Raw genomic sequence first — 72,089 nt, 5'->3', positions numbered from 1 at the left:
GGTAATTTTCCATCACAGTAGAAATAAAAAACAAAAAACGATTAAAAGACTGTAAAATTCAAGGATCAACTATGGTCTTTTCCAAAGGTCCTGTGTGAACTGTGAACATGAAAGTCATTTTAATTTCTTTCTTCGAGGAAAATTTATTATCATAGAAAAACACAACAAAAAAAAACATAACATGGAAACAAAAAATGTTAAAAAGTTTATTTCAAGTGGAAAAAGGTTCGGCCCCAAGAGCGGCCTTAAAATGAAATACAATACAAACATAGAAAGAAAATTCCTTTGCAACGAAATAGTTAGTTGGTATATGACTGCTGGTTGGCTCCAGAGTCAGAGTCCAGACATTGTCCGTCGTCGTCGTTGTCGGCTGCGGAGCGGCTCGGCGGCTTTCAAACGAGAGTGTCCGAATATTTGATTTATGTTGACAGATGCGAAGAAAAATTAAAAAATATTTGCTCTTGTTTTATTTTTTTTTAAGTGCGCTGTAAAGAGGTTTGGGCTGAGCTGTGTTCATTCAATGATGTCTACATTGAAGATAAGTTTAATTTGAAAGTCTAGCCATAATCTAGTAGAATTTAAATAATGGAAACATTTTAATAAGTTACTGATGATACTTTTAGATCATACATAATTAATACAAAAAATGGTAGTCTAGGACCTTCATCATATACGAAACTGTGGTATTATTTTAAGATACATAGGTAAGGGTTGTCTTAAAATTAAAAACGCTTACAATAGTTTAGCTTACAATAGTAAAGTCGTAGTTGTATTGAAAAACTTTGTTGATATAAAGACAACATCTAATTTTGTCTAAAAACTCCGATAGATTTGAAGTTTTTGTGCTTTGCAAAAGTACCGTTACTTTTTTACTAAATAAGTTCTAAATATGCACTTCAAGTTCATAATTATGTACATAATTATTTTCAAAAGTATTGAAGACATTCTTTGATATTTTTATGCATATTGGAGGATAGATTTAGACAAACAAAATTAAATCAATTTTAATAAAGGTTATGAATTTTGCTTTTCTTTGGGTTATGTTTCGAAATAATATTACGAAATTACGTTTGTTAGAATTTATTTTAAGAACTCCAATAAATTAATTTTATCACAAAATGGTTAAAAAATAACCTTAAAACAAATTTAAGTTTTGTGTCAAATGAAGATTTGAAGATTTTCAATTTTGTTGTGAAATATATATCTGAAATATGTGTTTTCTTGCAATCTTTGAAAACATAATTGCAGTGGTCTTAATAGCGTTTAAAATTAGCCTTGTATAACAAAAATATTTAATTGATTTTCGATAATTTCAGATCCCTCCAGTTTCACCTAACTTTTTAGTGGCCTTACAATTTATAAGTTATTAAAAAAAAACTTAGCTTACAAGTAATAAAAATAAAACTGTAGTTCATGTCTTCTTGAAATCCATAAAATATTTTTCTCTTTTTCATGTAAAAGGTACCTTTAAGAAAGTATCAAGGACGTATAAATGAAGCTTCATGAACAAATTCTGCTTTTTTGGAGTTATACCGAAGTGAAAATATTTTTTGAAATTTCACTAATAGTAGAGACCTCCACCATGTAATATTTTTTATTAATTTTCTTTTTTCAATTTTCTTTCAAAAACGATTTGTAAATATATAATTTTTGATTAGCTGTGGTATTTGTTAGCCTTTGCAATTTTAGACACAATATTAGGCTCAAGTTGAGATCCATTTATTTAATATGTTCCCTGGCAATGTTTTTTGTCCAAGGACTTGTATTAAATAACCTATGTATGTATTTTTTTCAAGTTTGGTCCTTTTGACAGCTGTCCCTTTATTTATGCTCAGCTCAGTTTGCCATTTTATAATGAATAGAGACTTGCTCATGAACAAAGCTTGCAAATTGTGCAAATTTGTAACCAACATAATGGTTTGCGATGCATCTATTTATTGGAGGAATCTTTTGGTAAGATTATTATCTCTCGGTTAAGAGCTTTTGACGTGGACTCTAAGATGGAAAGTAGCTTGCAGAAAAACCGAAGACAAAGCCTTTGAAAAAACCTGTATTTTCAATAAACTTACTTTAAGACTTTTTTTTAAGAACACCATAACGGTTTCCGGTCTTTCCAATAATACTAAGGCTCTGGCTCCTTAGAATGGGGGTGTTGTAGTCGGTGTGACTTCAAGACCACGTTAGGAACTTAATAGGTCCGTATCAGTCGTTGTTATTCAGACCAGAAAAGTTTACCCTTGATCAAATATTCACATTAAGGCAGATCTTGGAAAAAACTAACGAACTTCAAATCAATACCAATATTATTTATTCATCTATTTCAAGGACAGTTTCTTTTTTTGGCATGATGCCCTATTAAGCTTTTTTGCAACAGTGTTCGTTCGATCTGAAAAGAATTGTGCAAAACTCAATTGTCTGCACTAGACGTACAATAACTCATGCAAATCGCTTCTTCTTTGAACAACTCTCGTCACCGTTAATAAGACACTCATCATCCCGGTTCTTATTTATTTCGCTATGGCTGTGACTTTATAAAGGCAATATGAGAACGCCTTAGGATATCAACGCTTCAGTCCAGAAGGTTTTCGAACCGAATCCAATGGACGGCAGCGTGGCGCAACAGAGGAAAACGGGGACTCTGGTGGCGCACGCAGGTCAGGGAGTACATTTACCAAGCTTAGAGTGAACTGGCTTGAGACACATGCCTGTATCGCCAACTTAAATAAATATATGGCTTAAGTAAAAGAATAAATAAGGTGGAGCAATACTCAGTTGAGAACTTGGGCCAAGTCACTTACAACTCTCAACCATTCCTGTGTGCAAGTAATGTTGTCAGGAATGGAGGGGACCTACAGTTTTATGCCGAATCCGAACGGCATTCCTCGCAACAGGCAGTACCCGTGAATAAATCATTGAATTAATTTAATCTTAAAAAAAAATGTTGTTTTTACCATTTAGTAAAAGTTTGAGAAAAATCTAAAAGACATTTTTTTCCAAAAATATTATGCTAAAGAAAAATTAAGTAAAAAAAACAAAAAAAAATTGAATATTGTAAACTATAGTTTTAAAATTGTATTTTTAGTATCTACTTAATTTAAAATTCTCGAACGCTCTTAAATATTTTATAAAGGCTTCACAATTAATCTTGTGCAGATTAATTGTAATCTTAATGCGAATTATAAATTAATAAATACTGTAAAATAAAAGTTGGTAAAAATTCATTTTCGACTCCAACATCTTTTCAAAAATTTGAGATATTGGCTTTAATTTATTTTTATCTCATAACATATATTGTTTTGAGAAAAATTAAATTGAAAATTAGAACCTTAACAGAACATTACTAAAATTTAGTAAAAATTTATTCTTAAGTAATTTTCGAATCAAATATCTTTAAAAAAAAATTGTGAATATGGCTTAAAACTCCTTTTATTTTATAAGAAATATTGTTTTAAACATTCGATGTTCAAATTGTAGACATGTGCGTGCATTCAAGAGGACACAAGCGTCCAAAGGTTTTTCTCAAAACCCACCCCAGTCTAGTCTATCAACTCCTACTCTAACCTTCCCGCGGTGAACAACGGATGCCTAGTACCTCACTGGAGATTGAGTTCCAACCCCAGTAGAAATTGTTGGTGCAGCAAACGAGAGAGTTGGGAGAGGTGTTTCCACTAGGGCACCTCTCCTTATCCAGACGGCAGCGGACCAATTCTCGAGATGGAATCAACGGTGGCGTCTACAGTTCCAGTAAGGTTGAACTACTTAGTGAACACCTTATAGGGCTTCTACAACTTTTTCGAAGCCCAGGCCTATAAGGAGCAGTTTTATCCTGCTTACCATCCTTGGAGTTATGCAAAGGATCTGGCATTCTAGGTTGAGGGGTTGTGCCGTCGGGGTGAGTTCCTGGCCACGTAAAAGCCTCATAGTTGCGAAGCACCAAAAAGCCTCGGATATGGACCGATTTACTGTTGGCAACCCAAACAAACGAAATAAGGACAACGACCTTCGGATCTGGACGTAGATTGTTAGGTCCCTAAACAGACCATGGGCAGTCGAACAATTAGCCCCAAACTGTTGCAAATCAGATATTACCACAGTCTAAGAAGTTCGATGGAATGGACGGATAAACGCAAACTTAAAGGTTGAGATGTATACTAAAGGCGACTGATACCGAGAACAAAGACAGAGTCTTTGAAGAAGTGAAAGATAAGATACGAAAGACATATTGTTCGAGCTCTGGCTATGACATTTAAATTATCTTAGTAGATTTAAACGCCAATCTAGGAAGAGAAGACATGTTTGGTAGACAATGGGTAGATACAGCCTGCACGACACCACCTCCGACAACGGATTCAGGCTGATCAATTTCGCTGCTACGTATTGGTAGCTTCACATATCTAGTATACAGGATATCCAAACATTCCGAGGGGCCAACATTGACTCCGACCACTACCTCGGTGTAGCCAAGGTACGGCTACGGATATCCCGATCCAAGCCAAAAAAAGAGGCTCGGATGCGACCCACACTGATAACTTCCCATCCCATTTGTCGATTTGTCTTGCTTAAAAGCTTTTCTATATTTATTCGTATCAATTTTTACCAAATTTGCGTACTATTTTTTGTACATTTTATTTTTTATAAAAAAGCTATTTGAGCCGAAAGTAAATGTTTACCAAGTTTTATTTTTTTTTAGAGTTTTATTTTTTGTAAAAACAACTTTCAATTAGATTTTTTTCACAATTTTACTGAATGTAAACAACAATATTTTTTGAAAGATAAAAGTAGTTTAAAGCCAATATCTACAATTTTTGAAAAGATGTTTGAGTCGAAAATCAATTTTTACCAATATTTATGCATTTTTTGTTTAGGGTTTATTTTTTGTAAACAAAATTGTCAAATTTTTCTCAAAATTTGTCTTAATGTTGACAACAATATTTTTTATAAGTAAAAATAGTTAGAAGCTATTATCTCATAGTTTTGAAAAGATATTTGAGTCGAAAAACATTTTCTACCAACTTTTGTAAATTTTTTGTAAAAAAACTGTCAGTTCCATTTTTTTCAAAATTTTAGTGAATGTTGACAGCAATATTTTTTGAAAGGTAGAATTAAATTAAAGCCAATGTCTCAAAGTTTTGAAAAGATATTTGAGTCGAAAATCAATTTTTAACAACTTTTTTTTTCAGTTTTATTGATTTATAAAAAAACCTTTAAATAGATTTTTTGTTTTAATTATACTGGCTTGGTATTACGTTTCAATATATTATATAAAATTTAATTCAAGTCTCTACCGTTTTTGGTTCGTTAGATATTTAGGGTTAACCAAAATGTTCACCTTTTTTTAAACTGCTATGGTAAAAAAACACCCCTTGATATTTTCTTGTGGGCCCTTTCTGCATATTTCTGCCTTTTTATCTGTATACAGAAATTTATTTGAAATCGATATCTCTTCTGGTTCTTGAGCTATGGACGACGAAAAAAACTTCACGAACGTACGGACGAACGCACGTAAACACGCACGCACAGACATCTTTCTAAGTTTCGACTCTAGGGACCTTGAAACGTCGAGGAATGTCAAAATTTTCAATTTGACAAATCGGACCCATTACAATAACTTCCTATGGGAAGTTAACAATTAAATACTGTGAGAAGATTCGACGTTAGACGGCTACAATCGCAAGAGACTGCCATGTCCTTTTCCGATCTCTAGTCTTTAGTAACCTCTTAAGAAGTCCTATGCTGCTTGCATTAAGCAGTGAAAACCAGTGGCAACATTGCCTTGCAGCCATCAGTGATGCCGCCTTTGAAGTGCTAGGTTTCACACAACAACCACATCGAAACCCCTTGTTTGACGACGCGACGAATTCCGGCAAGCACACTCAGCGAAACAGCAGGCATACAAAATGGCGTTGCACAAAAGGACCAGAGCTGCTCTCGATATGACGAACCAAATTCTGCCCAACCTTGACGAAGTAAAGGTAGCTGTATCTAAACTGAAGTCAAACAAAACTGCTGGGGCTATTCAAAGCACCAGGCGATTACTTGGTAGAGAGCACGAACCAACTCATCTGCAAAATATGGTCGAAAGAAAGCATGTCGAATGGGTGGTATCTCAGCATAGTTTGCCCGATACTTACAAAATTAGTCAATTTAAATTGCGCCAACTACAGAGGCATCAGTCTCCTTAACATTGCATAGGTCCTTATCAGTGTGGCTTCAGACCAGGAAAGTCCACTATCGACCAAATATTCACACTTGTTTCAATTCGACAAATCGTACCACAATAACTTAATATGTTAAGTTAGTATTCAAAAAAGCTGAATTTAAGCTTTACTTCATGCATGCATTTACTTTCTTATTTTAATTTTATTTTTTAAGTTATTAAGAAAATATTGTACTTTCAAACTGAAATAATGAAAGCTCCAGTAAGTTAATTTCGTTCAAAAAGTCCAACAACGATTTTCTAAACCTGTTAAGGCTAAGTGTTGTTGGTTACCAAACCTGTTTAGACCCTTACACATAACTAGCAATTTTATTACGTAGTTATTTGTATGCAACAAGTTTAAACTTTTTCTCCAATTTGTTCACGAGAATTGGGTTCTTATTAACTCTCGAATTTATTGATAAACCAATAACAAAACACAAGCAGTCAGCTTTTTATAGGTATCTACTTAACCTCTTATCTAACTTAAAACATCCATCCATAAAATGTCCTTTTAACCTAAGTGACTTTTTTTCTACTATTAAATTGAAATAAACTATCACCTAATTGGACTATTTAGACACACTATCTCACCATAAAGACCTGTCGACTACAAAACTGACAGCAGATACACCTTTTTATGTACATGTTGTAAAGGTACTTGTTGAGCACATCAATAATAGAAGAAGCTGTAAATCAATTTATATAACCGACAACCATCAAATAGAGATGTAAATCAAAGATAACTTTTCCGCCTTATATGACAAAATAGCAACAGCAACAAAAATAAAGAAACTGAAGCAACACATTGTGAAACAAAGAATTCTACTCACATCCTTTTATAACATAACAGTTCCTTGGTACATATCGATATTGGCTTTGGCATAGAAGACCGACCGGCTTGTGTGTAGCGAACTGCTCTGAGGCTGGCGGGTCCCTCTTGGGTAATTTAATGAGCCCCAAATGTCAATATAAATTTCCTCTCACGAAACGTAAACATTAATTCGATTTCAGTCCAACGGAGTAACTCCCAACCTTACATATCTACAGTTCTGCACAGACACCCGTACACAACATGAAGAAACCAAAATAAGAAGCATACAAAAAAACCTCTGTTCTTTTTCCCTGTGGATCCTTACAGCACATGTACTGCTATACGTACTTACACATATAACTACACACATCCTTGAGCTCATTCGCATTCGATGCCATAGCTACCGGGATCAAATGACATTTGCAATATTTTAGAATACCTTTTTTTGAGTGCTTCTCCTTTTTTCTGTGTCGAACTTTTCCTTGCTAAAAGGGTTGCCAAGTTGTGGTTTTGTACTCATTGAGGGGTCTCAACTTTTAAAAACTTAAGAGCTCAAAACCTAGGGGTAATCTTTATTGAACATTTTTATAGTCAACAACTAAAGTTTAATATTAAAACAACTTTTACGAAAATAATGTGTGTGGGATATTCGAATGAAAGAGGAAATGTAAAGGCTTTTCAACTTGCAAAAGAGGTTAAACCTTAAAATCACTTAACCTCCAAGATAAACTTTGAATGACCGATAGTTGAAATACAATTTTTTCGACCAATAACCCACATTTGAAATCGTTTTATGTTGAATATCCCACATTTGATTTGTTTATATCCCACAACCAGAATTAACTTTACAAAATATGAATAGTCTAATGGGCAATTTGAAACAAGTCAAAAAAGTCTTTACTTTTGATACTGAAAAGCCCATTTTTTTCGAAATACCGACAGTGGCAACCCTGTCCTAAGCAAAAGCCCTATAAAATACTTCTTTCTCGAGGTCCTTTCAATTTCATCATGTAGGGATGTACTATTCAGAGATACCCAATGGAATTTCACATTTGGTAAAAGTGAAGAAGCTTCGAATTTGTCGCGAATTGTATAGGACGTCTATGAAGGTACAATAAAAGCCAAACCTACAGAACAAAAAAATAAGAATCATTCCAAGTTGACGGCTATCTATAGATGGATAAATGGGATAAAGGAGGAATAGGTGAAGCAAGCCGCAGTTTCGATTAAAATTCATACTCACGAAATGGATCCTAAACTTCAAGTGACGCAATATAGGGTTTTGTTGAAATCAACGGTGGCGGCCGGCGGAAGGATGGGAAACGGTACTTCCGTAAAGCTAGACTTGCACTTGACTGCTGGTGTTGACTTTCCAATACACAAACTCTCCCCCCTCCCAAAAAGCAACCATAGGCGGCAGCGATTAAACAGATAGATAAAGGATTGTTGAATAAAAACACCAGGAGGAAAGGACAAAAAAAAAAGAATTCCTCAGAGTTCGTGCTTCTGCCATTTTGTATTTTTGTCTATAAACCTGACTCATATATCTCTTAGGAAAATGGTTTAATTGAAATTGAAACCCTTGGTAAATTTATTGGTGTTCTTATAGTTTCGACTTTTGGTGGTGTTTTTATATTTTTTTGTTTCTATGTGTCTGCAAATGGTTTCTCTTACAATATTCCTGTTTCTGTTGAAGAGTGGCCTAGGAACGGAAGGTCTACCGAATTCTAGGCGGATGAGAAGGTGAGTGACTTTTATCTCTTATATAGACTGATATAAAAAAGGATGTTTAACGGTGGTGGTCCTTGTTTACTGTTGCTTTTATGGTCTTGCTCTGAATATTTCGATGCTGTTGGCTGTCTTGATGTTTGAGCAAACTTGGAGTGATGAAATTTAGTTTTGTTCTTGTTGTGTTGCGATCTTAAGTTCAGCTGTTTTATAGTCCAGACATTAAACAATACTGGAATTCTCGGTGGACTTCTAATAAATAGTTAGAGAGGTTTGTTTAATTTGTTGCTTATTCCTTGCTTACGGAGGCAAAACGAAGGCTGTTAGCAACAATGTTTATTCGTAGACTCCAGATCTTTGACACATTTTTGAAACTTCATAAGTCAAATCAATTGTCATTCAATCCATTTTAACAATCACCATGTCCGGATGATGTGTCATCGCCTTTATGAACTTGAAAATTGATTTTCAATTTAAAAACAATCAAAATACTTTGGTTACTTACTTAAGGTGGAGCTACAGTCCTGTGTGAACTAGGGCCTCAACCAACAAACTTCTCCGTCTAGCTCGGTCTCTAGCTAGATGTCTCCAGTTTCGCGCTCCAAATTGGGGGAGGCCACTTGATTCGCGGTCTTCCTCTGCTGCGCTGTCCTGTGGGTGTGGATTCGAAGACTTTCCGGGCCGGAGCATTGGTTTCCATGCGCTCTACGTGACCCAGCCATCTTAGTCGCTGGACTTTTACTCTTCTGGCTAAGTCTACGTCGCTGTACAGTCCGAACAGCTCTTCGTTCCATCTTCTCCTCGATCCCCTTCGATGCATACGGGACCGCAGATATCACGAAGAACTTTTCTCTCGAAGTGACCCAAGGTGCTTTCATCCGCTTTTGTCATAGTCCATGCTTCTACACCGTATAGCAGGACGGGTATGATAAGGGTCTTATATAGCAACATTTTGGTCCCTCGACAGAGGACTTTACACTCAATTGCTTTCTTAGTCCAAAGAAACAGCGGCTAGCAAGAATTATTCTGCGTTTGATCTTACCGCTGGTGTTGTTTTCTGCGTTAAGAGCAGAGCCTAGGTAGACGAAGTCCTTGACTACCTCAAAGTTAAGTCTGTCGATGGTGAGGTTTTGACCAAGACGTCGGTGTTGTATGTCCTTTCTTGACGACAGCATGTGCTTTGTTTTGCCCTCATTAACTGTTAAACCCATTTTTGCCGCCTCTGCCACAATACTCACAAAAGCCCCATTGACATCACGCTGAGTTCTTCCGACTATGTCAATTTCATTAGCATTTGCTAGCAATTGGACAGACTTTTGAAAGATAGTGCTTCTAGTGTTGACGTGTGAGTTCTGCACTATTCTTTCAAGCACGATATTAAAAAAATCGCATGACAGCGCATTACCTTATCTTAAACCTTTTTTGATACGAAAGGTTCTGTTAAGTTGTTTCCAACCTTTATATAGCAGCGTGAATTCTCCATGGTCATCCTGCACAAACGGACGAGTTTGGCAGGGATGCCAAAACTAGACATGGCTCTATACAGCTCGTCCCTGTAGATGCTGTCATATGCGGCATTCAAATCGATGAAAAGAGGATGGGTATCCTGACTAAAACCACACTGATAAGGACCTGTCAGGTTGTTAACGATGGGCTTTAGACGTTCACATATTACGGCAGAGAAGATTTTGTAGGCGATGTTAAGTAGACTGATTCCTCTATAGTTGGTGCAGTTAAGAGGGTCACCTTTAATAAGTTGGTGCATGCTTCTAACCAACTAATCTCCAGCTGCTTTAGAGAGTTTGGCATTTAAGCCATTCGCTCCAGCGGCTTTATTAGACTCCAGCTTAAATATGGCAATCTTTACTTCGTCTAAGTCGGGAGGACGGAATTGTTGGCTTTTGTAGTCTATGTTGAATGGATCATCCTGCCTGACAGCGGAAAACGGTTCGTCGTCACCGTTATACATTCTGCAGAAGTGGTCCTTCCATATCCTCAGCATTGACTGCGGTTCCACTATGATGTTTCCACTTTCGTCTTTGCAGCCTTCGGTTCGTTTCACCTGTTGATAAAACTTTCGAACTTCATTCCTGTTTTAAGACTTCTCAACATCTTCGACCGCACGCTTCTCATGCCCTCTCTATTTTGCTTCTGAGAAGTCGCCGTTCCTCTCGCCTCTTCTGCCTTTTATGCTGCGCAGCTTTGCGTGCCTTTTGTTTGGCTGCATTTGCCTGCCGACATTCCTCATCAAACCAGTGGTTCCTTGTTGGTGGCTGTTTGAAACCCAGCACATCAAAGGCGGCTTCTCTAATTGCATCTTGGCAATGTTGCCACTGGTTTTCGATACATTGTGTTGGCTGCAGAGAACTTCGAGAGAGGTTACTTGTAACTCGATCGGAAATGGATTTTGTGATCTCTGGCGATTGTAGCCGTTCGACGTTGTACCTTCTTTCAGCACCTCCCTGTTTTGCCTAAGATCAGGAAATCCGAAGTGCTACCTTGGCTAAAACGAGGTAGTGGTCCGAATCGATCTTACCTCCTCGGAAATTTCGTACATATATGATGCTGTAAGCGTGTCTGGCGTCGATCGCAATATGGTCAATCTGGTTGACGGTAGATTGATCTGTAGATTGATGACCAAGTTAATTTGTAGATGTTGAGGTGTGGAAAACGCGAACTGGCTACGCAGCTAAATCTATGAGCCTGAATCCGTTGTCGGAAGTGTTGTCGTGCAGTCTATTCTTCCCGATTATTCCACCAAAGATGTCTTCCCTTCCTAGCTTGGCATAAAAATCGCCAAGGACAATTGTAATATCGTAGCTAAGACACTGCTCATATGTTTTGTCTAAGAGCTCGAAGAACATATCTTTGAGGTCGTGTGCGCATATCAGGGTATTGTTGCCGAATTTAGCCTTGATGCGTATGGTCATGAGGCGCATATTGATGCACCAAAAGCTCAAGACTTCTTGCCTAAGTCTGGCTCTAATGATGAAGCCGTATTCAAATAAGCGCTGTTGGTTTTCGTTGTTGCAGTTACCATAGTAAATATCGCAGTTTTTCATCCTCTTTTCGCCTGGCCGATCCTATCGTATTTCCTAGATGGCGTTATGTCTGCTTTATATCGGTCTAGGGCCTCCACTAATTCTTCGTTTGCATGTGGTCTGTTAAGGGACCTAACATTCCACGTACAGATCAGAAGTTCGTTGTCTTTACTTCGTTTGCGTTATTTGTCAACAGTTAATCCGTCCGTATACGAGGCTTGTTGGTGCTTTGAAACTATGAAAGCTTTTACGTGGCCAGGAAGTCACTACAACGGCACAACCCCCAACCTGGAGGGCCAGATCCTAAGTGTAACTCCAAGGATGGGGAGCCGTATAAAACCGCTCCTTATAGGCCTGGGCTCCTCATAAGTCGAAGAAGCCCTATAAGCTGTTCACTAAGTAGTTCAACCTTACTGGAACTGTAGGCGCCACCGTTGATTCCATCTCGGGAATGCCTCGGCTGCCACCTCGATAAGGAGAGGTGCCTTAGTGGAAATACCTCTCCCCCCTCACTAGTTTGCTGCCCCTTACAAATTTCCACTGAGGTTGGAACCCAATATCCAGTTGAGGTACTAGGCACCCGATGTTCCCCACGGGATGTGAGAATAGGATTTGAAAGACAGAGGTTTGTTTTGAGAAAAACTTGTGGATGCTTGTGTCCTCTTTAATGCACATGTCTACCATTTGAATATCGATTCAAATAGCTTTTAAGAAATTACAAATGTTGGGCTTCAACTTAATTTGTTTCAGAGAAAATATTAATTTTGATGTTCAGTAGTTTTTTTTTTTAATAAAAATCTAACAGTACGTTTTTGTATAAGAAATAAAATCTACAAAAAAGTACGCAAATTTGGTAAAAATTGATACATATAGACAAATTTTTAAGCAAGACAAATCGATAAACGGGATGGGAAGTTATCAGTGTGGGTCGCATCCCAGCCTCTTTTTTACGTTTACTTTTGAAACTGCAAAATGAATAAGCCTGTAGTTAAGGCTTGCATGTGGTACCACCTCTCGTAGGCTTTTCTTTAGTAGATGTCACTTTATCAAAGACTAATTATCAGAACACTGTTGACGTGGTACCAGAAACCTAGTTGTTATTTTATTTCAGGGACTTACCAAAGAAGTAAATTTGGATTATTTTGGTATTGCAGTTGTGAAAAATTATTATTCTACCATCATTGATTCGATATATTTAACATGTATGCCAAGAGTGTCCATTATATAGTTCCAGTTGCTCATAAAAGCATATATGTGTGTTTAGTTTGGGGTTTAAGTAGGTAAACGAAAAAATCCATTTAATAAATTATCTCAAAAATGTATCTACGGCTTCAGAAACCGACATTTCCAGAACTGCCGTCCATAGAAAAGGATTGATTCTGCGGAATAACTTTTCTTATGCACTGTGTTCGAAATAGTTGTTCTTTTACATTCAAGTACCTTTTCATGTTCAAATTTCAAGTTATAACGATTTCAAGACATTTGTGCTCTCTCACACTTTCTTCATCATCTCCATTATAAGTCAATTTTTGTTTCTCGAAAAATAAAACAAATTTGTTTGAAGTCGTCATCACAGCGGGTACTTGAGAAATGACCAGCGAAAAAGAATAGCCCACACGTACGGAAGATACGATTAAGATTCTAGGGACCCTCATATGTTTAGAAAAAACAAAATTTTCAGTTTTACAAATCGAATGATAACTATAACTTCCAATGAAAAGTTAATAAAATCAAATATTTTTTGAAGAAATCAACGCTTGTTTTTTTAAATTGTATGAAAAATGTAAATAACATTCAATGAAAAGCAATAGACCCTAACTGGTCTTCTCGGCTATTGTTGCTGCTCCACAGCCTCTTTATGAAATTTTTCGTGTAATATTCGAATATTTGCTGCTGTATGTCCTCGGTTCATATGCAAAACAATCTAACTATAAGGGGTTGATCCAATTTAATACCATTAGCACAGACCTTAAACTTTTATGTGATCATTATAATCGTTAAAAGTTGCTGTATCACTTTTACTTGCAGAACTACAGTCTTATTTAAACTGATATCAACTATTTCTATCAATTTCAGCCACACAAAATTATTGATCAATCCATTTATCCTATATATATTAGGTTCATTAGTGTTGTTCATATTCCAAACTCTTTAATCATATTTGTCTTAAGTGTTGGCACTTATATACTAGTTCTTAAATTGAGTCTAGTTTAGAAAGCCTCGAGTATTGTCCACCAACTACCAATCAGACGAATTTTGTTAACAAACTAGGATACCTCCAGAAAGTAAGATGGGAGCTTTATTATGCTATTTAAAAGAAAATTAAATAGAGGTATACACCATTTACTTTAGAAAGTGTAAAGCGAATCGTTTCTTATAGTAGAAACGGAGTTTTTGTCAAGACTTCTAAGCGGAAAACGGCCTTAATATTAAATTTAATTTAAATTAAAGAGAAAAAAACATTAGATGGCCCATCATGGTTTGAGGCAGTGTTGACTGATTACCAATATCATAACAATCGATTCAGTTAGATTTTTCCTTATTGGGTTTTCTGAAACCAATATTTACTTTTGCGAAAGACACAGTTGCTCAGAAAGCCTCTCAAATATCTTAGCTTTGGTTACACTCTGTTGTCTTCAAATTTAAAATAAGTAAAGCTTTGTTTAAAGAAGCTAATGTTCTATCGCCGTTACAAATGATTTTAATATTATTAGGAGCAAAATGTTGCACATACGCCACCCTCCACCTTTAATATAAAATTTTTTGGTTTCGATATATAAATATTTCCAAAACTTATTCGACTTTTTCAAGCCTTTTTTAAACATGTATTTTATTATGTTATCGAGCTTAATTGAAACTACCCCGAGATTGATAATAATTTTCCTTCTTAAACCCAAAAGGATCTCTTTGAACACTAAAATACTGCCTTATTATTTAATATACGAAGTTGAACTAACATGACCCATAAAATCAAGTCGAAAAGACTTTTTAATCTGAAAATAAAATTATTAAAAAAAAAACAACATAAAAAACAAAAAGAAAGGATTTAAGCAAATTTATTTCCGCTCATTGTTTTACTATTTGTATACAACATTTATGTTCTACTCAGTTCATTCTTCCTCTTTTCCATTTCCAATTATGTTTCAATTAAGAAAAAAACTCTTTACTTAACCTAAACATCCTGTCTGCTATATAAGTGTATGTAGGTAGAGGTCTAGAAGCTTGCCTACCATTTCATTATTAAATCAGAAAACCAACATCCTCCGTTTCTTCATTCATAAGGAAACAACACAAAAAAAAAAACGAAAAACAAAAATTGAAATTGTGAAAAAGAAAACTTTTTCTCAAATTCATTCAAGGGATTTGAAAAGACAACATTCGTAATTCCTGTTCCTTGTACAATCCACAGCCGAACAAGGAAACAAACATGAGAAAAGCAAAGAAAAAATTAAAAAAAGAAAAGGACTGTTTTCCAATGGATAACATAAAACATCTCCTGCCTGCATCGTTCTCAATACGAGTATGCCCAACCCATAGTCCTACCTTACCTATCTACTGACTGACTGGGACTCTTCGATGTTCTATAGTACTTCTCTGGAATTTCTACTTCTACTCTACTAGGACCTGGGAGGCATTGTTTTCAGGATTGTATTTGGTAAAATGAGCAGCCATATTCTTGCACTGCACATCGAAAACTGGCTCCAACTCCAACTTCAACTCCGACTACCAGCGCCACCTACCATTAAAAAAAATGTGAAAGAAAATCTCCCAGATAGATAGTTCTGTGTTGCCAAGGGGTAATAAGGGCGAAGGGGTGGTGTAGGTGGGAGAAATAGGGTCCCTGCCTATAGAAAAAAAAGATAATCCTAGAAATGTCAGAAAACTTATTAAAAGTTCATAAACTGAAATTAACCAGGTTGTCCCCTGAAGGCAGAATTTTGATCGAGGTACCGTTGTATATACATGGAGTCCTGGCCGGTATACCTATAAGCTGAGTAGCAGTAGGTAAGTCAGAGGATAATGTGGCAGGCAATGGGAGCTATAAGAAAACATTGCGGCAAAAGTTAATTGAAATTATCTACCTTGATAAAAAAGTAAGTAACAAAAAAAAACTGAAAAACAACTTGGAAATAAAAATAAGGATATAAAAATAAAACTCTGAAAAAGTAGAAAATAATGTATCAAGACTACGAGGACGACGAACGTCGACAGAACTTCGAATTGAGCAGTTAACTTCTGCGTTTGCCCTCACTTTATCTTGTGATTAACCCTATTTGTTTGTTTCTTACTTTTCCCTTTTTATCTATCTTTTAGTCATCTTTGATATTTTTATAAAGAAGATAAACTTAGCATTTGGTTTTATTGGAATACTGTTTGAAGGCAGGATTTTAGGAAATATGGATTTATTAGGGTCAGATTTCATACATATATATATATTCAGTTAAAAAAAGAATGATTTTCTACTAGCTTGAGAAAGTTTCACAGGTCGGATTTGATTTTTGCTCATAAACAAAAATATTATTAATAAAATATTGAAACCTTTTCAAGCTTCTAATAATACTCTACCTTTCTTCATATCCTAAATGTTTAATGAAATAAATCATTAATTTAAAAATTATGCAATTACAGCAGTTCTCAAGGACTTCTTCGAGAGATGTATTAATTAACTATAGGAAAATTCCATGGTTAACTATTACATTATTTATCATTAGGGCTTTGACATTATTTAACAAAGGGCAGTATTCCTGATCGAAGATTTAAAATTTTAGCCCTGATGCTGAACTTCAGTTATAGTGAGCGGAACATTAGCAAAGCTTCTTTTGTTAAAATTTGCTATCAAAGGTCTTAATACAATTTTATCACCCTTCCTCTTAAGATTTATATACAGGCGTTCTAGATTCTTATATCATATAACTGACCATAATGTTTCCAAAGATATCACAATATAGAAAGAAAACTTAATTAAAAAGCTAAAAGGTTTTCCAGACAGATGTTACAAGAAGTTGTCATCTTTTTACATGTCAAAGCCTAACCATTCCTAGAAATGAAACAACGTATGCTTCAACAACGCATTATAGTTCCTTAAAAAAGCTCAAAAATGGTGAACATTTTGAAGTCACATAATCTGTTAAACTGAAACATTTGGAAAAATGTTCGTTGGTGCGACCAGTTAGGGAATATTGCTACTGTAGCACATAGTGTTGAAGAAAATTTAGATTTGTCAATCTTTCTTTCAATTTTTTAAGACGATGGGATACGAACCACACTGATAACTTACAGTCCCGTCTGGCGATTTGCTTTAGACTTAAAAAAAATATTAATAACTTGTATTACTTTTTTTTTTTTTTTACACTCAGTAAGAATCGGTACCGAGTAGTGTGGGACTCTTACCGCACTAAAACCACCGGTGAATCAGGACCAATCTATGAAAGATCGACAAATGATTTTTATTTCTTAATTTTTAAATCGCATTGGGGGAAGTTTAAGGTTATAACACTTTCCCGTAGCTTTTAGCCCATCAGCTCATGAGGCTTGGTTCTTCTTAATCTCCGAACATTGTCTCGTACATTTAATACGGTCTCCATTTCAGAGTTAGTATGACTTTGCAGTCGCTGATTGTGCGATACAGCGTGTTTCTTAACCACTTCTGTAACCATTTCAATTTGAAGGTCACGATGTAGATCGCTATTTCTTATATACCAAGGGGCATTTATTATTCCACGAAGGACCTTGCTTTGGAATTTTTGGATGGGTTCAGCATTTGTTTTCTTTGTACAGCCCCATAGTTGGATGCCATATGTCCAAACGGGTTTCAATACTTGCTTATATAACATTAGTTTGTTCTGTACTTCTTCTGTACTTCAAGTTTAGTTCTTCTCTTTTCTTTTTGATGTGTTCTTTCCATTTAAGCTTTGCATCCAAATTCATTCCAAGGTATTTGGCGGTATTGGAGTAAGGTACTTCTGTACAGTTTATAAAAATTGGAACATTGTTTATGTTTTTGTTTGTAAAGTTTATATGCGTCGATTTTGTTTCGTTTAATTTGATACGCCATTTGTGCGTCCAATCACTAACGTTATCGACTGCATTTTGCAATTTTTGTGTAGCCTTCGTAACGGATTTATCTAGCACCAATATTGCAGTATCATCAGCAAAGGTGGCCATGATAGCGTTGATGTCCACTGGAATATCCCTTGTATATAACAGATACAGGGTTGGTCCTAGGACACTTCCTTGTGGTACACCGGCTTCAATTTTCTTAAGTTCCGAGTAATTTTGGTCGTACCGTACTCTAAAGAGTCGGTTCGTAACGTAGGATTTCAGTATTTCGTAGTACTGCCTGGGGAAGTCCCTATGCAGTTTGTACTCAAGTCCCAAGTGCCAAACCTTGTCAAAAGCTTGAGCAACATCTAAGAATACAGACGAGCATACTTGTTTTTCTTCAAGTGCCTTGTCTACAACATCCGTAATTCGATGCACTTGGTCTATCGTGGAATGTTTATTTCTAAATCCAAACTGATGGCTCGGAATTAGTCTTCTTTCTTCAATTATTTTGCTAAGCTTTTTCAGTAGCAGTTTTTCAAAAACTTTTGCCATGATTGGTATAAGCGATATTGGTCTGCAAGATCTAACTTCTGTTGGTGGCTTACCTTGTTTAGGTATAACAATGACTTCTGCAATTTTCCAATGATGTGGCACATATCTTAGTTTTAGGCATGCGTTTATTATAAATTGGAGTTTCTTGAAGGCTATAAGAGGCATTTCTTTCAGAACCTGAGCAGTTATAAGATCGTACCCTGGTGATTTTTTGTTTGACAACTTATGTTGACACATGCTTCTTACTTCTTTGAGCGTGACAAAAGGTATTTCACATTCGTCGTTTCTGTCAACAAACTGTAAGGGATCTGTAGCTGTGCTTGCTGGGAATGGCTTGAAAACATTCGCGAGATGTTCAGCGAAGAGATCAGCCTTTTGTTTCGGGTTTCCGATCCATTTACCATCTTGAGATTTTATCGGCGGGTTTTGTGTCTGAGGTCTTTTTAGGCGCTTAGCTGCTTTCCAAAAGGAGTATTCTGTAGAAGCATCCGTCGTCAGACTTTTCAGGAATCTACTTAGTGAATCATTTTTAAACTCACAGATTCTTTTTTTTAATTCGTTGTTAAGACGGTTAAAAACTACCTTATCATCTGCGAATCTCGTGGATTGCCATTTTCTTCTAGCTCTTCCTTTTTCCAATATCAACTCCTTTATTTCGATAGGATATTTTATTTCTTTTTCTCTCGCATTCGAAATAGTTGGAGTACTTTCTTCTGCAGACTGCTGCACATCAGCAATAAATTGTTCTACTTCATGATCAATTTGTTCAATTGTTTGCATAAGGGATCTTAGGTTTATAAAATTTTGTTTTGTTTGTCTCTGAATTCGTTCCAGTTTGTTCTGTTATTCACGAGCTTGGGATTACTTTTTTCTATTATTTCTGTTTCGCTCAGTGATAAAATTACTGGAGTATGATCTGATGATAAATCGTAATTACCTTCGACACTTATATGATTTCGTTTAATACCTTTAACTACGAAAAAGTCTATAAGGTCTGGTATTTTGTTAGTATCAGATGGCCAATATGTTGGCGAACCAGAAGAATAAAATTCGCAGTTGTATTTTCGGCCTGCTTGGTATAGCCGTTTACCTTTTGTTGTTATGAGCCTAGATCCCCATTGGGTGTGTTTAGCATTGAAGTCGCCACCAACAAGGAAGTTATGTCCCAACAAATGTAGGACATCATATTACTTGAGTTAAAAAAAAAATGTTTAATCGATTTTTTGTTGTTTTTTTTTTTGGGTTTTGTAAAAAAAGTTGAATTTTTATAAAAACAATTCTTAAAGTTAACATATTTATCTATGTTAATAATTTTGATTATAATAATAATAAAACCCTTAACATGTTAAAAGTTTAAAGACAGTGTAAGCTTAAGGAAAATAGGAAAGGATTAAAGAGGAGATACTGATGCACATTGGTCTTAAAGTTTTGGATATCAAAATGATAGAAATGAAATGATCTTGATGTGCGGTTAAAAACAGAATCTCTATATTTGACAGTACGCCAAATATTGAGCTCAAGGTTTAATTAATGTGCAATCCTAGAAGTACGATTATTACGGCTGAATTGTTTAAGGGGGGAACGCCACTGTCTAATTCGACAGAACACTGTTTATAAAAATATCGGTAGAACAACAAAAGGCATGAAACATTGCGGCGATGTTCGAGTGGCGTAATTGTTTCGGTTATAGTTCTATCGCCTATCATTTTAAAAGCTCTTTTTTTGGATCCTGTCGAAATATGCGATTTATATTCAAGTTTTGGATAATTGAAAGCTTTGTAAATCACAGCCAGATCAGAAGAGGTGAAAAATTTCTTGCACCAACGGAGAAATCCTAAGCACCTAGCAACATTTTTTGCAATATCGAAAATGTAATCATTCCATAAGAGATGATCTGTGATATTCATACCGAGTTGATACTGACAGATGATTAGTTTCCTGGATGTAAGTGCCACTCATAAATAGCGGCATCGGGGGTATGTTACGCTTTAACGACAGGAGACAGCATTGAGTTTTGGAAGCATTAAATTCTACACGGTCTTTGATTCCCCATTGGACAATGCTGTCAAGATCGAATTTAATGAGCTAATCAAACGCTGCCTTTGAAGTTCCACATCCGAAGGAAAAGGATGTGAATCTAGAAACAAGTATGAATAGCTAAGGGTACTGCCGTCGGCGAAACAGTTTAATGAATTAAAAGTGGCAGAAAAAAGATCATCTATGAATATAATGAAGAGCGACAAAACGGTGCCCTGGGGACACCAGCATTTATTTTGTGAACTCAGACTTGAAACCATTTAATACAACTTGTATTGAACGGTTAGAAAGTTAATTTCTAATCCAGCGAAGAAGAGATTCATCAATATTAAAAGCACGCATTTTCTCTCTCTATCAAACGCTTTTGAAATATCAAGTGCAATAATTTTACTTTTTCCAAAACGATGTAACTATTTTTTCCACTGTTCGGTGAGATAAACCATGAGATTACCAGTGGACCTATTGCTACAAAAGCCATACTGCCGGTCATTAAGAAGCTTCCGTTCTTCACGATACTTCTGAAGCTGATAATTAATGATTTTGTTTGGCTAAAATTAAACGAAATACTTATGGGCGACTTTTAGTTTCAACAAGACTGCAATTTTGCAGGAAAGTTTGTGTAAAAAAAAATTATACTTTTTTATTTGTATAATTTTTCTTTATGGTCACGTAAAGGGTGAGGTCTATGCTCTTGTCTTTCAATTTGTTCAAGGTTTAAAAGATAGATTTTGAAGAATCAGAGAGGACATGCAGCCGCCCAATTGGCCTATGAAAATTTAAATAAATAAATTTAAAGAAATAAATTTTTCTTGCATCTCCTTCATGAATGTACTTGCAAAACTAGTCTATTTTATACTTGTGAACAACTAAGAGACATGGGTGAATTTAAGCAATATCCTTTCAGACTTTCAGACTTTTTTTCGGAAAGGTTTTTCCACGACAGATCATAATTTTACTATAACTTCCATTATTAGGAAAGTTTATGCCTTCTTTCTTGATTTAAAGGCTGTATTTGCCCTTATAAAACGAAATACACTCTTTTATAAGCTCTAAGAAGGACTATCAATGAAATTCTTAAACGTTATACAAGAATTGCCTTCTGAGACAAAAGCAGCTGCCTGGGATGGTTCTATAATTGCTCTGAATGTTTTGAAACTGATAACGCAGTAAAACAAGGTTGCCTTCTGAATGCACTTTTGTTTTCCCTCTTTATAAACGATATTCAAGCTTCCTGGTGAAATGTGCATCTCTGATTTAAACATCAATGTTTTTTGTATGCAGCCTTATTATACTACTCGGTTTTTGGAACCAAATTAAACAAAGCTATGAAGATCAGAATTTAATGAGCTTATCATGCGCTGCGGTTCGTAGTCCACATCAGAAGAACAGGGATAAGAAACAGACAAAAATAAAAATAAGGCAGACCTTTGGAGACAAATCGGAGCCCTGGGGCACAACAGCATTTTTTTCGTGAATATCAGATTTTAACCCGTCCAATACTACCTTAATTGAACAGTCTTTAAGGTAATTTCTACCCTAACAGCGAATAGATTCATCAATACCAAAAGCCAAAAACCAATAAGAGAGCTTCATGCCAAACTCTATCAAACACCTTTAAAATATCAACTGCAATAATTTTACTTTTTCCAATTAAGGATTTGTTTCACTTTTTGGTGAGATTACAAGCCACTTAAAGACATACTGCCAGTCATTATGAATAAGAAGCTTCAATTTTTCAAGATATTTCTTAAGCTGAAAATTGATCAGCGTTTCCATATGCTATTAGATGACAGGTAGAGCGGGAGGAGGACAGGCTGTACAAATTCTGTTTTCCATCCGTTCGGAAAGAGACCTGTAAAGTAGGAAAGATGGAAAAGTTTACGCAGTGGTTTTGCCAGCTTTGAAGAACACCTCTTCAGGACAATAGCGGGGATACTATCCGGGGCAGTGGATTTTTCAAGGTCTTTTAGTACTCTATCAACTGTACGAGTGCGAAAGAAGATTCGTCCCATGGAATAGTTTGCGCATTCAAGTACAGGAGGAGTCATGTCACTCATTGGCAGCATCGAATTAACAGCAAATCGAGCTTTAAAAAAAGTGTCATTGGAAATGAGTCTAAGAACTGAAGATGTTGCGCACATTTTTTACAAACGAAATTTGTACAATTGGGGCTTTGTAGTATTTTTTGCCGTAATTTCTAATCATACAAAAATGTAATGCGTCGAATTTGTCCGTTAGAAGTCTTTCTAGCTTGTTTGAACCTATTCCGGTTTTCCTCAATAGGGTTGGCTTTATAAATCCGGAAACTTACATCTTTGATCCTAATAACCATCTGCCACCTAAAGTTTTTTTTCACGTACTGCCTCTTGCGAGGAATTGACAAATTCTTTAAGAGGAACAAGCCGTTCGGATTCGGCGTATAAACTGTAGGTTCCCTTAATCCCTGCAATTACTCGGACACAGGAATGGTTGAGAGTAGTAGATCACTAGGCCCTGGTTCTCTACGGACTGTTGCGCCCCCTAATTTATTTTAACCTCTTGACAGCTCGAATCAAGCCATGGTTTTTTTTATGTTTGATAGATTATTAAGATTCCTAAAAAAATTAAAACTGTAACCATATCTGTGCTGGAATCCACGTCACTAGTGACCAGTTAAAGTTCCTGAAGAAGTTGTTGAGACCGTTCCAGGTGGCTTTATCATATTGCCATACGATTCTGGTAAGGTTTTTCTCTTTAACTGGTGTTTTTTGGCATTAGAAATTAGGAGATATGGCACAATGGTCTGATGTGCCTAGAGGTGATAACACGCTAAATGCATATTTATTAGGACTAGAGGTAAAAAACAAGTCTAGAGGCTCGTCAAATAACTGAGTCAGGTGGTTTAACTTAGTAAAAATCTCGACAGCAAAATCTCGACAGCAAATCAACTGATGTTGTTATGAACAAAAGGTGATAAAAATTCAAGAATACTTTTCTGAAACGAAGAAAACGGTTTTCTAAATTTGGTTATAGTTTTCAGAAAAATCGAATCGAATATTTCTTACAAAAAATAAAAACCTAAAAGGAAATGGTAAAAATAATTTAATGAAAAATCTATTAAGAATTGAAAAATTAATTCAAAAGATATAAATCAAGTAAGATTCTAGTAAACTGATAGCATTAGGATGTTTTTTTTCAAAATGTTAGCAATTTCCATACCTTAAAAATATACTTGACTATAGAACTTAATAAGACTTCATTCCATTGTTAATAAAAGTTCTTAAAGTTATTTTTTCTGTTTTTTCATAAAATTTCAAGCAATTTTGCTTTTATGAAGCCACGTTTTACATTTCTCCTTTATACGTATCCATCCAGTGATGATTGGTACTAGGTATAGATTTGTATAGAACTTTTTGTCAATATGCAGTTCAGTGCAGAACATGTGGATTTGCTACCGATGCATGCATAAAAGATTATGGTTATGGTTATGATGCACACACCGGAATCAATATGAAAAATTTGACCTGAAAACATAGAGCGGGTACCGCAATTGATGACCGGGTATTGGAAAAAAAAACAAAATCAAACTGAAATGTGTGACTAAAAATAAAAACAAAATTAAAACATACCCGCATACCTATGGTACTGCTACAAAACCCAACTATACTATACATGTACTTTTATGTTAACTGTACACAGAAAACCATCAACAAATGCTAATAAATGAAATACGAAATGCAAACATATAAGTCTCATGGGATGAAGCCCCCACCCCCAAACCAACCAATCCAGAATACCTACACGAAAAAATAAAAGAAAAACAAAAAATTTGGGATTTTATCAAAAATGTCCCGTATCCCGGACAACACAACGATACAACAAGCAATATGCCTCCGATATCTTTGTTTTCTTTTTTTTTATTTTCCCAATTTGATCCTTGCGTGTCCTTATGGTGTTTGCATGTGAAAATCGCCAAGCAAAATAAAGGTATGAGGGTTGAAAAAAACAAAAAATATTTTACTCTCTCTCTCTCCTGCCTCCTGGAGATAAAATCCATTAGAGAATAATTGGTAAAACATTCACACACTGTCGCTTGGCCAGGATCAGAAAGCCTCCTTGGGGGTATAAGAACAACGATGATGATGGTTGGCTAGGCATCATTGGGGGTTGAAAAACCATGAACTGGAAAATGTGATTACATTCCATTCTTTGGTTCTGTTGTCGACTTTATACTTTATGGAATACTGTTTGATGGGATGCAGGGGTGACGGTTGGGTGGGATGCATACCGAGCGACGACGAGACGTTTGTCCTGCGATGTCCTGTGCACCATATATACGGATGCATACCTTCCTAACCCTTCTTTTTTTAATGTTGTTCGTCATATATGGACAACAACAAGCTTTTCCATATGACTTTGCTGCAAACAACTAATCTGATCTCATAACAACGCACGATAGAAGAATACAACAAAAAAAAAACTCTTCATCAGGATGTGGATCGGAGGCGGAGGAGTTGATATATCGAATGCCGGTGTATCGAAGCGAGTTGATAGACACTGACAATAAAGGGTTCAGTAATATACTTCATTCCACAAATAGTACAAAAAAAGATATATATTTTGATATGCGTCCTCGTCCTCTTCCTCACTCGCAATCGCCATCCGAAGTCCCACATACCAGAACCAGAGTTGTAGAAGTATAGAAGAGTCGCAGTCGAACAACCGGAAATACCAAAATGGAGTCCTACGTATATTGTTATATGCTATTGCTACTCATCTATTTGTTCATAGCAACTAAGATGACAGTTGTTTGGAGTCCAGCGACGTTATATGTTATTTTTTAGCTTAAGGCAAACTTTCAAGTTTATAAACTCACAACTCTACAGTTAGGATTCAAGTTGAATTTTTTTTTATTTACTAATTTCCATTTTAACGCTATAGTTAAAAATAAAAAGTTGTCCAATTTTCAGAACTTTAAAATATCCCTGGGAAATTTTTGATAATGAGACTGTCACTTCCATTCATTAAATGTCTGTTATACGTGTTTTTATAAGGATTAAGTATTATTAATCAAGTGATAATGACAGATTCAATTTGGTTTCGATTGAGGGATAATTAATAGGGTGTCCCGTCGATGTATGAGAACTTTTTTTTGAGCTACAGTATCAAAAGAGGTATCAAAATTTGCGTAATTTTACACAGATAAAGAAAACGTCAAACAAACTGAAAGAACATGTTATCTTGGGGGTAGTACCGGGCTTTGAAGACTTTTAAATTTCATGTTTTTACATACTTTAACCGTTTGTATAAAACTATAGAAAAAAAATAAGTTTTAAACGTATTTTATTATTAATATTATTTAAACAAATCACATAAGAACAAATTAAGCAAGAAATAGTTTTTAATTAATGACATAACTTTAGAATTTAAACTTATTTTTGTGTCCAAAACTTGGCATTTCTGCACGAGATTTCAACTCGATTTTAATGAAGCCATCTCTAGAAGTAGAGTCAGTTACACTCTGTGATGCCTCTGTTACCAGTTTAACACATCTTTCCACAGATTGGGTGTGACAGGGAAAGTCAACAATTTTCAAACTCTTATCTTTTGCAATGATGTGAAGGTCTTCAAAAGAAATATGTCGAAGAACCTGACATTCGTTCCACAAAATAATGTCGGTATAATCCTTAGCAGATAAGTTGATCTTTGGTGTTTTATATCCTGCGTTTGTTGATATTTTCAGCTCCTCTAGCTTTTTTTATTCTTCGCAATGCCAGCTCCCGAATCTGGTCCCTTTCATCAAACAACATACTGATAAGCAGGTTTTCTGGATGTGCAAAATAAGCATTTCCTTCTATAACAGAATCCACAACACATCTGAAATTTTCGGGTAAAGATCGAGAGTACATTATGTGGAAAACGCTTACTGGCTACCCGCAGCAAAACCTATGAGCCTGAATCCGCTGTCGGGAGTTTTTTCGTGCAGGCTTTTCTTCCCGATTATTCCACCAAAGATGTCTTCCCCTTCGAGCTTGGCATTAAAATAACCAAGGACTATTTTAATATCGTAACTAGGACACTGCTCATATGTTTTGTCTAAGAGCTCGAGGAACATATCTTTGGTGACGTCTTTCACTACTGTGAGGGCGTGCATATCAGGCTAATGTTGCCGAATTTGGCCTTGAAGCGTATGGTCATGAGGCGCTCATTGATGCACCTAAAGTTAATACTTCTTGCCTTAGTCTGGCTCCAATGGCGAAGCCGCATAGGCACTGTTGGCTTTCGTGGTAGCAGTCACCATAGTAACTATCGCAGTGTTTCATCCTCTTTTTGCCCGGCCCATCCTATCGTATTACCTGGATGGCGGTGATGTCTGCTTTAAATCGGTCTTGAGCCTCCCCTTATTCTTCGTCCGCACGTGGTCTGTTAAGGGACCTAACATTCCACTTGCATATCCGAATTTTATTGTCCTTAATTCGTTGGCGTTGGTTATCAACAATAAATCCCTCCGTATCCGAGGCTTGTTGGTGCTTCGCAACCGTTCAATGATTTCAATGCCATTTATGGACCACTTTTCTTCTTTATGAGGATAAAAGAACTTATAAGAATTTGGTTTCCTTTTTAAAAAAGTGACATCGTAATTATTGTCATCCTTCTCATTAATTTTGCCAACAAATCCTAACATTTTATAGTTATTTTAATTGGAACATTCCACAAATATGAAGTCGCTTGGATTCAAATCATCGCAACCAGTTCATTCTCTCCGTTCTGCTTCTGTTCTCCGTCGTCTTCTCTCCTAACAGAGGGTGACGATGCACTCTTGTCCTCTTCAATCGCGAATGCACCCTCTACAAAAGTCGTGGACAGTCCATCCTTAATGGAGACTGAGGACGACCTTAACATGATCCTTCTGAGCGAGGACGAACTCTTGGGTTCATCCTCAGACACAGAGGATCAAAACAAAACCGTGGTGGAGGTTGATCTGCCTAATTGTAGCCAAAATGCTGCAGTTAGTACAGATTAATCTCCAACACTCCATAAAGGCCTCGGCCTCACTTCTTCTCCGTCTGGCGACTAACGGGGAAGATATTGTCCTGATCCAAGAGCCATGGGTTGCAGGATCCGTTGTTCGAGTACTCAGGACTCCTGGATACTACACACTTTGTGTGACAGATAAAGGTGAACCTAGATCTTGCACACTAGTGAAACGTAGCATTAATGTATTTTTACTCCATCGTTTCAGTGACAAAGATACCACCGTAGCTAGGCTAGAAACAACCAAAGGAAGTTTCTGGCTGGTATCGGCGTATCTTGGGCATGACCACCTTGGCCCTCTCCCTGGAAAAACCCTGGAGAAAGTCGTCGCTGAAGCGGAAAGGCAAAGGATCCGCCTAATTATTGGGAGCGATGCTAACGCTCATCATACTGTATGGGGCAGTACGAATATCAACGACAGAGGTGAGTCTCTTTTTGATTATATTCTTGGTACTAACCTCTTAGTAAGTAATGTTGGTAATGAACCAACCTTCATAACTAAAACTCGACAAGAAGTCTTAGACATAACTCTTGTCTCAGATAGTATACACCATATGATCTTGGACTGGAAAGTATCCAAAGAACACTCGTTTTCTAATCATAGATATATCCAGTTCAATATAAATGTGGATGATAACCCGAGTCTATTGACTTTTCGAAACTATCGGAAAACTGACTGGGCTTTATACAGGAACTTATTACAGAGTTTACTAGAACCTGGACTATCTAGTCCTTCCTCCAACGCTAACGAACTTGACAACAAAGTCAATGACCTTACCTCAGCTATGAACAGATCGCTAGAAATTTCTTGTCCACTTATACACATAAGAGGAAAGAGGAAACCACAATGGTGGGCCTCAGAGCTTGACTCGCTCAGGAAGGAATGCAGGAAACTTTTCAACCGGGCCAAAGCTGCAAGACTAGCCTCTCATTGGGACTCCTACAAAGAATCCCTAAGAATATACAAGAAGGCACTAAGGAAATCCAAGCGATCTTCTTGGCGATCCTTCTGTGGCATGATAGAAGAAACTTCTGAAGCCTCTAGGTTACGGAAAATTCTTTCAACTAATCCAGCTATGCCAAGTTGCTTGAAAAATGCAGACGGCTCCTGGACTAATTCAAGTAATGAATCACTGAACCTACTATTGGACACTCACTTTCCTGGTAGTTCTCTTACCGAAACTTGCAACAGCTTTGCACGTTCAAGTTCAAATACAACATATCCACAAGGTCTGATCACAAAGGATAAGTTACAATGGGCTCTCAACAGCTTCAAACCATTTAAAGCTGCAGGACCAGATGGAATAATACCAGCAGAATTACAAAAAGCCTCTGATATAATTGCACCAGTCCTTGAGGCAATTTTTACCAGCTGTCTTTACCTGGTCCATGTTCCCTCGGCATGGAGAGAAGTAAAAGTTGTTTTTATACCTAAAGCAGGTAAATGCTCCCAAGTCAATCCTAAAGATCTACGACCTCTAAGTCTATCATCATTACTTCTTAAGACCTCGGAAAGATTGATTGATATCCATTTAAGGGCACGTATCGATACAAGACTTCTGTCTTCGTCTCAACATGCCTACTATAAAGGTAAATCCGTGGAAACAGCGTTACACACTTTAGAACGTACCATAGAATATGCCCTCCATCATAAAGAGTTCACTTTGGTTGCTTTCCTTGACATCGAATGTGCCTTTAACAACGTGGACACATCTGCAATCACATCTGCACTGACATCTCTAAATGTAGAGAATTCGTTTCGGGAATTAATTCATTTAATGCTTACTAGCAGAATAATTAACTCAAACAACTCTTCTAGTAGACGATTCGTTAGTAGAGGGACACCGCAAGGTGGTGTTCTATTCCCTCTCCTCTGGAACCTAGTGGTCAATGAAATCCTTACTAGTCTGGATGCGGAGGGTTTCAGAGTGATAGCCTATGCGGACGACGTTGGTATAGCAGTTTCAGGAAAGCATCTTAACATCCTAAAAGAACTCTTACAAAATGCTTGGACAGACTAAAAAAGACACAAAACCGATCTGGTCTTATTTTCGAGGAGATACAAAATTCCATTTGTCAACCCTCCCTATATTAAAGGAATCCAATTAAAATTCTCAGACGAGGCTAAATACCTGGGTCTTGTCTTAGACATAAAACTAAATTGGAAACGCAACGTACAGGAAAGAGTCAAAAAAGCTACTTTAGCTCTCTTTTCTTGCAAAAAAGCTATTGGTAATAAATGGGGTTTACAACCCAGAATCACGCATTGGCTATACACATCGGTAATCAGACCGATTTTAACGTACGGTGTGGCAGTATGGTGGACTGCTTTAGAGAAAGGTATAAACAGGGATAAGCTAAATAAAGTCCAACATTCAGCCTGCCTATGCATAAGCGGATCGCTTCGCAAGACCCCGTCTGCGGCACTGGACACCTTGCTCTACCTTACACCTCTTGACATATTTAGTAAACAAATAGCTGCAAGCTCTGCTATTCGCCTCAATGCTTCGTCGCAGTGGACTAACAACAACATTGGCCACTCCGTAATTCTAAGGTACTTAGAATCAATTCCAAAGCACACAGACTACACCATCCCCCAACTACAATTCGATAGGAATTTCCAGATTTCTATACCTACCAGATCTTTTTGGGAGGATAGGACATTCTTAGAGGATGAGTCAATCCACTTTTACACAGATGGCTCAAAGACCAAGGAAGGGGTTGGTGGTGGTGTGTACTCTGAACGACTGAAATTAAGTCTCTCATTCCGCCTTCCCAATCATTGTAGCGTGTTCCAGGCGGAACTTTTGGCGATTAAGGAAGTCTTGTCTTGGCTCAAAGAAAACGTGATATCAACATCTGATATCCGTATTTTCTCCGACAGCCAGGCCGCTATCAAATCTCTGGACTCAGTCTCTACAAACTCTATAACAGTCCATAACTGTCGATCATCTCTAATGGAGATGGCGCAACAGTTTAATATTCACCTTTGCTGGGTGCCAGGCCATAGAGACATTCCAGGTAACTGTAAGGCAGATGAACTCGCCAGGAACGGTACAGTACAACCCATCCTACCACGTCTGGCAAGTACTGGCATACCAATCGCTACTTGTAAACTGCTACTAATGCAAGACGCTGTGAGGAGGGCAGGCACCAGGTGGACCAACATCACCACGTGTCAAGCCACAAAAAACATCTGGCCAACACTGGATTTAAAACGTTCAAGGTGCTTGCTCTCTCTAAGCAGATCGCATATAAGCTCGATAATAGGTGTCATAACCGGACACTGTCTAATAGGAAAGCACGCCATGAGACTAGGCGTATTCTCAAATGACTTTTGCAGAAGCTGTTTGGACGAGGAAGAGGAAGAAACGGTTCTTCATCTTCTCTGCACATGCCCTGCTCTAGCTCGAAAACGCAAGAATTACCTAGGAGAATTCTTCTTTAACGATCTAAACGATCTAAATCATATCGGGATAATCAGCCTCTCACGTTTCGTAAGAGACTCTAACTGGTTCCATTGAGCTTAGGAGGAAGCCTCAAGATTCATGTGGTATCACAATGGGCCATTAAACTGGCCTAAGTGTGTCCGTTCCATCTTGGACAGCCACTATAACCTAACCTCCGTTCTGCTCCAACTAGATCATGTGATGAGTCGTCATCAAAATTGAAGTCCAAATGTGTATCATCGTTTACTGAATATGCACAACTTTTATTCGAGTCTGAGCTTTAGCCCTTAAGCTTTTTAGCTTTTTTTCACGCTTAGCATTTTGATCTATCTTGAGTCGCTTATTAAAGCTGTGCAATAGTGGTTTCTTTTGATCATGACGTTTCTTGCTGGAATTCTCAAACTCATTTTTTCTGGCGTCTTAAATACGTGATTTTCCCTTCTTCCTTTCTCGATTAGTGTTTTGTCTCGGACCATCTTTTGATAATGGCGTTGCAATTTCAGGTGATACAAGTTTTTGCTTAAAAGTATCACGATAGTGTACATTTGAGTATTGAACATTGATTCGTTGTATTCAGTAAACTATATTGGTTGAACAACTTGTGGTATTTCAGTTGCTAAAGCAAAAATATTTTCCTCTACTTGAGCCGTAGGATACTCTGGCAATTACCAGTTTGTGATCTTTTTCCATGAAAGCTTTTCTTGAAAATGGAAAAATTCCAGGTTTTGAAAAACCTGAAACAATGTTTTGTGGCACAAATGCTGCAGTAAAGGCTGTATTAGCAATACCAGCTAGATCGTGTATTGTAATAGTCTTTCCAGGATTATATAGTAGCCAGTCATTTTGTGCCACAGAAAACTTCTGCTAAAATTGTTCCAAAACTGCGAGATCGAGAGCCTGAAGACCATGAGTACAGTGAGAGGGAAAAGTAACTAGAACAATACGATTGCAAAACTTGATTGCTTCTATTGTGCAATGGCTTTCATGATTGTGCATCAAATTGACGGTGGCACACATGGTTATCAATTGTTCTATTTCAGCAGAAACACACTGTCCAACTTGTTTTCTGTTCTTTTTTGCTTTGATGTGTGGGGGATGGAGCACTGTAGTAAGGCCTGTTTCATCTAAGTTCAATACACAGTCGGTAGTGAAATCAAACTTACCAAGTGCTCTCTTGTAATTAGTTGGAGATCGAGGACATTGTGCTTGTTAAAATTTGTTGATCGAGACAAGTCACAAGGGCATTTTTTTAGCAGTGTAGCATATTGAAATGCTTACGTTCGACTTTGAATGCATGTTAAACCAAAATTCATTTTTGAACCAAGTAAGTATTCTCCAGCATATCTTCTTGAGCGTTGGTTAAAACTTGAAGAGAAATTGGTTGAAGAGTCTTGACTTTTCAGCGCTTCGTTTTGTTTATATTTTTTAATTCTATAAAATAAGGTATTCGGCAGAATACTGTAAGTACTGGCATCACCACTAAGAGTCATTGTTTTGTTTGAAAAGGCCGTGATAGCACTCTTTATGTTATCTTCGTTAACTTCTGTAGCTCTTTTCTTTTTATGAGTACGCAACACTGTAGTAAACTGAACCTTGGGGCACCTTTGAACATGTTCAAATTCGCCCGCTTGTAATGTTCAAACCTGACAAGCATTCCATTTTCTAAAAATTGTTTTATAAAAAAACACTTTAAATATTTTTAAATATTTAATACTTTTAAATATTCATATTCAAACTTAAATTAATGTGGTTCAAGATGAAGGTGTTCCTAAAATAGAATTAATTTGCGAATAAACTCGACTTAAGTTAAAAACAAAATTTTGTCGTGAAACCATTTTCATTTTATATACAACAAACATTTTTAACTGCCTACCAATGAAAAATAACATTTCTCAGTTTTCTGCTATAACATCGCTGATGAAAAAAAAATTCACAGCACGTTAAAAACCACCATATATAGCACTAATGGTGTTAACAGTTCAGTTTTTGTTCGTCATTTGTCCAAAAAGGATATACGAGTATATGGAAAACAATCGAAGGACTTCCAACAAAGCACTTAAAGAAAAGCTTGTTTGGAAGTGGGAAAATGGTGTTGCATTAAAACGAATGGCATAAAAAAAAAACACAAAATAAAAACTTCAACATGTTAACCACATGCAATTTGTTCAAAGAACATTTGAGGTCAATGGTTTTACACAATTTGCTTAACTTAACTTAATTTTTTTTTATTTGTCCTTTTATTTTTCATTTGTTGGCTTTTCCGTTCTCATATTTTTCATGTTCCTGGAACTTTTATTATCCTTCTGAAGTCATTTGTAAAATTGTCATTTTTAATTGAATATGGGGGTCGATGTCGTCGTCGTCGTTGTCGTTGTCGTCGGTCGTTGCGAAGGGGCACAAGGATATTTATTTCAATTTTGCCAGCAAACAGTGGCGTTGATAGTAATCCCATTCAAAAGTATTAAAAACACCAACAAATAAAAGAAAAAAGTACTGAGCAATTTGTCCTCTCCCAATGTCAGGACATATCAAATGAGGCGGTAGGACGTGTAGGAATTATATTTGGAAAATTGTCTATAGGTAAAGTGTATATGGTCATCTCTGATAAAAGCTACATCAGCTTTGTTGATTGCCATCAACTTTCATTAGTTGATATTAGGTTAAAGGTAGGTAATTTCAGTGTTTGTCTGTTTTTGAATATGACGATGGTGACAGGACGGCGGTGGCGGCAGTGGCAGCGATGGTGGACAGGACGTCAGGCATCAGGTAAGGCTACACCATTCAATTTAGAATTTGTTGGTTTGCAATAGAAGCGGAAGTGGTTGTGCGGACGGAGTACCATCCAGTCCAGAGTTGCAGAGAGTATAGGCAAAGGTAGAATGATCGACGACAGTGATAAGAATGTGGCTGCCATCAGTCGCACCCAACTCCCATGTGTCGTATAGCCGTGTGGCCATGTGGAGTTGAAAATTATTTTCCATTATGCTGCGATGACGAGCAAATGATAAATGACAGCTTACGGTCTGCCTGAAAGGCTATATCATTTTCAAATTTTCTATTGAGCCTCAGCCTATATTATTATTTGAGGTCAAACGATGATCCTTATTTGATATGTAGGTATTCAATATATTCGACAACAGAGCGAACCTGTATACATAGACATAGATGTCCTGTCAGGATATAAAGCATATGTGCATATTATGTGTAATTATGGTCTTCAGATAGCGAAGATAAGCCTCTGGATACAGAAAAGCGATACATGTGTCATGTGCGATAAAGCGGGTGGTTGGGGATTTTGTAATTTTAAATCACCTGCTCGGCATTATAAACATACAAGAGAATATGAAAAAGGTTGATATCGTCACCACCCTCAAAAAATGCCGGAAGCATTAGTTTTTTTCGAATTGATTGGTCGGATTAATAAAGGTGTTTCCATATTGCAAGGCAGTCATTTCATAGTGTTGCGAACATAACCTTAAGCATACAGCAGCTCAACTGATGTAACCATACAGTGGCTCAACTAGATATACTTTCAACAACCTCTCAAGCTTGGAAGTCAAAATATATAAATGTCATTTATCAAATGTCATATATAATATAATTTTAATTTTGTAATCTCTTTGTTTTAAAAATACATAAATCTTTTATATGCTATAAAGCTGTAAAATTGTACCTAAAATGTTACTATTGTTTGTTCAATAAAATTTATTACTTTGTCACACCTCACCGAGGAAACAACATTTCTTTTATTTCTGGTTGGAAAACCGTTTTTGGACGAAACATTTTGGTCCTTCGAGCCGGATTTGCAGATTTCCCATGTTGGGGACAGACAACAGACTAATGCTGGGCAGAGACAGAGGCCCGTGTATGCATTTACGAGTCAGGGTTGCGGGTTCATGAGGGGCTGGATAAGGTCCTCCTCTAGAATGACAGACAATGAGACATATTTTGGCACTGAAATATTCGTACATTGTATTGAGTGTATTACAATGAGTGATTCAGTGGAATTAAAGGTTTTCAATAAGACATGTTCACAAATTTTGAAAAATAGCGCAAAGTTCAGAAATTTGAAACCTGAACAGAAAACTAAGAATTACTTGATAGGACATTTGAATATTCTAGAAGAAAATTTTAGAAAAGTATGCGAGTTGTACGATGCTTTTCAAGGCGCCGAAGAAGATGAAACAGTTTTAGATGAGTGTGAGGAAAAGTACGATGATACTATGGAAACTTGCCTGTCGTACAAAGCTGGTATTTTAGATGAGTTAGATAGGTTAGATAGTTTGCAATTTGGTGAAAATTCCAGAGATGAAAGTAAGGATGGTGCCAAATCCCATAATCGGCGGGAATCTTTTTTGAATAACGCGGCTAAATCATCAAACTTCCGTGAAATAAGACTTCCTGCGATAACTCCCCCAACGTTCTATGGGGATTATGACAATTGGCGTCCATTTCACGATCTCTTCGTCTCTTTAATCCATAGCAATTCATCACTGTCTAAAATAGAAAAGTTAACATATTTGAAATCTTGCTTAAAGGGTAGTGCAGCTTCGTTGTTAGATTACCTCGAGGTCAACAATGACAATTATGACCAGGCATGGTCAATTTTGGTAACGCGTTACGACCATAAGCGGATTTTGGTCACCACTCAGCTTAAAACATTTTTCGATCAGCCGGCAGTCAGTGTTGAAACAGCAGATTCCATCAAGGGCCTCTTAGACAAGTCAACAGAGGTGCTTCATGCTTTGAAGAATTTAGGTGTTCCTGTAGATAGTTGGGATGTTGTAATTATTTTCACTCTCCTGCAAAAATTACCAGCAAAAACTCAACAGTTGTGGGAAGAAAAGCTTGGTTTAAGTACAGAGTTACCTACCTTTAGAGAATTTTCAACCTTTTTGACAACTAGGTTTCGTTCTTTAGAGGTTGTTTGTCAGCAGAACTCCAAACCCAAGGTTAACTCGGGTTCGAGTAAGGAACAGTTGAAGCTGAAACCAAAGGTGCTGCATATGAAGTCGGTGAAGAAGCAGAAGTATAGCTGCGCAGTATGCCACAAGGGTCAGCATTCACTTCGTTCGTGCCACTCATTTTTGAAGCTGGATGTTCCTGCAAGGTTGAAACATGTGAAACAAATCGGCGTTTGCGAAAATTGCTTAGCTTACAATCACAAAACGTTTCAATGTCCTAGTGAAAAACGGTGTTTTCACTGCAACCAAAAACATCACACGCTTTTGCACAGTTCTCTTATTGCTCAAAATTCTAATTTCAGCCAAAATTCTCAAAATTCACAATCCAATCAAGCGAATTGTTCCAGTTTTAATTCAGCTACATCGAATGCGCTTAATACAAACACAAATTCACAGTCTGGTAATTCAAATAATAATCAAAATACAAACCAGATTAATCCAAACGCGAAACCATTCAATCCGAGTACTAGCCAAGCTGCCACTTCGCAAATTTATCAAAATTATCACGTCGCAAATCCCTTGAGTACTATGGTGTTACTTGCTACAGCAGTCATCCAAATACAATCAGCCAACGGAGAATTCATCAGTTTGAGAGCGCTGCTAGATCCTGGTTCAGAATCAACATTCATCACTGAACGAGCGGTACAACAACTTCGTCTAAAAAAATGTCGTACCTTCATGGAATTCTATGGTTTGGGAAACAACAAAAGTGGTTCTTGTCAAAGCTTTGTCGATATGAAAATCAAATCTCTACATACCTCTTTTCAAACTGATGCTAGGGCGTTTGTTCTCAAAACTATAACTGGTTTACTTCCCAATAGAGAAATTCTGCCTGATCAATGGGGTCACATTCAGGGTTTGTGTTTGGCTGATCCTTCTTTCTATAAACCTTCTAGTGTTGACTTGCTCCTAGGTAGTGGTGTCTTCTCCGAGGTCGTTTTGCCAGAAATAGTAAGGGGAAATGAGCCTGTAGCACCAATTGCACAGAATACTCAACTCGGGTGGATTGTTTTTGGCAATGCGCCAATTCAAACTTGCCGTGTCCACCTACAGCTTGTTGATATCGATACCCAGCTTCGAAAATTTTGGGAAATCGAAGAATCGCCGTTTGAAGATCCAGAAACTGCAGAAAATATCGCCTGTGAAGAACACTTCAAAACACACACCAGACGTTTGCCAAATGGAAGATTCGAAGTCTCACTACCATTCAAAGAAGGTGTTCGACCAGCACTAGGAGCAAGTCAGCAAGGAGCATTACGAAGGTTTCTCCAGCTCGAAAGAAGATTCGACAACAATCCTCAATTGCAGAAGGAGTATTCAGCGTGCATCTCGGAATATCTTCAGTTGGATCAGATGGAAAAGGTAGATGTCAGCCAAGGTGAAATTCTCCAATCACCATTCCACTATGTTGTTCCACATCATGCCGTGTTCAAGGAGTCCAGCACAACCACAAAGCTTCGAGTAGTTTTCGATGCTGCCTTTAAAACTACAAATGGGACTTCGTTGAATGAACATCTTTTGGTGGGACCTAAAACGCAATCAAATATAATGGATATCATACTAAAATGGAGAAAATTCAAGATTACATTGACGGCTGACATCGAAAAAATGTACCGGCAGATCCAGATGAAACAACCAGACACCTTTTATCAGCTGATTTACTGGCGAGACAACAAGATGAATCCGCTGCAGCTGTATCGATTAAAAACCGTCACTTTTGGAACAGCCTCCGCTCCTTACCTGGCCACTCGCACGTTGAACAAGCTTGCTGATGACGAGAAGGACAAATATCCGTTAGCAGCCCAGATGATACGTCACGATATGTACGTTGATGATTTGGTAAGCGGAGCAGACTCAGTACCAGCTCAACAAAAGGTAGCTGAAATCAACCATCTTCTATCATTAGCTGGTTTTCACTTACGTAAATGGGCGAGCAATTCTGAAGATGCCTTGATCAATATTGCACCCCAAGAACGTGAAGTTGATTTTCTGTTGCCTTTCGATTCTTTTGAGCACATTAAAACCTTGAGCATAAAATGGCTCCCTTCCAGTGACTCATTCACTTTTCAGTGGGTTCAATCTGAAGCAACTGAAGTCACTAAGCGAACCATCTTGTCAACCATTGCTAAACTTTTCGATCCACTTGGCTGGATTTCTCCGTGCGTGATTTCAGCAAAAATTATCATGCAAAAATTGTGGTTGAAAGGTTTAGCATGGGATGTTCCTGTTCCTCTCAATCTGCAACAAGAATGGATTTCTCTGCGAACAGATTTGCCAAGTCTCGAAAAAATTCGAATACCAAGATGGATTTGCACTGAAAAAGAGAATTTAGAGTTAGAATTACATGGTTTTAGTGACGCTTCTATGAAGGCATATGGGGCAGTAGTTTACCTTAGGATTCTGAACAGAAGCAACAAAATTCACACTCACCTCGTTATGTCCAAAACTAGAGTTGCTCCTCTTAATACAGTTTCACTCCCTCGACTTGAGTTATGTGGGGCTGTTATGTTAGCTCGTCTTCTGTGCTATGTAAGAGATGTTTTGCAACTAGGCCAAATCAAAACTTACGCGTGGACTGATTCCACCATAACTTTATGTTGGATAGCTGCACCGCCATCAAAATGGAAGACTTTTATCAGCAATCGAGTAGCCGAAATTCAGCGATTAACTAACGTTAACATTTGGAATCACGTCCCCACTAAACTGAATCCTGCGGACTTAGCTTCGAGAGGAATTTCGCCATCAGAATTAAAAGTTAACACTCTTTGGTGGCGAGGACCAGAGTATCTTCAATCAATTTGGAAGTTCCCGTTTCCAAGTCCAAAAACAACGTATGAAACTAAAGAAGAAATGCGATCAGTAAAGGTCCAGTTACATTGCGCAATAGAATCTGAAAATCAAGTTGCAAAATTATTTCATAAAATCTCAGATTTGAAAAAACTGATACGATTCATCGCTTATTGCCGGAGGATTGTTCACATTTGCTTGAAAAAACTCCCGATGAACCATTTAATTGAACTACTTACCACTTCCGAGTTACAAAACGCAACATTTAATTGCATCAGAGCTGCTCAAAAACAGATGTTTCCTGAAGAAATCCAAAACTTAATCAAGCATCCATCATCATCGAAACATTTTGGATCACTACATCCGTTTATCGACCGAAATGGTATTCTTCGAGTTGGAGGACGCCTTCAAAATTCAAACTTACAGTTCGAACAACAACATCCAGTCATCCTCAAACCAGAACACGTCTTTTCGAAATTACTCATCCGGGAAGCTCACGAAAAAACGCTCCATGGTGGATTGCAGCAAATGGTCACCAATCTCCGCACCAAATATTGGATTTTGAATCTCAAGAGAAGCGTGAAAAAATACATTCATAAATGCGTAATTTGCTTTCGATTCAAAGCTAAGCCCATGCAACAATTGATGGGGAATTTACCAGCTGTTCGAGTCAGAGTGTCCCGGCCATTTACACACACAGGTGTAGATTATGCTGGACCGATAGAGGTTAAATCCTGGAAAGGACGTGGAGGCAAAATCTATAAAGGGTATTTCGCCATATTTGTTTGTCTAGCTACCAAAGCAATCCACTTGGAAGCGGTAAGTGACATGACGACTCAGGCATTTTTGGCAGCTTTTCGAAGATTTACGGCACGTCGAGGTGTCTGCACTGAAATGTACAGCGACTGCGGAAAGAACTTCGTGGGTGCCAATACCGAGCTCCAAAGAATGATGAAGTCTGCAAAGATCGATTGGAAGCAAATCACAACAACAACAACGAACGTCGGAACTAAATGGAATTTCATTCCTCCCGCTTCTCCCCATTTTGGTGGATTATGGGAAGCAGGAGTGAAATCCGTAAAGTTTCATTTGAAAAGGGTCGTCAGAAATGAAACCCTTACATTCGAGGAGCTCAGCACGCTTCTAACAGAAATAGAAGCATGTCTAAACTCGAGACCTCTTTGTCCAGTTTCCGACAACCTAGACGACTTCGCTATTCTCACGCCAGCGCACTTCCTGTTTGGAACATCGGCCCAACTAGTTCCAGAAGCAGATTTGGCAGAAAAGGTTTCCAACCTTGATAGGTGGAGAAAAATCCAAATTGCTGTTCATTCGTTCTGGAAGCAATGGAGTAGCGAATATCTAGCTCGCCTTCAGCAACGACCGAAGTGGTTGAAAACCGAAGCACAGCCTCAAATCGGAGACCTGGTTTTGCTCAAGGATGAACGATTGCCACCTTCTCAATGGGCTCTTGCACGCATCATATCTTTAGTTCCAGGAAAAGATGGGTTGATTCGTGTCGTCAACATAAAAACGCAGTCTGGAGAGTTCAAAAGACCAATTACAAAAATTTGCCTACTACCATCCAATCGAACTGCAGATGAAACCGCAACTATCTAACCATGGACGAAAATCTAACATGCAATCAACAAACACTCGTATTAACTAAATCACAATAAGAAATAACAATCATGCATCCATCACAGTCGTTCAACTCTGATGTTGTTAGCAGAAAATCAAAATATTCAACATCAGTCACTCACAAATCAATAAACATTCAGAAATGTCGTCACAGATAATAAAATTATTTCTGCAAAGCAAGATTGCATTCTGAAAAAATCAATCACTCACAACTCATACTCATTTATTCGATACACTCACTCACTCGCTATCGCTCACAAAATCAATTATTCGATACACTGACTCACTCGCTATCGCTCACAAAATCAATTATTCGATACACTGACTCACTCGCTATCGCTCACAAAATCAATTATTCGATACACTGACTCACTCGCTATCGCTCACAAAATCAATCATCGATACAATCATTCACTATCACTCACAAACGCACACTCAGTAACTTGAAACACTCAATCTTCGATATCGATCAAAACTCACATTCGTTATCACTCTCACATGCAAATCACACGCACTCATACTCTACCAACCGATAACACACACATTCGATCGATATCACTCATATATTCAAAAATATCACACTCACAAGATTCCATAATATTCACAGTAAATCACAATAAATTCATTTTGAAATATCACATAATAAATTATTTTAAATAAACACATATTCGAAAAAAAAAAAAACATTCAAATACAATTTATTTATCACACAACTAATGTTATTATCACAAAAACAAATCAATTTGATCACAGTCACAGAAATTTCCAATCATCATATAAATCACAATTAGGTCAAATATCACAATCAGCACATCATCACAAACTTAAAATCAATTGTAATTCACCGAAAATTAATTTTAGTTTTACTTAAAGCAACTTTAATTCTATGTAAAAGGAATTAATTTAATTCGCCGTAAAATATTTTAAATATACTTAAAATTCACACCAGAATTACAACAAAACATTCAAAAACAATTTGCGAACTCAGAATAAAATTTAATTTTTCGAACGGAAAACCGAAACACCCTGTAAAACTAATTAAAAACCATATCTAATTAATCAAATTTTAATCATCTACAGTCCACTAAAAAAAAAAAAAAAAAAAAAATCGATTTAAAAATAATTTAATCAAAATTAATTAATTTTACACATAAAAAAATGAACACCCTATTTCCAAACGAAAATTAGCCCAAGCCATCAATGAAACAAAAAAAAAAAAACAACAATAATGGGTATGCTTATGGGAATACACACGAACACGTATAAGCTTATTGGAGATGAAGGGAAGACACAAAACACACAATTTATCGACATAAACAACAAAGTAACACAAAATATAATTAAAACTCACTTTAATTCGTCACCATATAGCACTATAATTGTTTTTTCCATTAAAGTTATTACTTTTATTAACATATTTAACAATATCACAAATTAAAACAAAGCGAATGCAAAACCGAACTAAAACAATTTACAACCGACGCCGACATGTAGAACTTGTAGCAATTGTGGAACGTAGACAAACTACAAGAACATGATAGATTCCTGTCATTCACAATTAGATCTGTTTGATTAAAATTTTTTTTTGTGTTCTCGTAATGTATTACAATTTATTGTTATAAATGTATTAAATATTTGTTTTATATCGTTCCATGAGCACTCTGAAGGAAATAAAACAAACTTGCGAACGTTGTTCACAGCTGGGGAGGAATGTTGCGAACATAACCTTAAGCATACAGCAGCTCAACTGATGTAACCATACAGTGGCTCAACTAGATATACTTTCAACAACCTCTCAAGCTTGGAAGTCAAAATATATAAATGTCATTTATCAAATGTCATATATAATATAATTTTAATTTTGTAATCTCTTTGTTTTAAAAATACATAAATCTTTTATATGCTATAAAGCTGTAAAATTGTACCTAAAATGTTACTATTGTTTGTTCAATAAAATTTATTACTTTGTCACACCTCACCGAGGAAACAACATTTCTTTTATTTCTGGTTGGAAAACCGTTTTTGGACGAAACACATAGGTAGTTCTGAAAGTGTGTGGACATAGAAGTTCAAAGTTTAAATAAAGAAAACTTCAATAAAACTTATAAGACAACTTTTTAACTTCAAATAGGAAGTTATTCTAATCGGTCTTGTTTGTCGAATTGACATTTAAGTTCCTACTGATCTAAGATCCTACTGAAAAAAAAGATTTGTGTATTATGGCAAAAATTTAACCGAAACTCAAATGCTTTAAAACTTATGCCTACCTAGTTAACTTACACGGAAATTAAGATATAAGACATTCTTAGTTAACATTGTAGTCTAGCTTGTCCTTTACTTACAACCAAAATCAACTTTCTGCACTTTCGTCGTGAGTGTTTTATGAAACCACTAATGTTTAAGGTCAGTATTGCAAATAACACTACTTACTAACTGGCAATCTTACGTACTTACTTAAGGTGGCACTACAGTTCAGTGTGAACAAGGCCTCACCCAACAAACTTCTCCATCTAGCTCGGTCCTAGCTAGATGTCTCCAGTATCGCGCTCCAAGTTGGGTGAGGACACTTTTGCGCGCCACCTGATCCGCGGTCTTCCTCTACTGCGCTGTCCTGTTGCTGTGGATTCGAAGGTTTTTCGGGCCGTAGCATTGGCCCGTACAGCTCGTCGTTCCATCTTCTCCTCTACTCCCATAGATCACACCATGAACTTTTCTCTCGAACCGACCCAAGGTGCTTTCATCCGCTCACAAAAGCCCCATTGACATCACGCTGAGTTCTTTCGATTATGTCAATGTCATCAGCATATGCTAGTAATCGGACAGACTTTTGAAAGGTAGTGCCTCTAGTGTTGACGTGTGGGCTCTCCACTACTCTTCAAGCAGGATGCTAAAAAAATCACATGACAGCGCATCACCTTGTCTAAAACCTTTTTTGACATCGAAAGGTTCTGTTAAGTTGTCTTCAACATTTATGGAGCAGCGTGAATTCTCCATGGTCATCCTGCACAAACGGACGAGTTTGGCAGGGATGCCAAAACTAGACATGGCTCTATACAGCTCGTCCCTGTAGATGCTGTCAAATGCGTCCTTGAAATCGATGAAAAGATGGACTTTCCTGGTCTAAGAGCACACTGATAAGGACCTATCAGGTTGTTGACGATGGGCTTTAGACGTTCACATATTACGACAGAGGAGATTTTATAGGCGATGTCAAGTAGACTGATTAATCTTTAGTTTGTGCAGTTTAGAGGGTCTCCTTTTTTCAGGATCGGGCACACAATGCTGAGGTTCCATTCATCGGGCATGCTTTCTTCCGACAATATCTTACCGATAAGTTGGTGCATGCTCCTAACGAACTTATCTCCAGCAGCTTTAAAGAGCTCGGTATTCAAGCCATCCGCTCCAGCGCCTTTATTATACTTCAGCTTAGATATGGCAATCTTTACTTCGTGTAAGTCGGGAGGACGGGATTGTTGGCTTTTGTAGTCTATGTTGAATGGATCATCCTACCTGACCGGAATTCAGTTCGTCGTCTCCGTTATACAGTCTGCAGAAGTGGTCCTTCCATATCCTCAGCATTGACTGCGGTTTCACTATGGTGTTTCTACTTTCGTCTTTGCAGCCTTCGGTTCTAGGCTTATGTACCTGTGAATTTAATTTCACTTGTTCATAAAACTTTAAAACTTCATTCCTGCTTTTAAACTTCTCAGTATCTTCGATGGTGGCTGCTTGACATTTAAATCACCCAGGACTATTTTAATATCGTAGCTAGGATTAAGAATTAAGCCTTGATGCGTATGGTCATGAGGCGCTCATTTATACACCTATAACTCAAGACTTCTTGCCTAAGTCTGGCTCCAATGACGAAGCCGCATCCAAATAAGCGCTGTTGGTTTTCGTGGTAGCAGTCACCATAGTAAATATTGCAGTTTTTCATCCTCTTTTTGCCCGGCCCATCTCATCGTATTTCCTAGGTGGCGGTGATGTCTGCTTAATAGCAGTTTAGGGCCTCCGCTTATTCTTCGGCCGCACGCGGTCTGTTAAGGGACCTAACATTCCACGTGCATATCCGAAGTTCGTTGTCCATAATTCGTTTGCGTAGGTTGTCAACAGTGAATCCGTCCGTATCCGAGGCTTGTTGGTACTTCGCAACTATGAGGCTTTAATGTTGCCAGGAAGTCACCCCGACGGCACAACCCCCAACGTGGAGGGCCAGATCCTAAGTATAACTCCAAGGATGGGGAGCCGGATAAAACCGCTCCTTATAGGCCTGTTGTCCGAATAAGTCGAAGAAGCCCTATACATTGTTCACTAAGTAGTTCAAACTAACTGGAACTGTAGACGCCACCGTTGATTCCATCTCGGGAATTCCTCCGCTGCCGTTTGGACAAGGAGAGGTGCCTTAGTGAAAACACCTCTCCCCCCTCTCTCGTTTGCTGCACTCAACAACTTTCCACGAGGGTTGGAACCCAATCTCCAGTTGAGGTACTAGGCACCCGATGTTCACCACGGAGAGGTGACATTACGAGTTGATAGACAGAGGTGGGTTTTGAGAAAGACCTGCGGACGCTTGTGTATTCTTGAATGCACATGTCTACCATTTGAACATCAATAACTGGCAATCAAATTATATTTTTCCTAAGGTTTTGATAGACTCTGTTCCAATACTCAATCCATAATATAAGTTTTTCGAGTTCTACCTTTTTAAATTAAAAAAAAATGTATTTCAATAAACTTCATAATGATAGCGATGCATATTGCTTCTGAAATATTTACGCATTGTAATGAGTGGGACATTCCACATTCGTGTAGTGCGGCTAAAGAAAAGATAAATCCGAAATTTTATTTAAGGGTTAACTGATGGGCATTCCTAGTAGAAAGAGTATTAAAGTTAAATTATTTCAGGGGAGGAAAGCAACTAGCTACACAATATTGAATGACATGAAACCTTATACGACCGACACGGTGCTTGAGAGATATACAAGTTTCAGTTAGACAACTCTCTTTTGAATTTTGTTCAAGAGACTGATGTCGGCTATAGGAGCTCCTGTCCAAATATGGGAACTGTACCACAGTTTCGGACGAATATAACCCTTGTAGATTAGATCAGAAGGTACAAAGCTTCTTGCATCTTCGAAGAAAAAATTAAACACTTAGCAGCATTTCTGCGATGTCAAATATGTGATCACTCCACAACAAGTGCTTTGTAATGCACACACCTAGGACTAAAAGATTTTTAGTCTCCTCGATGAAAGTACCACTCATGGATTGTGGCATTGCGGGAAGGTAACTCTTTTGCGACAGCAGACAGCATTGATTTTTCGAAGCATTAAATACTACATGGTTTTTGATTTGAATTTACTAAGTTTATCATACGCTGCCGTTCGTAATTCACATCCGAAGAACAAGGATGAGAATCTAAAAACTAATATGAGAGCTGAGGGGACTGTCATCATCTAAACAATTTAGTGGGTAAGAAATTTCAGACAAAAATCATTTATAAAAATAAGGAAGAACGTCGGAAACAAAACGGAGCCCTGGGGGACACCAGCGATTTTTTTTTTTGTGGATATCAGATTTGAACTTGTAGAATACTTTTTGAAATGAAGGGTCCATGAGATAATTTCTAACAAAAAAGAGTTCATCAATACCAAATGCACGCGTTTTCGACAAAAGAGCTTGATGACAAACTTTATCAAATAGTTTTGAAATATCAACTGCAATACTCTTACTTTCTCTAAAACGATGTAAGGAATTGTTCCACTGTTCGGTGAGATAAGCCATGAGATCACCAATGGGCCTATTGCTACGAAAACCGTATTGCCAGTCATTAAGAAGCTTCTTCGAGATATTTCCTAAGCTTTAAATAAATCAGCGTTTCTATGACCTTGGAAAGAATGGACGTAAGTGCAATTGCAAGTATTCACCTTTTTATGGACAGGCTGAACAAATGCAGTTTTCAATCCACTCGGAAAGAGACTTGTAGAATAGAATCTCATAGAATCGTTAATGTTTGGGAGTACAGAAGGAGTCATGTCACTTAATCTTAAAAATATATTTGCAGATTTTTTCAATTATATTAAAGAATTTGATATTCCTATTGTATTTGAAACACATATTGTAGATTATGATAAAACTAGTTATAAGAATATTTTCATAAATTACGAATTAGTAATTATACCAGCTGTTAAGACCAGCATATTTGGAAGAGGAAGTGGTATAGAGCTCTTCGGTTATAGGAAGCCTTTCAAAGACGCTGTAATAAAGTTCAGAAGTATAAACGAAGTTCGAATAATAGAAATCAAGTCAGAAAAAAAAACCACCACATCATTCTAATTTATCTGAACTGTAGTCATTGTCAACTTGACTTCGAAAAACTGCAAGACCCTTTTAAATGCATTATAACCAACAAATTTGGTGCTAATAGGAGACTTCACACGAAGAATAGGCTTTTGACAAAATAATTTTGGTAGTAGAATCGAAACATCAAAAATTGCTTACCATCGAAAGTCAAAGGATGATGTATGTGATTTAAAGGGAGACGAAAATCTTGAATTAGCAGATGCTTTTGACTGTGGTGTATTAAATGGCAGCTGTAAAGGTGATCGTAGAGGAGAATTTACTTTTATTCGTGGTTCAGCATGCTCAGTAATAGATTATTGTTTTATTTCTGATGATTAGTACTCGTGTTTTAACAATTTAAGAGTAGCAGTTAAAGTGTTTTCAGATCATATGCCATTAGAGGTAACATTCAAAGTAAGATTATCTTCAAGTGAAGCTTCAGTGCCTGTGCCTGAGCTTCTACCAAAACTTATATGGAGAGACGACTTCCGACCGATATTTCAGCGAAATCTAGAAAAAGAGTCTTATTACCAGTTAACCGACAGCAGTTTAAGGAGTCCAGGCGTAGAAACCCCAACTAATATAATCAAAAAAGCAATACCACAAACAACGTCAAGAAGAAACGTTTTAGAACAGAAGCAAAAATGGTTCGACAGTGAATGTTTGAGAGCTAGAAATGCGCCTTTTGCTTTTTTGAAACTAGTGAGAACGACCAACAACTGTCACTTCAAACAAAAAAGCGAAATGGATCGGAGAAATATTGAGACAATAAACAAAACCTTCTACGGAGTTTTGAAAAGCAGTAAGGCTTGTTAGTGGGAAAAAAACATGACCTTTATAGTTATCAATATAGAAAAGTTAAAAATGCATTTCAAGAATCTTCTCAACACAGCACAAATATCACCATCGCTTCAGTATGCGCCACCTTACATATTTGATCAATTCTTATATGCTCCTATCACCCTCTCTGAGGTAGAATTGGTTATAGAGAAATCTAAAAATGGGAAAGCTCCGGGAGAGGATAGAATACCCTTTAAATATCTTAAAAATCTAACACCCGAATTTTTAAACTTTCTAACCGTAGAGTACGACAGAATTTTTGAGACAGGTGATGTTACGGGACGTTTTCGAAGAGCAATCATTTTCCCACTACACAAGAAAGGAGATCCTGAAGATCCGACTTATTACAGAGGCATTTCACTTCTCAACGCAGTGGCAAAGTTATTTGGAGCAATACTGTTCAACCGGTTAAGTAAGTGGGTCGAAAACAAGCATATTTTGCAAGCGGGTTTCAGGAAAAACTATTCAACAATAGACCAAGTTTTCTCTTTGGTAAATATTGGTGACATCTATAAAAAAAAAAGAGGGAAAAAGCTGAATGCCTTTTTTGTAGATTTCCGGGTAGCTTTCGACTCAATTCCCAGAGAAGCACTTTTCTACAAACTCTACGGATACGGAATCTCTACAAAAATGATATCCGTCATGTAGATTGCTCCTAAAAAGAAAATGTTGCAAGGGTATGGGATGGTAAATTAATCTCAGACGAGTTTGAAACGTCAATGGGCGTTAAACAAGGTTGTGTTCTTAGTACTCTATTTTTTGTTTTGTACATAAACCACATTATCGATATTGTAAAAGTAGGAATTGTTATGAGTGGAAAAACCATCCCTGGCTTAATGTTTGCAAATGATTTAGTCTTCCTATCGGAGACTATAAACGGTATGCAACTAATGATAAACCGACTCGAACGCTTCTGAAAACCTGGACTTTATCGGTTAATCTTGCCAAGTCGAAAATTATGATTATGAGAAGGGGGGTTGGCAGGTTTTCGAGGAGTGAAAAGTGGACGTTTAAGGAGGAACAAATAGAGATTGCGAAAGAGCACAAGTATCGAAAGGAAAAACATATCACATGGAGCAAAGTATCAAATCCCCGAACAGCTGGATTATCAATTCTCTTCTACGGAGCCCAAGTTTGGGATAGTTTTTATTTTTGAAAATGTACAAATTAAATTAAATGTCACTCTGGTAGACGGCCTTTGGCCAACCATAAAAGACTTAATTATTTCAAAACATTGAAATGTAAATTTGTATATATTTATGAAATCAATTAAACTAACTAACTAACTGTGCTGCAAGCAAATTGGGCTTATCAATCGAGCCTACAAAAGGAGGGCCATTGGACACGAACGTAGGAACTGACGATGACTTAGTGCTGCCCACATTTTGTTTACAAATGATTAGATATTTGTACTTCCATTGGAACAATGTATTTTTTTTTTGCCGTAAGTTTTTTTCATGCAAACATTGAATGCGTCGAATATATCCGTTACTAATCTTTCTAGCTTTTTTGAACTTATTCCGGTTTTCCCAGTGAGGTTGACTTTAAAAAACTGGAAACTTACATCTTTGATCCTAACAACCTCTTTAGAGCTCAAATCAAACCATGAGTTTTTTTGGTTTTGATAAATTTTACCATATATCGGCGCTGGAATCCACGTCTTTTTTGAATCTCGTTAACAAATATTTCCTTACTTTGACTCAATTTTATTTAAATTTTAAAAACTAGTTGCACACAATTAAGGGGAATATGAGAAATAAATATTGATTCTCATCAAAAAAAAAAAAAAAAAAATTAAATAATCATTCCTCATAACACACGGTATTGAAATTATACACATTTTAAAGACATACCATAAATGTAATGCCTCTTAACTTAAATTTAATATTATTATATGCTTGAAGTAGAAGCTCAAAGAACGATTTTCGTTCACGTTAAAATACAATAATGATTTTGGCAAGACATTTGGTATTCTTTTCATGATGAATATTGCATAGAAGGAAATTTCTGAGCCTAGGGCATCCACTTTGTTCGCTTCGCTATTAACTTAGACCTTATATTAAGTCTTAAACTTCTTGAGAGAAACCATTTGACTTTATCTCAACCATAAGAAATTTTCTTTTTTAAGCGTTGCTCGTCGTAGCGTCACGTCACGTCGATGGTAATGGAAATTAATTAAAATACAAAAAAGAAAAAAAACTGAAAGAAAAGAAAACACTTTTTGTTCTAGTCTTTTTCTCGTTGTAATGATGTCCTTCAGGGTCTTTTTTACCAGAATTAAAATAGTGAATATAGTATATGTAGGTTTTGGGCAAACATCTTATATATTATTTCTCATCTATAATTTCCGTTTTTGATCGCTTTGTTTAGATTAAGACTGCGATATTCTGGAAATTCTGTTCTTAAGTGTACGAAGGTACTCTTACAAAGGTGGAATGGAAATTCCTTAATATTTTTATAATTTACTCTGTGTAAACATGGCAAGAAATGAAAACGGAATCTAATTAAAAGCATTGTTTATTTTTGGAATATCTAATTTGTTATTTAAATTAGATATGAGGTAAATTTCAGCGATTATTGGACTTAGAAGTATCCATATGACTTAAGTTTGGAATAATTTAATTTAAAAGTGTTATAAGATGCAAGAAAACAAGGACGAAAATATTTGTTTGGTGCGTTAAACTATCAAAAACGAAAAAAATTAAATATGTTTAAAAAGTATCGAAAACATTTATTATTATATTATTCTTTTTTTTTCGTTCTCCCTGCCAGCAAAGATATCGACCTTTACGAATTGTTGCTCCACCTTATTTCTGTTTTACTCGTAAATGCAAGCTTTTAACTGTTGAAGTTAACGTTAATTTAATTACTTAATATATTATTAACTTAGGTATTATATATTTTAACTCAGTTTATTTATCAAATATTTATATTTTTACCAAATCTTTTTAAATGTTGTTTTCGTTTAGAAATGTTTGTTAGTCAAACACGTTAATTTAATATTTAATTAATTTTTTATCGGCTTGTGCTTGAATGCCCACCAGGCACCAGTTCTTAATGACTAAAAAGGGTTTACCAAACATTGAGCTGTAGAGATTGTTTTTAGAAGAAGATAGAGATTGTCTTAAACAAGAAGGACAACAGTGTTATGAGCATTGTAAGCTTTGTATCAGCATTCTTGAACCAGGTAAGGAAAGACTGTATTTAAGGTGCTGAGGTTGCTGAAAAGGATTGGCATGTCTTAAGTTGCGTAGATCAAAGGACAGGGAAGTGTCAAGTTAATTTAGCCACTTTTTGACCCTCCTCTAATTTCAGAAGAAATCAAGCTAGGAATTCCAAAATTTCTAATACTTAGGTTCAGCTATAACTTTGAGCTAATTGAGACCTTTTTCTATTATAAACTCAGACATCGACAACAGCGTCTAACGATTTAGATGGCTGGTTCATGTAGGGCGAATCGACGTCAGCGCTCCAGCCTGGAAGGTCTTAGAATCCAATCCCGAGGGAGAGCGCATTACCGTCAACTAGTAACAGACCTTAAGGCAGAAGCTTTTTTAAATTACCCTGAAGAACAGGTAGACATCTCATGCACATCAACTTTTAAGTATTATCAAAACCTCTAAACGGCCAGAACACGACAATCCATAGAAATTACAGGTTTTTAATACTTTGTCGTATCGCAATGGATGTACATTGAATTTAGTGATACAAAAAAATAGAAAAATGTTTGTTATCGACTCAGGCGGCCTGGGTATCCCTTATAAAAATGTAAAAGAGACGAGTTAAAAATACCACTTATTAGTGTTCAAAAATAATATAAACAAAAATCTAGGCACACAAAATGTGCAGTCAGAGGGCGTGGTATCCACCCGCTTTTCAAGTATAAATAAAATAAATAATTTACATGGTGCAACAGTCCTTTGAGAACTAGAGCCTAGTTCCCTATTTGCAAGCCATTTCAGCAATATAATTGACCTTAAATTTATTTGCCAAATGCGAATGTTTAATAAATATGATTTAAAATCATGAAAATAATATTTTTATTTTTAAAATCATGAAATGAAAATAAAAGTGAACCAGCATAGTGTTCAAATATGCGTTTCGCCCCATTGCAATGGTTGGGCTCATCAGAAGATGACCATTGCACTTTGTCTTGACGCATATTTTCTCGAATAAATCGAGATTCCATATAATATGAGCTACATAGAGCTACTGTGAATTATATGGTTGCTACAAGTCTTCAGAGAACATAAATTGTAGCTGTTTTTATTTCGAGTCAGAATTTGGAGGATTTCTTGCAAGACTCAGTACCTGTGAGAAAAACGTATTGATTGGCAATAAAATTAAAACAGTCGCTTAGCCAAATGTCAAAGGCTACATTGAGTAACTCTTGGCTTTGTAAAGAAACAAGTAAACATTAAGAACTTGAACACAATTTTTTATTTGTGGTTCTTTGAGCTATGCAATAAAAAAAGTGTGAAATATCAAGGTCGAAAATTCGCAAGGGCGTTAAGCTTAAGAAAGAGCACTAAGTGACTAGTTTTATGATGGGCCTTAACAAAATATGTGGTGATAATGCCCACTAGGTTTGTTTTTTTTAAATTTTTTTAGAGTTTAAAAAAAAATCATTAAACGAATGGTTATAAAATGACGCTTTTAATAAAATATATATAGATCGATAGAACAAATAGGGAAAGTCGTAAAATATGCTTTCAAATAGCTTGGGAGTTGAAAAAAGCTTGACTATAGGCATGTTATTTATAATCATCATCATTATTTGCTATTTTGTATAAAAAGTATAAATAAAGGAATATATACAAAACTTTGAGAAGATTGAGAAATTAAAATAATCAACATATTCTCATTCTTTACTGGTTGACAATATTTAAGTGTAATATGAAGTTAAAGGGTAGTAGTTATCAACTTGCGCAAAAAATCATTGACATCTTTTATGCATAAAAGTTATGACTAGACTTTTTCTAGATCGTGTTCGAACTTGGAATATGTTTCCCTGAATATCCGTTCTTTTACTCTATTCTAAGTTAGCATGTCTTAATTCTATATTTAGTTTTTCTAGAATATAGGTATGGCTTCCACGATGGTAGGTTTAAGTGTAGAGTTAAACTAACAGGCAATCCACATCTTTCAGCTATGTACATTTTCTCCCTCTTTGAACTAGGAATCTTCAGATATGACAACTTAAGTTAGACATCGATTCTGCGAGCGAATTTTTCATTGAGCCTATACTTAAGCTTTAGTATAAATTTCAAATGAAGCTTTAAAGATGACATGTACCGCAGTGAGAGTCCCGTCTCATTCAGAAGCATGTAATATTTGGTGTTACTTCAGGAAGTCGGAAGTGTCGTTTAACTAAAAGAAAATATACCCACTGTTGTTCTAAAGAGGCGTTCTTTAACGCTGGGAAAACCACTGAATAAGCATTTTCATCTATCCTGCTCCTAAGGTCTTGTTCCGAGCTGATGGAAAATAGCATTTGTTAAGCCTATTCCCAAAAAAAGCGAATCTTCTTCATCCTCTAATTACCGATCGATTGGACTTATGTCCCTTCTTTGCAATGTCATGTAAATGCTGATTAATTATCGGCTCAAGAAATGTCTTAAAGATCAAATAATTCCTAATAACCGACTGTATGGCTTTCGAAGCAATAGGACCACTGGTGTTCTCATATAGAAAGTAAGATGATTGCACTTGATATTTCAAAAGTATTTAATAGGGTTTGACATTAGGCTCTCTTATCGAAAATGCGTGCTTTCGGTTTCATGAATCCCTTCTTTATTGGATTATTAATTTTTCATCTTTCTGATCGTTTAATATAAGTAGTATTGGATGGGTTAAAGTCTGAAAAATACAAAATAAATGCTGGTGTGCCCCAGCGCTTTGTCTTATCTTTAAAACTCTGTCTCATTTTTATTAATGATTTCCTATTTGCTAATACCAATCCAATACATTGCTTAGCTGAAGATAGTACTCATAGACTCCTACTACTACTACTTCAGAATCACATCCTTATTTTTCGGATGTTTTACTGCAACTTCAAAATATAACAAGCTTATTAAATTCCGACCTAAACAGCATTGTACAATATTTTTTTACTTAAGGTGGCGCTACAGTCCTGTGGGAAATACGGCCGCACCCAATAAACTTCTCCATCTATTTTAACTAGCTAGATTTCTCCAATTTCGCGCTCCAAGTTGGGTGAGGTCACTTTCCACTTGTGCGCGTCATCTGATCCGCGGTCTTCCTCTACTGCCTCTAGTGTGCTGTCCTATGGGTGTGAATTTGAAGACTTTCCGGCCCGGAGCATTGGTTTCCATGCGTTCTACGTGACCCAGCCATCTTAGTCGTTGGACTTTCTTCTGGTTAAGTCTACGTCGCTGTACAGCTCGTCGTTCCATTTTTACCTCCTCCCCTTCTATGCATACGGGACCGTAGATCACACGAAGAACTTTTCTCTCGGAACGACCCAAGGTGCTTCCATCCACTTGTGTCATAGTCCATGCTTCTGCACCGTATAGCAGGACGGTGATGATGATGACGGTCTTATATAGCGACACGAGCGAGGACTTTGCTACTCAACTGCTTTCTTACCCCAAAGAAGCAGTTTTCAGTTTAGCTTTTCAGCTCATCCCTGAAGATGCTGTCATATGCGGCCTTGAAATCGATGAAAAGATGGTGGGTGTCGATTAGGTGTTCTTGGTTTTTTCCAGGATTTGCCGTGATGTGAATATTTGATCGACTGTGGACTTTCGTAGTTTAAAACCACACTGATAAGGATCTGTCAGTTTGTTGACGATGGGCTTTAGAAGTTCACATATTACGGTAGGGAAGATTTTGTAAGCAATGTTAAGTTGACTGATGTCTCGATAGTTGGTGTAGTTTAGAGGGTCTCGTTTTTTTAGAATCGGACACTGTAAAATGGGGTACAAAAATTCGCGTGGAAGCTAATGCTTCGAAAACTTAATGCTATCTTGTATCGTTAATGCGAGAAATACATACCTCCCTTGCCATTATCCATGGATTGCACTTGCATCAATGAGACTGATCATCTCGATATTCTCGGTATATGTGTCACCAACCAGATCTTGTAGAACAATCACATACGCGGGTTTTCTGAGGTAATGCAAGAAGTTTTTCTCCCCTACTAATAGGGCTGTTATCTACAAGACTCATATACGTCCAAAGCTTGAGTACAACATCCATATCTGCAACTTACTTTAGTCTCTTAGACAGTATTGAACATAGAGCTCTAAGATTGATTGGTGATAATACCAGTAAGTATAGAATGATTTACGTCGCTTGAACATCGTCGTGAAGTTACTTGTTAGACCCTCTTTGACCGTTATGTAACCGGTTTATGAAAAGTTCAACCGTAATATTAAGGGTACTGTCAAGTACAGAGACTTATCATACTCCAGTCATTCCAATATTCATTAATTCAAAACCAAAGTGCGCCGAAACCTCCTTATGAAACCCTCTCTTCCTTTCTTAGTGATCACACTGTGCCTTTACATAACAAGGGTAGTAATATCCACTTGAGGGTGCGCTTATTATATACAAAAAAAGAATTTTTTGAAGATTTTCAATATACTGAGTAAAATCTATCAGGCTAACTTTATTTAAATCCTACCGTAGAAATTAACCAGTTCCCTATTACATGATCATTCAGAGTTTGGTTTAAATACCTCCAATTACGTTACCGAACTTAATTGACATAACATCTCCACGCAGTTTATTCATTTAGGTTCTTTAATTAATTGAGTCAAATGCGGCTCGGAAATTCAGAAAAAAAGATGGAGTTTTTGGCTTCTGGCGTTGATATAATTTTGCAATGTTTGAAAATATAAACATATATACTGATTTCCAAATAATAAATATCGGGCCAAGATTAAATCTTCCAAATTTAAAACGTGATTTTTTTGCATTCTAGTAAATGTGGTTTCTTTTTCAAGGACTTTTCGAAACTGACAAGTCTTCTGAAAGCAATCGAATAACTATCTGGTAATCTTACATTGTCAGAGTTCCATAAGAAGCCGATTTCATACTGACCATCCACTAGCTTGATGGAAGATTCGATTATGTCTACAGCTCTTTTTTCTTCACGACTCACAAAATCTCCCTTTGGTGGCTTCACTTCGAACTCTTCCGTTGAAAAATGCTGTTTCACTAGATCGTGTAAGCTATCTTCAGGTTTAATTGCATCGTGAAAATAGAATTTCATTTTTGGTCGAGGAACATTGTGAACACAAGAAACGTGTGGATGCGAGACAGAACCACTGCCAAAAACGATCCATCCGAGCCGCGTTTTCAGCTCACAGGGCTCTTGGTCGTTTCCGTAATGTTGACGTTGACCCACAAGGAACTTCGTTTGATCGAGGCCAATCAATATCTTAGGCTTGGCATCAACTAAATCCACCAAAGGAAGACCACGTAGATGAGGATACTTGCTTTTAAGATAAGTTACATCTATCGATTGGCATGGCAAGTAAAAATTTTTGACAGTGAACACATTCTTCAAAATATGGCGTTTCGGATTTTTGACATTAGATACTTCTAAGCTTGTTCTGAAAGATTTTTCCTTACGTGTTACACCTTTCGTCCTTTGGAGAGTAAGATTTTCTGAAACACCGTCAAGATGCAAATCATCAAAGAGATCCTTTTCAAGCATCGTTAAGGATGTATCATCATCGAGAAAAGCGAAGGTGTGTACAAAACGGTTGTCTCTACCATGAAGTCGAATTGGTGCAATCTTGAACATTACTGAAGTATTCGAGCGAGCATGAGATGAATGAATGTGTGGCTGTGGACAAAACGGCGCAGCAGATGTATTGAGATCTGAACTCATTTCTCTGGATTGATGCAATAAAGGGTGATGACGACCAGAGCAACCATTTAAACCACAAGCTCTCTTCTTGGCGCAAACCCTCCAATTGTGCTTTGTAGAATCCAAACAAGTAAAACAAATAAAATTCTCTTTAACAAAGGGAATCTCTCCGATTCTGATAAGTCCTTAAAACTGACACATTCGTGGAGTGGATGTTGTTTGTTTGTACATTTCTTACACAAGATTTGAACGGCAGACACTGAAGATTGTGCTTGATGAGTTAAAACTTGTTTTGAAGACTTCGCTGAACCTTGATTTTTCTTAGTTTCAAAATTTGCACTAGTTATTGGCTTCATTAAATCAGGTGGCAAATCGATAACTTTTTCATTTAAAAATTCGGCAAATTAAACGAAATTTGCATTGAAGAAACCAGCTTTCTTCTTTTGCCACTCTTGGTATAAACCTGCACCTAAATTGGTCATCACGTACCCATTGGTGAGGTCTTTTTCTCTACGTAACCATTCACCTTCACTGCCCACAGACGAATTTTCGGATCATTCTTCGAAGCTAACTTGGGAAAATTCAATAAATCCGTCGTTAGATCGTGAACCAGGACATCACATCGTCCAAAAATGGCACGAAGGGAGTTCATAAGTGCGATCACATACCCATTGATACGCTTCTCCTTTTAAATCCTTTCGCAGTCGAGAAACGTTTTCTTTGTCGCTGAATTTTCCTTCAATAGTCGTAGACTTGAACACCTCTTCGAAATAAGGCCATTCACGCCTATTTTCGCCAGAAAATGTCGGGCGCTCTTGAACATTATTTCGATTTAGGATTGGAGCAGCATAGCCATTTCCTGACCTTGAATGGCAGTTGAAGGAAAAGAGAAATTTTCTATGACCAGATTAGGAGGAGAAAATAGCAGTGTGGATTGTGAAACTTTGAAAATAGGAACGTTATTAACATCGTTTAACAAGGCCTGATGATTTTGCTGAATCTTTTTTAAGATTTTCAACCTATCATTGTCCTTTTGAACATAAGCTGGCGATACACATGGTGGAGGTACACATGCAGAACGTTTCACCTTCATTTCTTCAAGTTCTGTACGCAGAGCTTTAATTTCTTTGTCTTTTCGATAAGTTGCAGCAAGCAAGGGGTATTAGTGTCATATCGATCAGGATCAAACCCATGGCAAGAATATTGCCACCATTGAAAACATTTCTCACAACTGACCATAAAATCATCATCTAATTTTTGACAAGTTGGAGAACTGCATCATTTCTTCGATTTCGGCATTGTTGCAATTTGTTTTCAATTTAAAATAAAATGATGTTTCTTCGCCGATTGGAATTCCAAATAATAAATTTAGGTCCAAGATTAAATCTTCTAAATTCAAAACGGGCAACAAGAAATATTCGTGGAATTGTCCAATTTTATTTTCTAAACAGAATAAATACTTAAATTACTAAAAGTAAAATACGTATGTAAATAAATAAAAACTTACACATTGGTATTTTATAAAGGGCGAAACAAAAAAGATTGAATTATTTTTTGATTGTTGAAAACAGTTGATGAACAAATGAAAATATTGTATCGAAAAATTTAGAAAAAACAATGAAATTTAAGTATGGGAAAATGATTGAAACAATGAAGCAAAGTGTTTTTGAAATACAGTAAGAAAAAGTAAATTAATGTTAAAAAAGCGTTGGCTTGATGACAGATATACTGTGGAATATCCTTTTCAAAAGCCTATTTGGAATTCACTTAAGAGATGCATGCTCTTGATTCACTTATGTTTAGATGACATCGAAAGATTTCCATAAATATTTTTTTAGTGATGAATTGAGAAATGCTATAATGCGATAATTTGATGTGTCCATCTTTATCCATAAATATTGGGAAAACAATTGATTTCATAAATGCTTCGGGTGTAACTCCAGATAAAAATATTTCACTATGGACAAATATCAACAAACCACCTTTTCCCTAAAAAAACAATACACGCTTTGATTTATTAAATTATAACAATTCTTCACTCCTTAAAAAATATATATTCATTATAATATGGGAGGAATTATACGAGATAACATTGAAAAATCTGTTTAAGGTGGAAAAGGAGCTTTCCTCTTTTCCTCTGGGTGTGAATATTTATACACCTTTAACATCTTCGCATAAATGGATATCAATGCTATTTCCTTTTTGAAAAATATCCTCAGGCATGAATATGATATTCAAGAAACAAATCAATATTTTCAATCTCTCAAGAAAAACATCCCAAAATTCTATAAAGATGATGATATCAACAGCAATCCATAACACAAATATAAATATAAATATAAATAATAACGCGTGTAGCATGCTTCACGTTATTAAGAAAACAAAATATTTTTCTTTGATTATTATGAATCCCTGAAAATATTTAATCGGATTCCTAAATTCCCAATATTTATCTCTCGAATGAAAATAAGCGGTCAGTGGTTTGGTTTAGGAGACAAAGTTGGGTTTTTACATCTTCAAACTTGGAACAACCATTTTCGTGACTTTTGTTGTTGCTTTCCTACGTTAAAATTCACCCCAGGATCTATGAAATGGTACTCTGGACGAATGAATGAATTTTCTTTATTCAAATTAATCTCAAAAACAAGACAATCACCAAAAAAGAAATCTTTGACTTTTTACCTTTTGCGAGGAAATATTTGTTCTCAAAGATGCTGAAAGCATGACGAATTTTGAGGGTGGTTATAGCTCCTATACCCGCAATACAAAACGTCCTTTTCCATTGATTTGAAAGTACATAGAAAAGGAAATACGGGGCTATAGTTTGAGAATATTTTAAACTCACTTTCCCTTATCAAAAGAGGCTCCATGGTATCTGCAAACTCCCCAGAACTTTACTGCTACTTCCGTCCGCCATACCATGACCATTGAAAGTCATATCGGGGGATGGTTTGGTAATAAAGGTGGTGGTGTGGCGAAGATCCTGGATCTGGATGTTGATGCCACTGCTGCTGCTTCTGCTGCTGTTGTTATACTGGCTCGGCTCCTTGTTGTGAAGGTGCGGAATTTCTATAAAACAAAAACAGTAAAACTTTTCACTTAAGTTATGTTACAACCCCTAAGGAGGTCACAGTTACAGCATAAAATATCCTTGTATTCCCATAATTCAGACAACGACTTGGCTTCACGGCCAAATGATACCGTTTTCAATACCCAAAGACTATAGACTACACCATAAGCATATAACTAAATAGATAGGAAAAAACTCATTGTATAGATTGTATTTTCCCCCGCCTGCCCCTGAACTAAGGAGGGCGCTCGTGGCTAGGCTGGTGGATAACCACTCTCTGTATATTGGATGTAGGGTACGTATATGTTTTGTAGCTACGGGCATCTAAAAGGACTTTTTGTTTTCTTTTTTTTTAATTTTTTTTCTTTATTGTAACTGAAGATGAGAAGATAGGGAAAACTTTTTATCATTCGTTTTGTTTTTATTTTGCTTCTAAAAGAGATTCAGTTGGGACAGACTGTTTTTTTACTTTATTTTGTTTTTCGTTCCCTTCCTTCCGAATTGGAAAACTCAATTCCCAAGCTCCTGCAAAGACACAAGCGCATAATGTATTCATTGGATACAATATAAAGAAAAAAAACAGTAGTCTCAATACACATTGGTATTAAGATATATGGTTGTATATGTTTTGTATATGATACAAGTTTAAAAGATGAGAAATTTATATTTTGTAAAATTTTCCTAAGAAGTAAGAAGTTACTTCCTTACTTTAATACTCAAGAGTCCCAGAACTGATGGAAGTCTTTTTTCTTTATATTTAAACTCTCTCTGCTTGAAATAAAGTTATTGTCATACTTTATTTAAGAACTTGTTGCACAATAACCCTTTTGAAAATATCATTATTCTTATAAGCCTTGTGACACCAAATTCTTTTCCCATTTTCTAAATTTCGAAAATGAAAAAAATCGGATTCAAGAAAATCATGTTTTTGTAAAATAATGTGTCTAAAAAGATCCTACATAAACAATTTTTTGGAAATCTGATAAACAGTTTTCTACAAGTGGTGCAATACTAATTGTTTATTTTTAAATACTAAAAAGTGTTAAACAGTGTGTCTCACACGCAAGACAAAAGTATCGGGTTTTCCAACAAGAGCGCTACAAAAGTTTTGTTTAAATAATACAAAAACGTTTTGGATATGAATGAAACTCGATTTCTTTTGCATGGCCACCACGTTGAACCCGTTTCCGACAGTTTCAAGCATAAATAGGTTAGCTTAAAGTTTCTTTTTATGATGGAATACGACACACTTAGGCCAGTTTAATGTCTTATTGTAATACCACATAAATCTTGAGGCTTCCTCCTAAGCTCACTGAAATCAGTTTGAGTCCCTTACGAAACGTGAGAGGCTGATTATGCTTATATGAATTTGATCGTTTAGATCGTTATAGAAGAATTCTCCTAGGTAATTCATTCGTTTTTGAGCTAGAGCAGGGCATGTACAGAGGAGGGGAAGAACTGTTTGCTCCTCTTCCTCCTATATACAGAGCTTTCCTATTAGACAGTGTCCGGATATCAGATGTTGATAACACGTTTTCATTAAGCCAGGACAAGACTTGTTTTATCACCAATAGTTCCACCTGGAACACGCTACAGTGATTGGGAAATCAGAATCCACCAACCCCTTCTTTCGTTTTTGACCAATCTGTGTAAAAATGAATTGACTCATCCTCCAAGAATGTCCTATCCTCCCAAAAAGATCTGGAGGCATAGAAATCTGGAAGTTTCTGTCGAAATGCAGTGGAGGAATGGTGTAGTCTGTGTGCTTTGTATTTGATTCTAAGTACCTTAGAATTACGGAGTGGCCAATGTTTTTGTTAGTCCACTGCGACTAAGCATTGAGGCGAATAGCAGAGCTTGCAGCTATTTGTTTGCTAAATATGTCAAGAGGTGTAAGGTAGAGCAAGGTGTCCAGTGCCGCAGACGGGGTCGTGCAGAGCGATCCGCTTATACATAGGCAGGCTGAACGTTGGACTTTATTTAGCTTATCCCTGTTTATACCTTTCTCTAAAGCAGTCCTCCATACTGCCACACCGTACGTTAAAATCGGTCTGATTACCGATGTGTATAGCCAATGCGTGATTCTAGGTTGTAAACCCCATTTATTACCAATAGCTTTTTTGCAAGAAAAGAGAGCTACAGTAGCTTTTTTGACTCTTTCCTGTACGTTGGGTTTCCAACTTAGTTTTTTATCTAAGACAAGACCCAGGAATCTAGCCTCGTCTGAGAATTTTAATTGGATTCCTTTAATATAGGGAGGGTTGACAAATGGAATTTTGTAGCTCCTCAAAAATAAGACCAGATCGGTTTTGCTTGGGTTAACAACCAGTCCACACCGATCAGCCCAAAATATTAGTCTGTCCAAGGCATTTTGTAAGAGTTCTTTTAGGATGTTAAGATGCTTTCCTGAAACTGCTATAGCAAAGTCGTCGGCATAGACTATCACTCTGAAACCCTCCGCATCCAAACTAGTTAGGATTTCATTCACCACTATGTTCCAGAGGAGAGGGGATAGAACACCACCTTGCCGTGTCCCTCTACTAACGAATCGTCTACTAGAAGATTTGCCCAGTTTTGAGTTAATTATTCCCGAAACGAATCCTCTACATTTAGAGATGGCAGTGCAGATGTGATTGCAGATATGTCCCCGTTGTTAAAGGCACCTTCGATGTCATAGTGAACTTTTTATGATGGAGGGAATATTCTATGGTGCGTACTAAGGTGTGTAACGCTGTTTCAACCGATTCACCTTTACAGTACGCATGTTGAGACGAAGACGTAAAAAGAACTTTAACTTATCTCCATGCCGAGGGAATATTGACCAGGTAAAGACGGTTGGTAAAAATTGCTTAAAGGATTGGTACAATTATGTCAGAAGTTTTTTTTATTTTGTTGCAAGTTTTGGTAAGAAAACTACCAGTAAAGAAAGTGTCCTATAGTGACCTGCATTCTTTAGAAGTTTCTTCTATCGTGCCACAGGAGGATCGCCAGAAAGATTGCTCAACCTTCTTGTTGGCATAGTGCTTCTAGTACTTGTTGTCATAGACCACAGACTTGACGTAGCTTTACAGGGAATGGTCTGATGGCAGCGACGGCAAATCACACGACCGACCGCACGCAGCCAAGCGACTGGACGATTTCGTGAGATAACCCGTTCCCCAAACTTAGTTGGAATTGATTCTGACATTCGCTGTTTGGCTTGTTGCTGTCCTGTTAGAATCACATGTCCTCTTAATCCATATCATTTCACTGGGGCCAGAAATACTCTGTTATCATTGACAGGTTGATATTCATTCACAATAACGTGCCGGTCTTGATCACCACCGAAGAAGTACGGCCCAATGACTCCAGCGGCCTATAAACCACACCAAACCATAATTTTTTCGGGATGCAATGATGACTCATGGAGTACGTGTAGATTACTGGCTGACCAATACCTCTTATTTTGTTGACGATGCCATTCAGCCAGAAATGAGCCTCATCGCTGAAGATGATTTTTCGATGAAAATCCGAATTATTTTCAAGTTTCTGCTCAGCTCAATTCACGAACATGCAAGACTTCGGGCAGTCAAGCTGCTTCAGTTATTCGTCAATTTTAATATTGTTAGGATGTAGGAAGAAATATTTTCGCAAAATTCGCCACAACGCCTTTAAAGAGATGCCTGAGAACGACGTGTGACACGCTCATTTGCGCTTTCTGCAACTGAAGCCTAAGCGGCAGCAATATTCTCGACACTACGGGCACTTCTTTGTCTTACTGGCAGGGGAACATTTTGTACTGTGCGTGTGGATTTTATACTTTGTCAAAATTTTCGCAAGTAAAAAGCTCCGATGCATGAAAGAAATTTCAGTTTCAATTTATTAAATTGAATTAAATATTATATCTTCCAGTGAAAAACTCTTCTTAATGAAAAGAAAAGAGTGAAAAATAGCTACAATGTCACCCCTAAAAATCCTCTACCTTTTAAGAATTTTTCTCTCGAATCATCCTAAGACAGTCTCATCTTTTTTTGACAGGATCCAGGCCTCAGCACCATTAATGAAAACCGGGATGATGAGTGTCTTATAGATGGTGATTTTAGATGCTTGAGGTAGGGCTTTACTACTCAATTGCCTTCTAAGTCAAAGAAGCAGCGATTTGCAAGAGTTATTCTTCGTTCGATTTCAGCGCTAGTGTCATTGTCTCAGTTGATAGCGGTGTCTATTTTGTCCACGACGTCGTCGTCGTTCAATGTCAATTTCGATCTTGTTACCACCCTAAAGGTGCGACATCCCTGACATTATGAATGACAGCAACCTCAAGTACCAACCCTGGACGGAGATTGTCATTCTAAAGTGACATATATTCTGGCGGGATAATATCAGAGACACATTCCATTTTTGCATTCTTATCCAGCAAATTTATTCAAATATATTCATAAAAAAGCAATTCTATTTCCCATTTTATGTATTAAATAATATTTTATTTAAGTTCATGTTCTTAATAAATATTCAATTAAGTCTACGACTTATTAACTGTCTTCATTTCAAGCACAGAACATAGCAGATCTTTACAATCTTAAGAAAAGATGTGTTATTTATTCGTTGTGGTTATTCAAAGTAATTCAAAGAAACTCAAATAAATATGTAAAATATTGTTTCGACCTTTAAATGTTCGTTGTTTTTTAAAATTGATTTATTTGAATTTTGTTCATTAGTTCACCCGAATCACCCTAAATTGAAAGAAATAATGTCAAAGTTGGCAGTTTATTTAAAAAGGGTCACTTGGAGAAGTTATAACTTTTACGGTACCCAACTCAACTAGACCCGTTAATTTCTTCAAAGACTTTTAGATCAAAATGTAAGGTCTTCTTTTAAGTTACTTTTTTTTTTAATTTTAACGCCATTGTTATTCAAAATTTTTAAAAACATTCAAACCTTTAAAGTAACCGAACAAAATAATATAAACAAATTAGGTTTTTCTGGTTCCTTATCGATAAAGTAAATTTTTTCCAAAATTTAAAACTCAAAATCGACTTTTTCGCATATACAAAAAAGATAATCATTATAAAAAAAACTGCATTTGCATTAATTAAAGTTATTAATACTTCCACAAACTTATAAGTACTCACTTGGTGTCATCACAGCGAGTTCATAGCCATAATGTTGCAAATGTAACTCTTGTAACTTTAAAATCCCTCCCCTGCACTCCACCCCTTTCCATATTTAGAAAGCAATCTGAATACTTAATGTAGATGTTGCAGAGACTTTAGAGTGAAGGTATAGACTTAAGACTTTATATTCGTTCTCTTTTCATAAATGGTTTGCCCGCGGCTGCTTTCACAAACTTTGTGGGCGTACATAATATCTACACAAGAAATTGGCATTAAAAATGCTAGTAAATCCGAAGATTTGCCATAGAAGTTCATGGCACTCCGACTCCTTAAGAAAAGAGCATCAAACAAAAGAACAGAACACCACAAACCAAAATAAAATAAAAAAAAAACTTTGAAGCTCTATTTGGCCCGCGGAGCAAACATTATCGAAGAAACTTGATGACTTCACTAGCAGTATACTGCATGTAAGTGGGTACCTTCCTCTTCAACGATGAAGATGATGATAATAATGATGCCACCATCCCCATCATACCGCCACATCGTGTTATGATGAAAGGAGTGTCATGCTGCAACATTTTTGCCAATAATCCTTATTTTCTGCTCCAAACTCCAGCATCAATCTGGAGATACGAGTAGGTTAGGTACCTACTGGTTATAAGGAATAAGGTTACCCCAGCCCAAGGTGCTCAAGCATATGCAAAACTCCTGCAAGAACATTTTATGTCAAACGCGTAACATGAGAATGAGGACAACATACAGAATTATAGTGACGGTGCAATGATGATGATTATGATGATGCCTGAATCGCTTCCTTCAACAACGACAACGGCTACGCCAACGATGACGCGACGACACGAGGACGAAAACGAAGACGACGACGACAATGATGATGATGGTGATGATGATGACGACACGGGTGATGAAACTAAGGATGATGGAACGAAAATTTGACTTCATCTTTTCTAAAACACTCAATGCCTCATCGAGTTTAGTTTGTCTTCACATCAATACCCTGTTAATATGAACAGGATAAGAAGACGTAAAGTCAAGCTTGCTAACATGACAGCTAGTCGAGGTAGATTTTACCAGTTTTCCTTGTACGAGCATAATGAACGAATGACACAACATGCTAAATTTCTAAAATGTGTCACACATCACACAAAAAGAAGAATTGTTTGTCAGTAGAACTTGGGATTCAATCAGTTTTCATCGATTGAAACTCCATCCTTTTAAGAATTTAAATAATTTAATATTGGTTGAAATTCTGAATTTTGAATTGATACTTTGAATGTTTTATGGAAGAAGACATTGTTTCTCAGGTTTTATGTATTTGACCTATGACATCTTAATTTGCAATTGTTGGCCTTCTGATTTCCGATCTTCACAAGTTCAAACGGTCTTAAGTGTTTATAATACTAAGCATGGTATAAACACACAGGAATGAAATCCGAAAAACGATCCAACCCTGGGAAGAGATGAAAAATGATAGGAAACAGTTACTGAACTTAAGTTTATTCAAGAAATATGTCATTCAGACTAGGTTGTAGATCAAGAAAGATTATGAATTGAATTTACTATGAAAAAAATAAGTTATTTCGAAGAAGATCGAAAGTGGGATTGTTTGGAAGATCTTAAATAAACATTGTTAAAGAAATGTATTGATAAAAGCTATTTTCCAGCCTTTTTTATATTTTTAAAATGATGAAGAACTACTTTTCTAGGTTCATTCCGCTTATTTAAGTGTTTGCCCTTGCACCTTATTAATTGTCCTATCAAAAATAACTTTGATTGGGAATTGAAGCTTTTTGAATTTCAATGGTTACGTAAATCTTCAGGAATTATTGGGGTTCGAGGAATAATTACATTTTCACTTTTTTTCAACGCCATCCGTTAAATAATTAGTACTTACTTGTAATGTTTCGCCCAAGTTTTGTGATACAGTGTAGTACCGTTATATAATCAAGGGGAATTTAATATGCCTTATATCAATTGGTCTATGTTAGGGCCCACCAGTCAGCTTAAGTGGCTTAAGAAACTCTACTTAGTTTGAAGTGCTCTGTTCTGAGTCCTATCGACACATAATCTCCGTACCTATTGCTGATTTATTCAATATGTTTAAATTTGTTTTCAAAACAACTTCGTCGTTTTTTTGGTGTTTGAATCGCTATTTGACACAGAAATTGATCGTCATGCATCTTTTTTTCTAAATCAGCGTTAATACTTGCAATAAGTTCAGAATTACTTGGTACTAAATAACAAAAAACTTCTGAGTCACACATTGCTTGGCATTGGTTTTTAACCTTCCATTTCTTATTCTTAATAGTATCGTGTTTTTCAATAAGAGCGCTACGTGTGCTTTTGCCAGGCCACCACGGGCACGCTTGTAGAAGTCCATACGCTGAACCCAGTTTTTGACGGTTTTCATGCATAAATTGGCCGATATTGCTGCAATTCCAGGTTCGATATTCGTACGAAGGTCATCAATCGTCGCTAGCTTGTTGGCGGAGACCATAGACATAGACTGACGTAGCCACACAGTAAATAGTCTAACGGCGTCAAATCCAAGAACGAGGTGGCCAAGCGCCTGGACCATTTATGACGTTTCCAAACTTAGTTTTCAATAAATTGATTGATTTCATTGACATTTGATGTGTGGCTTGTGGCGCCGCCGGCCGCCGTTCTGTTGGAACCGCATTTCCTCCAAGTCCATATCATCGAATTGGAAAAATATTCGGTTATCATTGAACGATAGCGATCCCCATTTACTGAAAACGTGCCGCTCTTGATTATCCCGGAAAAAGTACGGCACAATGAGACCGCCGGAAAATAAAATACACCAAACCGTAATTTTGTCAGGACGCAATGATGACTCATGGAGTATGTTTAGATTGTTGCCTGACCAATACCGCATATTTTGTCTTTTAAGGAAACCATTCATCATGCGAGAGGTCTTGGTTTCGATTCTATGCCATTTGCGAGGAATTGACAAATTCTCCAAGAGTAACTCTTGTCATGAAAAGTGCTTTCTTAAATTTGCAGTTCGGATTCGACTTAAGACTGTAGGTCCCTGACAATAGTACTCGCATACAGGAATGGTTAAGAGTTGTTAGTCACTAGGCCCTAGTTCTCAAACGGACTATTGCGCCACCTAATTTTTTTTTATTCATCCAGAAATGAGCCCCATCGCTCAAAATTATTTTTCGGTAAAAAGCCGAATCATTTTCAGGTTAAACATACGACGCTCCTAGTGGTCAAACAACTTCAGTTCTTGCATTAAATTTAGTCTTGTAAGGATGTAGACCAAAATCTTTTCGCGAAAATTGCCACAACGACGACGTCACAGAGATGCCTAACGCTTACGAACGACGCTCAGTGTAAGAGACACATTTGGGATTTCTGAACTGAAGCTTCAGCGGCAGCGGCACTACGGGCACTTCTTTGTTTCACTGGCACCGGAACATACTGTGCCTGTGGATTCGAATTTTTCCACTAGAAGCTCAGTTGTTGTTCTGTTAGTTTGATTTTGACAACCATAAATTTGACTTGGCGCTCTTAACGTTGAGACCACTGACTCCGAATTTCGGTAGTAAATTTTAATAATTTCGATTAGATTTTGGTTAATATATGTCCTTACCGAAAAGAAATATCAAAAAGCGCAAGAAATATGTCGCTCGAGCCTAATAATAGGCAATGATTATAGGTCTAAAAGCTGCCAACACCCAAGCATATGCTACTAATTAGTGTACAAAAAAGAATATATTAATTACTAGCTGACCCAGCCACGCGTTGTTGTGGCTCACGGATTTTATCATATTACATTGTTGTAAACTATATGCCATTTGTAAAAACTTGGCGACCTTCATGACTGATTTTCTACTAGCGTCACCCCTTATTACAATTAAATTATTATTTACTAACGGAAACGTTAAACCTTTTATAAAAATTTATTGTTTCGGGATTTGAAGGGGAAGGACTTTGCACAGAACTGATCGAAAAAAATTTGATTTTAAATTTATTGCTATTTTTATTCAAGTTTTGTAACAAATGAGTGTATTACTAAGGTTTTAGTAAGTAACATGTGACAGTTAAACTTATAAATGATGTAGGTAAGGCGGATAAAGTCTTCTAACAATAATACTTATTATTTTAAATTACAAATACTTTAAATTTCAATCTAATTTAGCCACAATCGGAGCACAATATTTGTGGTTAACCTGTTTTTTTTTTGTACAAGTCAATGTGCAACATATAGCTGCCCATGAGAAAAAATGAATTCTCCAAATCTAAACCACAAATGAGCATTGGTTAGACTTGAGACTTATTTATAGACATGACAAAAGCTAATTGAATTGGAAACTGTAATCTTCTGAAGGGTATGGTAGGATCTGACGGTATCATTGGAAAAAACGTGCCAATAATACAACTTTTCATTTAAACTTTCCAGTTGAAATGGTTGCTTCAAGAATATTTCCGGTGATATTTTTAATGACCAAACGTGTACTGTTTCGACTCAAATTACGCAGGAAAATAATAGGTGAATTAATCTTTCATCGAAGATTATGTTGTGGCATTCCAGGAATATTTAAAGATTGAAAAATTCAACAATTGTTGTATCTGAAAGTTAATTTCGTCAACATCAACATTTTCGGCTGCCAAAATATCCCGATGACTGATTCAGTTTTGATTCAAGTAATACTCTGTATATCCGGATAATACTCGGAATCAATTCATTTTTTTCTGCAGAGCAGTGAAAAAATTGTATGATAGTTTGATGCATTACGTATTTGGTTGTATTATATTCGCCATAGTGTTACTATTAATTTATACTTCAGTCTATGCCAGCTATGCTAACACCAAAAATTGTTAAAGTTTACTACAAAATAAATGTAACCTATACTTTAGCCTCAGTAACATGGTAGTTAGAAATTTGACATAGCGCCATCTATTCAATACTTACTCAATCCTGTCAACAAATGTCGCCATCGGTGAGAAGCGTTTGGAGCTAACAGATAATTATTGTGGCAATATTGCGATCATAAATTGAGATGTAAGCTATCCATTCATTCAAATTGGATCAAAATGCACACGGTTAACACATTTGATTAAAATCGGTTAAGTAGTTTAGGAGTCGATAGCTGACAAACATAGTGACACGTAATTTATATATATTAATATATGTAAGTGTTACTGGTGGATCTGCTGAAATAAGATAGAACTTACATTTTAACCGCTGGAAAAATAAATTTAAGACACTCTCTTAAATTGTAGTTACCTTCACATAAAAAACCACATTATAATATTGCTTCGCTGCAACGTGAAGGGAAGACAAACACACATACAAATAAATTGACTTTCCCAATTAAAATGTAAGTGTAGATGTTATGTCAGTCAGTCTTAAAAATATAAGTTAAGGATCAAAGACAATATCATTTTCAGACAGATTTTAGGATTAAATTCATAAAGGTTTCCAATAAGAGGTTTTATTTTCTACAGCTTGGTATTTGAGTAGATACCACTTCTTAACTTTCGTTTGATATTTTTCAACTTAAAACTATTGAATTACTAAAAAAGTAAAGATATTTGCTTTAAAATGTATTAAAAGTGTTAAAATTCAATTCAAAAATGGTAAACAATTGTTAATCTTTTGTTTAATTTATTAACTATATTATTTCTCGAAGAATTTATTACAAATGGCTGAGAAGATTTTGTGATTAAGCACCTCTAAACATTTTTTAGGGGCTACATGATAGATAAACTCTTTCTTTCGATTCAAAATCATAAAGATGACATTCGTAAAGTTATCGATAACAGCCGAGAATGTGCGAACTGGTAATACTCAGTTTCATGAAAAGAATATGTGTTTTCGTTCAGAAAATTGTAAAATCGCAAAGCTAATTTTCTTTGATGTAAATAGAAGAATTCAAGACGGACCCTAATAAATACATAGTCAGTGAATCATTGTATCTTCAAATTTCTCATGTCAAAAAAACCCGCTGGCCCGGATTGTATTCCCCATTTGATTAATTATCAGCTTAAGAAATATCTCGAAGAACGGAAGCTTCTTAATGACCAGCAGAGTGACTTTCGTAGCAATAGTTCCACTGGTGTTCTGATGGTTTAACTCAAGGAACAATTCAACAAATGTTAACAACGTTTTGGATAAGGTAAAATTATTGCACTTAATATTTCAAAGGATTTTGATAGAGTTTGTCATCAAGCTCTCTTATCGAAAATGCGTGCTTTTGGTATTGATGAATCTCTTCTTCTTTGCTTTAGAAATTACCTTCCGAACCCTCCAATACAAGTTGTATTATGTGATTTCAAACCTGAAACTCATAACATAAATGTGTGTTTTCGACAGGGCTTAAACTGTTTCGCTGATCATCTCATCAAATCGCCTCTTATGGAATGATCACATATTGGATATTGCTAAAAATCCTGGTAGGTGCAAGAAATTTTGCACTCCTTCTAATCTGGCTGTAATTTACAAAGCATTCATTCGTCCAAAACTTGAATATAGCTAAAACAAGTTTAAGTTTTGGACATGTTCCAAAACACAGCATTGAAAAAGATAGGCGATGGAACTATAACAGACACAATTACGCCACTCGAACATCGCCGCAATATTTAATGCCTTTCGTTGTTCTACTGATATTTTTGTAGACAGCGTTATGTCGAATTAGCCAGTTGCATTCTCCCCCCCCCCCCCCCCCAACTAATTTATCCATAATACTCGTACTTCTAAGAATGCACGTCAGTTTAATCTTTACCAAACTCTTTTTGTCCCAATCATTTTGATATTCAAAACTTTTAGACAAATATGCATCTCCTCCTTCGATCCTTCCAAAATTTTCCTAAAGCTCGCACTGTGTTTAAGCTTTAAACATGTTTAGGGTATTAATAACCCTTCGAGTTCCGTTTATGATAAAAAAGCAACATTATGATGAATATTCAGATTCGTTTGTCGTTTGGAAGTCCTAAGCTGCTGCAAGGCAGATATTACAGCCATCCAAGAAGTGCGATGGGATGGACCGGGTAAACGCAAACTAAAAGACTGCGATATCTACTACGGCGACTGCTACCGAGAACAAAGACAGCGTCTATTTGGGTGTGGATTTGTTGTTGGAACTAGGCTCAGGCAAAAAGTCTTGAGTTTCAACAGTGTGAGCGAGCGCATCACGACAATCCGCATCAAGGCTTAATTCGCCAACATAAGCCTAATATGCGCGCATGCCCCAACAGAGGAGAAAGATGAAGACACCAAAGACATATTCTTCGAGCTCTTGGACAAGACATATGAGCAGTGCCCTGCCTATGACATTAAAATTGTCTTAGGAGATTTTAATGCCAAGCTAGGAAGAGAAGACATCTTTGGTGGCATAATCGGGAGATACAGCCTGCACGACACTACCTCCGACAACGGATTCAGGCTGGTCGATTTCGCTGCGGGGCGAGACGTTCTGGTAGCTAGTACGCAGTTCACGCATCTCAATATCCACAAAGGGACATGGAAATCTCCTGATCAGTCAACCGTCAACCAAATTGACCACATTGCAATCGACGCACGGCACTTCTCCAGTATCCAGGATATCCGAACATTCCCAGAGGCCAACATTGATTTGGACCACTAT

General features: G+C 36.7%; 1 protein-coding gene and 1 long non-coding RNA gene across 2 annotated transcripts; one reads left to right on the top strand and one right to left on the bottom strand.

Moving 5' to 3' along the window:
- Positions 1-34,866: 34,866 nt before the first annotated feature.
- LOC129942288 (uncharacterized) lies at positions 34,867-36,520 on the bottom strand. Its single transcript, XR_008781014.1, has 5 exons — positions 36,270-36,520; positions 36,036-36,212; positions 35,750-35,979; positions 35,442-35,678; positions 34,867-35,373 (listed from the first exon to the last, which is right to left on the bottom strand). It is a non-coding gene; the product is annotated as an uncharacterized LOC129942288 (long non-coding RNA).
- Positions 36,519-40,247, top strand: LOC129953780 (uncharacterized). Its single transcript, XM_056067242.1, has one exon. It carries the CDS (start codon positions 36,519-36,521, stop codon positions 40,245-40,247), a length of 3,729 nt encoding a protein of 1,242 aa, XP_055923217.1.
- Positions 40,248-72,089: the final 31,842 nt, after the last annotated feature.

The sequence above is a fragment of the Eupeodes corollae genome, chromosome 1, assembly GCF_945859685.1.
Source record: "Eupeodes corollae chromosome 1, idEupCoro1.1, whole genome shotgun sequence".
Lineage (NCBI taxonomy): Eukaryota > Metazoa > Arthropoda > Insecta > Diptera > Syrphidae > Eupeodes > Eupeodes corollae.
The sequence above is the reverse complement of the archived record's forward strand: the minus strand, read 5'-3'. Positions and strand labels throughout refer to the sequence as shown.

Excerpts from the sequence above, each read along its gene's own strand:
- LOC129953780 (XM_056067242.1), top strand. The coding sequence starts at position 36,519 with ATGGAATTCTATGGTTTGGGAAACAACAAAAGTGGTTCTTGTCAAAGC.